The following is a 72089-nucleotide window of genomic DNA, read 5'->3' as shown; positions in this document are numbered from 1 at the left end:
AATGGTGTGGAAAAGATGGAATGGTAGAGGGAAAATGTAGTGTAAATGGGCAGAAGAGCAAATGGAGCGAAAACATCATGGAGCTAATGGGTTTGAGTATGTTGCCACAGCAACTTGGCCTCCCTAAGCTATCTGTACCATCGACCTTCAAGGCCAGGGTGCCACACAGGCACAGCAATTGTTCGACCAAGGGAAGGGTGTAACCAGTGAAGATCAACAACAGGTTGTAGATAGAGAGTCTGAAAGAGGTGAGGGATCTGAGAATAAGCACCTGTTTATTTGTTTTTTAGCATAATGCCCACTTGGCCATCCCGTTTCAAGTCAGCTTGATTGCATATACCCAAGGTGTTCAAGGCTTCCATCTCTGCTGAAGTTTAATTCCTCACTTTATGTGAAGGGGCATGTGCTCCTGTCTACCAAAGACTACTTGCATGCTATGTCATTTAGTAGCATTTAGCTACTTACTCTTTTCCTCACACCATTCGTTGAGAGCACTGAGGTTTCCTGAACCTCACTGACCACATCCCACAGCCTAGACTCCTAGACTGTTACATCATCCATGAATTTCAAGTACATGAGGCCAGAAGTGAGAGTATCATTAATGAGGATTAGGAAAAGAAAAGGACATAACTTTAAAATTAGAGTTAACTTCGTAGGGAAATGTCAGGGGGCACTTCTTCACACAAGGGATATCAGAAATTTAGAACTCTCTTCCCACAAAAACCTGTTGAGGTTAAGAGTAAATTGAAAACTTCAAAACTGAGATTAATAATTTTTTTCTGGTGTGGGTATTAAAACTTGCAGAATCAAGCGGGAAATAGAGTTAAAAAACAAATCAGCCAAGAACTAAAAGGCTCTAGGGGCTGAACAGCCTCTATTCCTATCTTCCTATGATCTGCACTATATCATAGGCCTGAATTTTACCGACATGAAACGGACCGCCGACCGCGATCAGCCCCTGACTGCAATTTCATACTGTCTGGCTAATTAACAGCCAGCCAGTGTGAAATGCATGCTGAAATGCTCAGCATTGCCGAGATGGGGGCGGGAAGAGGGCGGGTGATGAGGTCACCACGGGCACAGGTGAGCGCTGCGAGAGGGCTCCCTGAAGTCAGACAACTGCCTCAGGGAGCTGCAGACCTGAAAATGCCCAAATAAAGACTTTAAAAGCTGAAAAAATGCTGGCCAGTGAGGGCGTGGGCTGTGCCTGTGATGACGGTGGTGTGGGCGGTGCACACCCAAATGAGGATCCTGCACCAGCTCATCTCTCAGACAGCCACACTGTCAGTGCATTGTCCTGTTTTAGAGTCACTTGCCAGGCACTAATTCACTCTCCTTTCAGTGATAGGCACATCTGGAAAATGCCCAATGGCATCTGCAAGGCTCATCTCCAGCCTCGAGGACACCTCGGATGAGGAACCAGAGGAGAGCACCATAGAAGACCGATCACAGTTCTTGCCCACAACCTCCAGCAGCACAAAGACACACACCTCGGTGGGCCCTATTTCTAGAGTAAGCATGGGGTCACAATCTAGTGAGCACAGCACACAATCTGGTCCGCAGCAGGCAGAGGCAAGGGCATCCAAGGTCGCCGGCACTCGGAGGACAGCTGGAGGCCACAATTCTGCGGAGTCTGAATCAGAAGACGAGTCTCCTGATTCTGTCCTAAATCAGTTGCTGGAGCTGCAGCGACAGTCGTGGGAATATCAGGAAGGGATGTCAGCTGCACTCCTCAGATTGCAATAGAGGAATCTGTCTGCCTTCAGTCTGAGATGCTGGCATGCCAACACACCAAAGTCAACACTGGTAGGATGGCGGCCGCCATGAAGGCCTTGGTCCAGGACATTGGTCCTGCAGTGCTGCAGGAGCAGCATTCCATCGCTGGCCTCGGCTTTGTAGAGGACACTCACCGAAGTCATCACAGACAACAGGGCACAGCGGTCAGCAGGCTGCCTCCACCTCTGTGGATATCAGGAAAGCACCAAGGTGTAGTGGGAGGGTTAGGAAAACTCATAAGGTTTATGAGTACAGCGGTGACAAGGGTGTTCAAAACATGTATCTAATACAAAAGTAAATAGAATCACACCCATTTCACGTCTCCTGTTGTATTGCTTCCTTTTTATGATGAGCTGTGTTGCTGTCAATCAGGTATGTTACCATGGTCCCTCCCTGACTTGTCGCACATGTCGCTTAATTGGGCCTCTCAGCAAAGCGGTCTGCTTCCATATCGCCAGTGTGTGCCGCCTGTGCACATCATTCTTGACATCAGTGATGTCTCAATCTTAATATTCAGTATAATTGTGGAAGGAACCTCATTCACATGCTTTGCAGGATCATGTCATGTTTATTCTTGGCTGTGTAAGATTGAGGCAGAGGTGTTCTCCTATCTCATCTGCATTCTTGAAAGGTGAAGGCGCAGTGTCTAAAAAACCATATTTTACGCATGGAGAAGGGTCATATATCATGTAACCCCATGTGCTCTCTGTCTCTCAGCAGGGTTTTCACACTCTGAGCTCACACTCAGAGCTCATGTGTGCTGCTGTCAGCCAACCACGTTTCTAACTTTCTGAGCGTACATGTGCTAAACTCACCAATAAGTGGGGACACATTGGAACCTCTGTCCCTCTCAGCCACAATATTGTCCTGGTGCTCAAACATCCAACCTTGAGCATCTCTCACCCTGCAGTTATGTGTCTTGTGGGGACAAGACTCTTGTCACAAGCTAGAGATGCAGCGCTATGCATCTCCGTACCTTGAGCACTCGCTGAGGTCACTGATGCTAATTCCAAAGGGTCACTTCTGGCGGGTAATGGAACCTTTGAGCAGGCTCTGGAAGCACACACGGTGGCTTTAGACAATGTTGAGGGGAGCAATGGGATAGGCGCAAGGATGTACTGAAGCTGAGATCTGCTCTTTATTTGCAATGACACATGCCCTTGAGAGCTTCATGGTGTATGTGCATTGTGGACCTGACAAGGGCCAGGGCTGGCCATGAGGCCACAAGGTCAGCGTTAAAGAGGAGGCCCTTTAATGTCTGGCAGGCAAGTGTTTGATGTCGTCAAGCTTAGGTGGTCCACATCCATATCAAGTTGAGGATGAATGCAGCCCAGGATCCCTAACTGAGAGTGCCGATGTCAGTGTGATTTGGAAGAATTCACTACAGATAGCTGAGTCATCTCTAAATGGATTCACAGCAGCGGAACGTCAGCAGATGTCTTGCCCATGTGTGAATTATCTGATTCACCATCAATGTTACACAGAGTGTGTAGTTCCATTGCTGCAGATGGATCTTGTTGAGGAGCTTTGTCATGTTGAAGGCATACAGCTACAAGCTGACTGAGAATGTAGAATGGCTCCTGACTGTTGTAGGCTGCTGTTGCAACTGGGATGCTGGAGGGACACTTAAAAAGGCAGTACCTTCTAGCATATGATGCCAGGATGCCCTCCTCCAGTTAGTACCTCTTCTCAGCAAAGACACATGTTGCCGAGGGTTTATCATCCTTCAAAGGATCAGGACAATGCGAACTTGATGTATTCACTCTCATGTTGAAGTGCCTGGGCGAAATGAGAGAGATAGCAGCCCTGGTGCTAATGCTGACCCATGATGGAGAGCACTTGTCCAAGAAGGTACTCACTACAACTTGTCTTCCTCCTGGTAGAATCTGGTGGCTATCCGGGCTTCACACCCACGCCTGCCTCATCTGGCCCATGCAATGGCCTCTTATCCTGCAGCCTCAGCTTCCTTGAATCATCACCCTCATCCCCATCAAGGTCCTCCTCATCTGACAAAATATGCAGCTGCTCCAAATCATCATCTGGTAAGTCCTCCCCCGCTTAGCAGCACCAGGTTGTGTAGTGCACGGCAAGCAATGATGATCAGTGAGAACCTTTGTGGGCTGTACTGCAGTGCTCTGCCAGATCTGTCCAGGCATCGGAATCAAATCTTTAGGATCCCTATGGTATGCTCCGCCTGTGCTCAGCTAGTGGCATGAGCTTCACGGTACCTTCTCTCTGTGGATGTCTGAGGGTGCCAAACGGGCTAGATCAGCCACTTCCTTTGCATGTACACTTTGTCACTGGGGTGCCAGCGCTGGATTCAACATGGTCCGTTGAAGATGTGCAGGATCTGCGATCTACTCAAGATGTATGAGTCATGGACGCTTCCTAGGTATCTGGTGCAAAACTGCATGATCAGTTTCTTAAGGCTGCCAACCTGCTGTACGTTGAGCAAATGGTAAACTTTCTGCTTTATGGTGTTGAAGTGCCTGTAGCCAGGGAGCTTTTAGGGCCACATGAGTGCAGTCGATGGCACCCTGCACCTGTTTGAATCTGGCAATCTCAGCAAAGCCCAGCACTCTGGCAACCTGGCTTGCTTCATCTCTGTCGAAGTTTATGTAATTATGGGCCTTGGCAAAAAAGTTGTCTGTGACCTCATGTATGCACTGTTATGTGAATGCTTGAGAGGTCCCACTGCGGTCCCCAGTGAAGCCCTGGAAAGAGCCACTGGCGTAGAAGTTCAGAGTGGCAGTTACTTTCATCAATGGATGCCTCCCCAGTCCCCGTGGCGCCAATTCCTGGAGAATGCAGCAAATATGAATCACCAAATCCCTGGACATGTGGAGCCACTGGCGACACCCACTACCCGAAAATTTTAACATCAGTTTTGCTTTCAAATGTACTCAAAGCTCTCAGTCACAATTTGACTTAGAAAACTCTAATTTGGAATGAGTTGGACATCAAATTTGTTAGTGCATTTAAAGTTATCCAGTGCATTTAAATCTATATCCAGCACGCTCAAAGCTATCAAATGTGCTCAGCAATCCGCATTGAAAAATACAAAGAAATTAATTACTTACATAATATCTGAAATTATTCAGTTTTTCGTTTTGTCTGAAGAAATGGTTCCACTATACAGTACATTCTTGAGAGCACCACCTGATCCCCAGCAACTCTTAATTAAATATAATTTTAGGATCTAAAATTTCCACCCCTCCATCCCCCCCAGGTCTTAGGGTCTAAACTCTCCCCAATCTCAGGGTCTAAACTTCACCCCCCCCCCCACCCCCCGCCATCCCCCGCCTCCAATATCAGAGTCTAACCTCTCCCCTCTCTCTCTCCCTTCAGTATCGACTCTCTCCCTCCAACCTCCATACTCTGCTCCCCTCCAGCCTCCAAAATTACCCTTTTCCTCCAGCCTCAAACTCTCTCCCCTCCCTCCAGCCTCCAAACTGCCCCCTCTATCCCACCCATGCCCAAATTCTCCCCCCACTCCTCCTGCCCGTCTCCCAGCCTCAGGCCTCACTGACCTTCCAGGCTATGGGACTCACTGACCTCCTGGACCACAGGACTCACCAACCTCTCTCATTGATACCCCCCAACCCCTTTTGACAACACCCAACCCTCGACTTCCCTAATTCTTACCTCGTTGCGATGGTCTCCCTGCTCCAATGCCGACTTCAAATCAGCACCAGGGCTGGCTGGAAATCTTCACTTCCAGTTTGCAGCCAGCTCTGTGAATGGATCCCTGGCTGTTGGGGGTGTGGGAGAGAGGAAGGGGGGATGGAAGAAAGTGGGGGGCGGGGGGCGTTGGGGGGGGGGGTGCGGGAGGAAGAGGGTTGTAATAATTATGGTTTTACTTGGTGTGTAATGTACCTTTAAGAATAATACTTGTTAGGAGGGATCACATAATCTGTCGTAACCAATAGGAGAGTAGCGTGGGCTACCTCCGCAGTCAGTGTAGGGATAAGTTGTAGTTGAAAGCTGTTGAGAATATTGTAAATAAGCTTAATGTTTCCACCCAAGAAGTGTTTGCAGAACAACTCAATCATTAATAGTACAACTTGGCCAGCCTACAACAAACTGATGACAAGGATAAAACAGGATTGAAAAGAAGAAATCAAGTTAGAAAGAAATCACCTCATCCAGTGATTGTAAGAAGCAAGCTCCACTGGAATTGAAGAAGCTATCCTCTCTCAAAATGCCACAATTTGGGAGAATTGATCTTTTTTTCATCCAGTCACAGATGATTGGTCTCAATACATAGAACGTCTCTCGTTCTTTTTTCAAGTGAACAAGATTACGGGGGAAGAGAAGAGGCAAGCAATCCTCTTGAGTACTTGTGGGAGCAAAACCTACAGTTTGATTCAGAATTTGATGGCACCTAGTGCCCCAGATTTGAAGAATTTTGATGAATTGGTGGACCTCATGAAGGGTCACTTTCAATCCAAGCCCTCAGACATGATGCAGATGTTCAGGTTTAATTCACAAAATAGAGCCCTAGATGAGATAATTGCATGCTACTTGGCAAATTTGAAGCAGTTAACAGAACATTGTGAGCTTGGTACAACTCTGAACGATATGTTAAAAAATCATTTAGTGTGTGGCGTGAGCGACACTATTCAGAAAAGATTATTGTCTGAAGAGAATCTGGATTTCAAAAAGACGCCAGAGATAGCACTGGCCATGGAAAACGCTGAAAGAGATTCAAAAGCAATAGAGGGTGTGCAAAATGGCACCATCCTCCACAATGGGCGGGAAACCTCAGCTGAAAAGGGTGCGAGAAGGCGAAACTCTGCCGGGAAACAGCCCCCACTAGCCGAAGAATAAAGAAAAATAACTTAGCAGCAAAATCAAAAAATAATTTTAATAGTGGTGGAAACAATCAGTTTTTCAGCAGTTGGCAGTTTAAAAAAATCGAATGCTACTATTATCACAGAAATAGACATATAATGAGGCACTGCAAGGAAAGATTCAAGCAGGCTTGTAAACAAAAGAAGCCTAATGAAATCTACAATATAGAAGAGCCTGAAACAACAAATTCTGACATTTACTCTTTGTTTAATCTGAAAGTTGGAAAGACAGAACCAATATTTGTCACAGTGAAAGTAAAAGACAAACGTGTTAAAATGGAAGTAGACATGAGAGCTTCCACTACAGTAACTGGGGAACATACCTTCAGATATTTGGATAATGGCAAACAACAATTAAGACTGGAACGAACAGCAACCAAGCTACAAAGATGCACAGGTGAAGACATTCAAGTAAAAGGCATAAGCAGAGTGACTGTCTATCATAGAACTCAATCTGCACAGCTACCCATGATGGCAGTAGCAGGTGAAAGGGCCAAGACTCTTGGGTTGAGACTGGTTAAAGGATATTAAGTTAGAATGGTCTGATATCTTTCAATTGAGAGTAAGTGGGCTACCTGAACTACTTAGAAAGTACGCCACCGTCTTCAAGGATGGACTGGGAAAAATCCAAGGCCTGCAGGCTAAGATTTATGTGGATCCGGAAGCAACCCATTGCTTCATAAAGGCGAGACCGGTGCCATACGCCCTGAGAGAGAAAGTCGATGCTGAGCTGAACAGCCTAGAGAAACTGGGTGTGATACAGTTCTCAGAGTGGGCAGCAACCATAGCCCCCATCCTTAAACCTCACCAGAGCATCCGAATTTGTGGGACTACAAACAGACGGTTAACAAAGTAGCCGAACTGGACAGGCACCCCATTCCAAAAATTGAAGACCTGTATGCCAAGCCTGCAGGAGGGACAATGTACTCAAAGCTTGACGTGAGTCATGTTTATCAACAACTAGAATTACCCTCCCAGGAATTTGTCACAATACCCACAAAGGGTTGTGCCAATATACACGATTGCCCTTTGGTGTCTCCTTAGCTTGCGCCATCTTTCAGAGAACAGTGGAAACCTTACTGCAGGGACTGCCCAAGGTTGTATTCTATTTAGACGATGTATTGGTGACAGGATTCACTGAGAAAAAGCATTTGGCAAACTTAGAAGAAGTCTTAAAATCCTTCTCGCAAGCTGGAGTGTGTCAAAAAAATTATAAGTGCATGTTCCAAGCAAGGAAGGTAATCTATTTGGGTTAACGGATAGATTCACAGGGCCTCCACCCGATTGAGGAGGAAGTGGGAGCCATAAGAGAGGCACCTGCACCAAAGAAAGCCTCAGAGCTCAAATCATTCCTAGGAATGATCAACTATTATCGGTGGTTCTCACCCAATTCGACTACAGTGCTGCCCCCCCTGCATTCTCTACTCAAAAAGAACCAGCGTTGGTCTTGGGATGCACCCCAGAAAGAAGCTTTCATAAAAGTTAAACAATTGTTGTCCTCATCCAATCTATTAGTGCATTATGACCAGAATTAGTGCTGACATGTGACACATCACCCTACGGAATGGGAGCAGTGCTATCTCATCGGATGGATGTTAGCATGGAACGGCCAATAGGTTATGTATCAAGGATGCTTACCACAGCAGAAAAAAGATACTCACACATAGAAAAAGGCCTGTCCATTGTCTTTGGTGCCAAGAAATTTCACCAGTACACACACGCTGCCATTTACAGTCATTTCAGGCCACAAACCACTGTTAGGTTTGTTTAATGAGGAAAAGGCTATACCACCCATAGCCTCAGCAAGAATATAACGATGGGCTTTAATTCTGGCAGCATAAGATTACACTTTCATACATAGGCCTGGCAAACAAATCGCAAATGCCAATGCCCCTAGTCGTTTGCCTTTACAAGAAAATGATGAACACGTCCCAGTTCCACAGGAACTTGTTTTACTGTTAAATTTCTTAGATTCCTCGCCAGTATGTGCTTGACAGATCAGAGACTGGACAAGTTGGGACCCAGTCCTATCTCAAGTACAAGGAAAAGTGCTAAATGATTGGTCTCAGGAGCCTGTAACTGATGAAATGAAACTGTACTTTGACAGAAGACATGAAATGACCAGCCAGGATGGCATCTTAACGTGGAGAGCATGAGTGATAGTTCTTCCAAAGGGAAGGGAGCCACTTTTAATTGAACTGCACAGTGCCCATCCAGGAATTTCCCGAATGAAGACCATGGCACACAGCTATCTATGGTGATGGGGGAATGGATGGTGAAATGGAGATTTTGGTAAAGCACTGTGTGCAATGTCAGCAACTGCAAAAGTTGCCAGTGACAGCTCCGTTACACCCATGGGAGGAGCCAGGTAGATCCTGGGCGCAGTTACATATTGACTACGTGGGACCTTTCCTGGGGACAATGTTTCTGCTCATGATCGATGCCCATTCAAAATATTTGGACATATATGAGATGAGGTCTCAATGTTGAGCACTACAGTTGAGAAACTTAGTCAGAGTTTTACCATTCACAGACTACCAGAAGTAGTCATTTTCAATAATGGCATGGCATTTAAGAGTGCTGAGTTTCAACAGTTTATCAGCCTCAACGGTATCACTCATGTAAAAACTGCACCTTACCACCCTTTCTCAAATGGACTGGCCGAAAGGGCAGTTCAAATGTTCAAGACAGGCATGAGAAAGCTAACTGGTGATTCTTTAGCAACCAAGCTAGCACGCTTTCTATTTCATTACAGGACTACCCCTCACATAACAACAGTTACCACACTTGCAGAGTTATTGTTGAAACACTGTCTCAGAATGGGATTGAGCTTAATAGTGCCAAATTTAGAGAGCAGGTGGAAAGGAGTCAGGAAATTCAGAAAACTAGGCAGGATTGGCATAGTCGCGAGAAGAAATTTACTGTGAGAGAGCCGATATATGTGAAGAACTTTGAAGAAGGACCCAAGTGGTTACCAAGTGAAATGAGTGAGTGACTGGACCTCTATCTTACTATGTGGAGGTGGAAGGCCAGATCATCCGTAAACATGTGGACCATTTAAGGAAAAGAGGGACAAATCTCCAAGATTTGGTTCCACCAGTGATCATGACCAGGTCAGCGTTTCCTGTTGTGGATACTCATCCCAGAACTGGCATGTCTGATGTTCCTGTTGAGGATACAAAACTGCAAGTACCCACTGAAGCACCTGATGTTCAGGCAGCTCCAGAGAAGGACGTTCCTGACAAAGAAGTTGAAGTTGTGAAGCTGCAACATTCCACATGTACCAGGAAACCACCTGAAAGATTGAACTTATAATTTCCTTATCCAGTGTAAATATTATGTTGGCTTGATAAATATGTACTCGTAAATGTACACATAGCTGAGTTAGAGGGAGGAATGTAGTAATTATGGTTTTATTTAGTGTGTAATGTACCTTTAAGAATAATACTTGTTAGGAGGGATCACATAATCTGTAGTAACCAATAGGAGAGTAGCGTGGGCTACTCTCCACAGTCAGTGTAGAGATAGAGTTGGAGTTGAAAGCACATGTATAGTTGCTACTAAGTATATTGTAAATAAGCTTAATGTTTACATCCAAGAAGTGATGGAGATGAAATCTATCACTAATAGTACAACTCGGCCACCCTACAACAAAGGGGGAGGGAGGAGGGAGGAAAGGGGAGAGGGAGGATTAGGAGGGAGGGAGGACGGAAGGGGAGAGGAAGTGGAGGAGGGGAGGAAAGAGGCAGGTGAAAGAAGGGGAGGAGGAGGGGAAGGGACGGGGAAGAGGGGGCAGATGGGAGGGTGAAGAGGGAGGGTGAAGAGTGGAGGGGGCAGGAAAGAGGGGAGGGAGAAGGAGGGGATGGGCAAAGAGGTGAGAGGGCAGGGGATGAAGGGGAAGGGGGGCAGGGAATGAGGGGATGTGGAAAGGGGAGAGACAGGGAAAGAGGAGCAAAGAGGGGAGTTGGAAGGGGTAAGAGGGGAGGGGGAAAGAGGGGAGGGAGAAAGGGGGTATGGGTAAGGAGGGTAGGGGCTAGGGCCAGGGGGCAGGAAGAAGAGGGGAAGTGAAAGGACGGGAGGGGAGGGGCAAAGGGGAGGAGGCAGTGGAAAGAGGACAGGGGGAAAGGTAGTGGGGGGAAGGAGGGAAAAGGGAGTGGAGAAGGGGAGGGAAATAAGACAGGGGTTGGAGAGGAGAATAAGGGATGTGGTGGAAGGGAGAGGGAGGAAGAGGAGGGAGAGAGAGAGATGTTGGTTGGAGGTGTGGAATTTGTGGGGGGTTGTGACTCTACACACTGCATACATAATCAGCTGTGATTTAGGAAAATTTTGGTTGTATATATAGTTAGATTTTGTTGTGATTACTGCAGGATGGCAATTGATGACAATGAGGTCAGTTGATAACTATCATTTGACATTGCAAGTATGGTTCTGAGTGAAAATGATAGCTATATGGTCAGTTCTGGGTGAAAATTAAATAGAATGATAGTCAGATGATTGCTTCTGAGTGCAAGTGATTTCAAATAATGGCAAAATGCTTGCAATTGTGTGCAACTGACATCAAATGAATGTTGTTGAAAGCAAATTCTGTAAAATGATATGAAAAATTTCAGGTAGGGCTTGTTCTCATCTGCAGATAAGACAGGTGAGCTCTGTCCACCCTGGGTTTTGTGATCTGCCTACGCATGATGTTTTTGTAAGCCTCATCCCCTGCATCCAGAGGAGGCCCTGCCCTTGGTCTTGAGGGTCTTGCTCCTCCCTTTGGCGATCCAGGTGCCTCCATCACAATCTTCTTCTTTATCTCACCTGTCTTAAGCGATAATGCAGGCAGCGATAAATCCAGCCTCCGTCTTCCTGATGGTCTCCACTCTGCTGTACCAATGCAGACGTGCCAGCATTAGTCTTTAATGGTCTCTTTCAATCAATAACTCATCAGTGAATGTGGGCTCAAGGTCTTTGTTCCGATGTCAGAGGGTACCCGCCCAAGATTCACTTATATCAGAAAGCAGTAGTTGAGCAAGAATTGAACCCTTTTACTTGATGTGCTGAACATGGAATAGTTTGCCAAGCTTTTTTCTTAACCTGATAAAATATCAGAGATCTGTTAACTCTGTTTATCTCTCCACAGATGCTGCCCGGCCTGCTGAGTATTTCCAGCATTTTGTTTATTTTCTTTTCTTTAATCTTGTTTGTGAAACGTTGCAATGTGCTAGCACAAATCATATTGAGAGATGATTTATTAATCAGGATGACCTCAGTGTGATAAGAGGCTGCCTGCATCCCCAAGCATAAAGAGCCCCAATTACAGGAGACTCACCCACTGCCAAAGCAAAGCCAAATCCTAGATTTCCATTCATGAATTTCCACCTTAAGAAGAGAGGGTAGTAGATCATTCAGCTCCTTGAGCTTTTCCAGCTTTCAATCAGATCAAGGCTGCTCTGTAACTCCATTTACCCACATTGGTTCCATGACCCTTAATGTCCTTCCACAACAAAATCTGTCAACCTCAGCTTTAAAATTTTCAATTGTCTTCCCAACCTCAACAGCTTTTTGGGGTAGGGATGTGAGTTCCGGATGCTTTGTGGGAAGAAGTGGTTGCTGACATTACCCCTTTGATTGCCCCCTTGTTCTGGACTGCTTCACCAGGGGAAAGCATTTCTCTCTCTTAACTCCTTGAATCACAAGGAGTTCACCCTTTAATCTTTTATATATAAGGTAATATAAGGTCTATGTAACCTGTCCTTATAACATAAACGTTTTAGGCCCCTATCATTCTGATGAATCTGCATGGACCCCCTCCGAGGGCAGTATACCCTTCCTGATGTACAATGCCTAGAACGGATTGCCATTTATTAGATGTGGTCTCAACAGAGCTTTGTACAATTGTAATATAACTTTCACCCTTTCGCTTTCCAGCCCTTTAAAGGCCAAAATTTCTTTAGCCTTTTAAATTATTTTTTGTATTTGTCTTCTTGCTTTTTGCGTTTTCTGTACTTGGGCCCCTAAATCTCTCTGCACCTCCACAGTTCCTATCCTTTCACCTTTGGGAATATTCTGATTTTATCTTTCTTAGACCTAAAGTTAATGACTTCATACTTTCACATACTGAACTCCATCTGCCACAGTTTTGCACATTCACTTTGTTTATAATTGTCCCTTTGCAACTTTCTGCCTCCATCTGCATTATTTACTGTACCACCTAGGTAGTATCATCAGCAAGCTTAAATATACTTCTCCCTAATCTCTGTAGCTGGGGCTGAGGCTGGGGCTTCAGCTTAAGAGCTAATTTGCTGTGCTTGGGATGTGCTTGGGGATGGTGGCTTGCGGATTGCAGCTGAGGCTGGGGACATAAGGTTGGGGCTGGGGCTTGGGACTGGGGCTGGGGGACAACATTGGGATACGAGAGCAGAATCAGGCTCTCCGGCGGGGAGGGAGATTTCTTGATCCTGACTGCAACCCATATGTTTTCAGTGCCCATTTGCAATTGGCCTGATGTCAGCCCTGCTGCACAGGGTGAACCTGGACACGCTCCATAAGCATTTGTGTGCTGTTATTTGAATGAGGTAATCTGACGAGTGAACGAGTGAAGGGATTAGGATCAAATGCTTTATTTTGCACTGGGGTTGATCACCTGCAGTGATGTGTAAAATCTGTGTGCAGGGAGAGTCAGTGTGTGCAAATCGTGTGAGGGGAGCTAATGTTCCTGATGAGAACTATTAAAAACCAGCGGGGAGGGGGATAAATAATATAGATGAGGCCCTGTCTGATCGATGCTATGACCCTTTACCAGTCTCCCCCAGATAGAGTTCAAAGTCTTTGAGGCTGTTGGTGCCTAAATTGTTCACTCAATTTTAAAATGGTTACGCCTGAAAGGCCAGGATTTTAGTTATGGTAGGCAGGCTGTTCAGGAGCGGGAGCGGGCAGGCATGGAGCCGATCGCCACCCGTGATCGGCTCTGCGCCGCTATTTTACGCGGGTGGGCCAGTTAAGGTCCGCCCAGCATGAATCGTGGCTCCCGAAGACAGCGGGAAGGGGCGGGCGGCGGTGAGAGTCCAAAGACTGCCAGATCCAATGGCGACCCGGCGGCCTGTTTAAAAATGGCGCACGCAACTTTCCAAAGGCTGTCACCGATGTCGCGCAGGAGGATGTCCAACAGCAATCTTGGAGATCAGGCCAGGCGGGAGGGCAGGTTGGCAGGGCAGTGTGCCCTGAGATTTTTGGATGAGTGCCTCGCTGCTTCTTTGAGGAGGTGGTAGCACGACAGGAGATCATCATGCCAAGGGACGGGAGGAGGAGGCCCCCCTCATGACAAAATGTGCCTGGCAGGAGATGACAGTAAGGGTCAGCTCCCACGATGTGGAGAGACGCACCTGGGTGCAGTGCCGTAAGTGGTTTAATGGCCTTCTGCGATCGGGAAGGGTGAGTAGCGTGTTGGCAAGGGTCACTTAGCACAGCAATTAGGTTGGCCCCCCCGGCACTCCCCCCAACTCCGAATTTTGCTATTGTATTCATTCATTCACGGCATGTGGCCTTCGCTGGGTGGGCCATCCCTAGTTACCTCTGAGAGGATGGTGGTGAGCTGCCTTCTGTATCCACTGCATGTGATGCAGGTACACCCACAGTGCTGTTTGGGGGCAAACGCCAGGATTTGGACCTCAGCACAGTGGTGGAACGCCAAAACATTTCAAAGTCAGGATGCTGAGTGACTTGGAGGGGAACTTCCAGATGGCGGGGTAGCGGTCCACCTGCTACGGTCATCCTTCTAGGTGGTAGTGCTCATGGGTTTGGAAGGTCTTTGAGTGTGAGTGGCAAATGTGATGCAGGCAGCATCTGGGCAAAGGGGTCAGCCCTGGCTGCTTGGAGTGAGTGTATTGCGGCTCCAGGGTCATGAATCAGGTGAGACATGCAATGTTTCACTCAGGTGGGTGTGGCAGGGCTGCAATGGCAATGCAGGTACAGGGTGGACTAATCAATGCTCCTCTCTCCTTTCAGGAGAAGACTGCACACAATCGTGCCGAACGGCTGCAGACTGGTAGAGGGCAGGCCCATCTACTCATACTGACCAGATACAAGCAGGAGGCTCTCGAGCTGGAGAGGCGCCATGTGCCTAGGTCTACGGTCACGGTGAGGTTGGGGTGCTACTGGGAGGTAAGATGCCGTCCTGAGGTCAAAATTTCTGTCAGTGCAAACATTCCACTGTTGACTTTATATTGATTTCAGCATCCAACATCGGTTGCCCATTGACAATGGAATGAGGAGCACATCCTGATCTGGGTGCCAGGCATGCATATTAACAGCATAACGACTTCTACTAATCAAATATCCTTGTTCTTCCTTTCAGCCTGTCCAGAGCATGCCCATACTCAGGAGTCAAAAGGACCACCACTGACCCTTGAGGGCCCAGAAGAGATGCACGCACCAGCGTCACACCTTCTCAGCCAGGCAGGCACCAGCGCAGATACCAGCACCTTGGTGGGGATAAGATAGTCGGCTGGTGTCTCGGTGCACAGCAGTGAGGGCACTTGGCACTTGCTTAAGGTGCAGGCTGATACAGAGAGTGCCCAGGGTGCCAGCAGTTGGAGGAATGCTGGGGACCAGTCGGTGGCTGATGACGTACCTCTGAAGTTGTCCCTGAGGCAGCAGATGCTGGAAGTCCAGCAGGGTCTGCGGGAGGATCTGTCGGAGATACATGCGGGAATGCGTGGCATGGCCTTCGTGATGGAGGAGTGCATGCGGAGTGTGAGCAATGCACTGATCTTCATGACCGAGTGCAATGTCTCCTCCATGGAGAGAGTGGTGACTCTCATGGAAAGGCTCCTCCAGGAGAACAATCAGGATTCCTGATTGGATCTGCAAGCCCTCACAGCGGCATTGACCTCAGGTGGTCAGTGTCAGTGTGTGAGATGGATTGGGTACCCAGTATCCCAGCTAGATGCCCATCCATCAATGAGTGAGCAGGGAGGTCCGAAGTGACCTCACATTGGGCACATGAACTGCCAGTCGTCTCTGTGGGTCCTCTCAGGGCACTCTGGATGATGGCAGCAGCTCCTCCGCCCCATGCCAGTATCCGTGGCACCTCATGAGGCTGTAGTGACTGGGGAGATGCCAACCGTGCCCCTGGCCGCTCCCTCCCAGTCGGGACAAGCACAGGCTCCAGAGTCGTCCGCCAAGGTTATCAAGGCCAACAGGACAGCAGAGTGAGCAGGCTGTCTCAAATGCTGTGCCAGTGAGGGTGGAGCACCTAGACATAGCACCAACAAATGTAAACGTGTATCAACTTTGGCACACCACGGGCTCATCACTGGTGGTTTTCTTTTGCCCCCCCATTTCAGTTGCTTTTCAGTAGGTGTGCTGATCAACACCTTTTAATGAACTTGCATTTCTGTACGCAATTACAGAATCACAGAATCACACAGTGCAGAAGAGGCTCTTCAGCCCATCGAGTCTGCACCGACACATGAGAAACACGTGACCTACCTACCTGACCCCATTTACTAGCACTTGACCCATAGCCTTGAATGTTATGACGTGCCAAGTGCTCATCCAGGTACTTTTTAAAGGATGTGAGGCAACCCGCCTCCACCACACTCCCAGGCAGCACATTCCAAACCGTAACCACCCTCTGGGTAAAAAAGTTTTTCCTCACATCCCCCTAAACATCCTGTCCCTCATCTTGAACTTATATCCCCTTGTGACTGACCCTTCAACTGAGGGGAACAGCTGCTCCCTATCCACCCTGTCCATGCCCCTCATAATCTTGTACACCTCGATCAGGTCGCCCCTCAGTCTTCTCTGCTCCAACAAATACAAGCCAAGTCTATCCAACCTTTCTTCATAACTTAAATGTTTCGTCCCAGGCAACATCCTGGTGAATCTCCTCTGCACCCTCTCCAGTGCAATCACATCCTTCCTATAATGTGGCGACCAGAACTGCACACAGTGTGGCCTCACCAAGGTTCTATATAATTCCAACATGACCTCCCTACTTTTGTAACCTATGCCTCGATTGATAAAGGCAAGTGTCCCATATGCCTTTTTCAACTGCACTACCCTCATCTACACACCTGGTCACCTCCTCAAAAAATTCAATCAAATTTATTAGGCATGACCTCTCTCTGACAAAGCCATGCTGATTATCCCTGAACAAACCTTGCCTCTCCAAGTGGAGATAGATTCTCTCCTTCAGAATTTTCTCCAATAGTTTCCCTACCACTGACATGAGACTCACTGGCCTGTAGTTCTCTGGCTTCTCTCTACAACCCTTCTTAAATAGTGGAACCACATTAGCTGTTCTCCAGTCCTCTGGCACCTCCCCCATGGCCAGAGAGGAATTAAAAATTTGGGTCAGGGCCCCTGCGAGCTCCTCCCTTGCCTCCCTCAGCAGTCTGGGACACAAATCATCTGGACCTGGAGATTTGTCCACTTTTAAGGTTGCCAAAACCTCCAATACCTTGTCACTCCCTATATCAATTTGCTCAAGAACCTCGCAGTCTCTCTCCCTGAGTTCCATACCTTCATCTTCATTCTCTTGGGTGAAGATGGATGTGAAATATTCGTTCAACACTCTACCCATGTCCACTGGCTCCACCCATAGATTGCCCCCTTGGTCCCTAATGGGCCCTACTCTTTCCCTGGTTATCCTCTTCCCTTTGATATACTTATAGAATATCTTGGGATTTTCCCTACTTTTACCAGCCAGAGCGTTTTCATATCCCCTCTTTGCTCTCCTAATTGCTTTCTAAACTCCACCCTGCACTTTCTGTACTCCACTAATGCTACCATTGATTTCCTCCCCTTGTACCTGCTAAAAGCCTTTTCCTTCACATCATATCCTGAATATCTCTGGTCATCCATGGTTCTCTGTGCTTGTTACTCCTTCCTATCACCCTAGAGGGAACATGTTGAGCCTATACCCTCCCCATTTCCTTTTTGAAAGCCCCCCCCCCCACTTCTCCCCGCCCCCCCCCGCAACTACTCCTCTGTAGATTTCCCCACAAGTAACTGTTACCAATCTACCTTGGCCAGATCCTGTCTTGTTTTACTAAAATCCGCTCTCCCCCAATCTAAAACATTTTTTTGCAACTTGTTTATTTCTTTGTCCATAACAAGCTTAAATTGCACCATGTTGTGGTTGCTATCACTAAAATGTTCCCCCACCACCACCTCAGCCACCTGTCCGGCTTCATTCCCCAGAATTAGGTCCAGCACTGCACCGTCCCTTCTTGGACCCTCTACATATTGACCTAAACGTTCTCCTGTATACATTTCAAGAAATCCACTCCATCCAAGCCCTCAACACTATGTCTATCCCAATTCATGTTGGGATAGTTGAAATCACCTAATATAATTACCCTACTGTTATTGTTTTTACACACCTCCGCAAATTGTGCACATATTTGCTCCTCAATTTCCCGCTGACTATCTGGGGATCTATAATAAACACCCAGCAGTGTGGCTGCCCCTTTTTTATTCCTAAGCTCTACCCACAAAGCTTCATTCGATGCCACCTCCAAGATACCATCTCTCCTTACTACAGAACCGACTCCTTAACTAATAATGCAATGCCTCCTCCTCTTTTACCCCCTCCCCTGTCTCGCCTGAAAATTCTATATCCCGGAATATTGAGCTGCCAGTCCTGCTCCTCCCTCAACCACGTCTTAGTGATGGCTACTATATCACAATTCCACGTGTCAATCCTCACCCTTAACTCACCCGTTTTACTTGTCATACTCCTGGCATTAAAGTAGAGGCCATCCAGCCTTGCCTTACTCCCTTGAAACTTAATGCAGCTGTACCCCATCTGACTTGACTGTTTTACTGTATACCTATGTGTCCCTACTCTGCTAACATTCTGTGTCCCCACCCCCTGCCGAATTAGTTTAAACTCCTCCCAACAGCACTAGCAAACCCACCTGCAAGAATGTTAGTCCCGCTCTGGTTCAGATGTAGACCGTCCCGCTTTACAGGTCCCACTTTTCCCAGAAACGGTCCCAGTGATCCAGGAATCTAAAACCTTCCCTCCTGCACCAACTCTTAAGCCAAGTATTCATCGGTGCTATTCTCCTATTTCTGAGCTTGCTAGCATGTGGCACTGGGAGAAATCCAGAGATTACAACCCGAGAGGTCTTGCTTTTGAGTCAACTGCCTAACTCGCTGAATTCTTGATGCAAAACCACATCTCTCTTTCTACCTACATCATTGGTACCAACATGTACCATGACCTCTGCCTTATCACCCTCCCCCTTCAGGATGCCCTGCAGCCGTTCAGTGACATCCCGGACCCTGGCACCAGGGTGACAACACACCATCCTGGAGTCAAGTTGACAGCCACATTAGTGCCTATCTGTTCCCCTGACTATAGAATCCCCTATTACTATTGCTCTTCCTCTCTTCCTCCCCTCCTATACAGACATGCTGCTTGTGGTACCAGAAGCTTTGCTCTGTCTACACTCCCTGGAGGAACCAGTGCCCTCATCAGCCTCCAAAATGGAATATCAATTTGCAAGCGGGACCCCAGAAGACTCCTGAACTACCTGCCTGCTTCTGTTGGACTGATTGGTGGTCACCCATTCCCTTCCTTCCTCAAGTCCCTTCATCTTCGGTGTGACCATCTCTCTGAATGTGTTATCCATGATGTTCTCAGACTCGCAGATTCTCCACAGTTACCCCAGCCGCCATTCCAGCTCAGAAACCTGAGCTTCCAGGAGCTGCAGCTGGATGCACTTCCTGCACATGTGCTAGTCTCTGACACTGGAAAAGTTCCCAGCTTCCCACATGGAGCACGAGGAGTGCACCATGGCTTTGAGCTCTCCTGCCATGACTTATCCCTTTAAAGTAAACCTTTTAAATCAATTATCCTAGCACCCTTCTCTCCTGATCCTATTTACCACAGAATATACAAACTATAAACCACAAAAGACCTTAAGCTATAAGCGGTGAAAGTAGTAAATACTTACCCGACCTTACCCACTGCTTACCAGTCATTCCTTTCACTTGTAGCCTCTACTGCTGCAGCAGGGAAAGACTACTCTCTGAAGATTTAAGAAGTTGGATAGCAAAGAAAAAAGTGCAAAGAGCACCTCTTCCCAATGCACCGAATTCCCACTGTGCATCAAATTGCCAATACCCACACTCACTCTGGCTGTGTCTCACTCACGATGAGCTCTCTCCCCTGTTCATGTACAACACACTATCATTAAATGTTTTGGTTCTCTAGGACCTCTGGGTGCTTCAGTAGTTCTGCAGGTGCATGGGAACCCTTGATGTTATGAGTGACTTGTTTGTCAATGAGTTTTATTGACAAGGCACATAGTTAATGTGCTTAACAAGGCAAATGTTGCTCTCAGGTATCGAATATGGAGCCTGCAGCCCTGGCATGTGTTGGAGGTTCATCTTTGGTAAACTAGCTAAAGGAGCATTGGATCAAAGCCTTCTGGGTGTGCCTGCCTCCCTGGGTGTTGCCTGGGTCAGCATCTATCCCCTCAGTGTTCTCTTGAGCGTTCTCGACCTCAGACTCGGACTCACTACTGGACTCATGGTCTGCAGTCACAGTATCTGCATCTGTATCTTCTTCCTCCACTGCAACCCCCCTTTCCAGCGCCAGATTGTGGAGAGCGCAGCATGAAACTACTATCAGTGACACACGACCTGGGGGGTATTGGAGTGCACCCCCTGAACGATTCAGGCATCGGAAGTGTATCTTGAGAAGATCGATGGTTCTCTCTACCATGGCCATTGTGGAGGCATGGCTCCTATTGTACCGCTGCTTGGCCTCTGTTCTTGGAGCCACCTTTTGAGGGGATAGTCCTTGTCACCCAGCAGCCATCCATTTAGCTGGACGCTGGAGCACTGAAGAGCCTTGGCACCTGGGATTGTCTCAGGATGTAGGTGTCATGGGAGTTGCCTGGGTACCTTGCACAGATTTGCAGAATCTGCATCCTATGATCACAAACTATCTGCACGTTTGTGGAGTGGAATCCCTTCCTGTTGGTGAAAGCACCTGGCTCACCCGCTGGCATCTTGATGGCCACATGTGTGCAGTCGATGGCACCCTGGACGCCGAGGAACCCAGCAATCACTGCAAAACCTCTGGCTCGCTCAGCCTGGCTGGCCTTGTCCAAGCTTTAGTGAATGAAAGTCAATGCACGCTGAACAGAGTGTCTGTCACCACTTGACGCAACTGTGGACAGCTGACGGGGAGACTCCACAAAGATCACCCACTGACCCCCGGAAAGAGCCAGGGGCATAGAAGTTGAGGGCAACCGTGACCTTCAGCGCCATTAGCATGGGGTGTCCACCCACACAGTTGTAGCTGATCTCAGGGCCGATCATCTGATAGATGGAGGTCACTGTCTCCTTTGAAAGACAGAGCGTTGCACCTCAGACATATTGAGGTAGCTGCTCCGCCGCCTGTATACCCTGACAGCTGTATAGTGGCGTCTTCTGCCACCCCTTCCGCCTTGACCTTCCTGTTGGCCCTGTGCCCCTTGTGCCTGCTCCTCCCAAAGGAGGCTGAATATGGACTGAATATGGAGAGGGCCTCCTCCCCCTTTTGGCCCTCTCTTCCTCCTCAGAGGAGATGCCTTTAGAGGCCTCCCAGGGTCAGGGAAGGCTGCCTGAAACCTGCAAGGCCCCAAGAATTATGTTTCCTCCAGAGTCCTGACCTGAAGCCTATTCTTTCTGTCAAAGCAGCTCTGAAGAGATTTGAAGTTGTCCTGTTCACACATGCAAGCAGCAGTAAGTTTAAAAATTAAATCACTAACAACTCACATTCGTGAGCCCACTCAACCCTCTTATACTGCCCGTGAATGAGGTTTTAAAAAATGTGGCCTATCCACCTGCCCGTAGCACCCATGTGACGCTCTGAAAATCGCACAGGCTGCTAGAAATCGCTGTCTATTACTGCCTCAAGGGCCTTAATTGGCCCGTTAATTAGTGGCGGGCATGCCTCAGCAGTCATAGCGCCCGCCCTCCGAAATATCACGATGGCGCATGGTGACATCAGGACGCACGCCCAACGCCATCGCGTGTCATTTTACGTATCGGTGTGTCGGGCCCACCCCCACATGCCGACGGCAAAATTCTGCCCAAAGATTCTGAAATCTGCATTAGAGTAATTTTCCCATATATTATGGTTGTTGTCAGGCCATCCTATCCTTTTGGGAGAGGTGCACCTTCCACTCCCACTATTATTAATCATAAATTAATTATGTTCAGTTGTATGCAGTTGGAGGGCATTAACTGGGCTTTCACTTGAGTACATGGAAACAGATACTTGACATCAACTGGTCCAAGGAGCGGGCAGTTGGGGGATCATTTAGTTCGACAGCCTGCTCTCTCCTGTGGCTACATCCATGTCCAGATGCCTCTGGAGAGGGAGCACACGGAATCTGGCGGCCTTCCAAAACTAGTGTGTACCTGGAGGTACTGAAGTGCATTGTCATCTCTGGGAATGTCATTCAATCTGATCAGCTGAGCTTCCTTCAAAGTTTTTTGGGGTTTTTTTCCTTACAGCAACAGCAAGTCCCTGTCAAAACGGGCACTTAGTTCTTTTTTATTGGCAACTTTCTGGTTGGAACAAAAAGGGTATAAAAATGGAAAGAAGATTGGCGCGGTTGAGTTAAAAGGTGTTTCTGTAATTGAGTATAAGACTGAGTAAAGATTGGTTCCAGTATGATCCTTCATTAACTAGCTTTCCAGAATATAACATGTAGCAGGGATGGTTGCCTAAAGATGAATGTTGGACTCCAAAAGAAAGTTCAGAAAGAAGACAACAATCCCAATTGCCATTGTCAGAAATTGCAGAAAGAATAAATTGTTGGGGTATGGTCACCCTCTGATGTTCTCAGCGTCTGAACCATATGACCGGTGGAAGAATGAAGTGGACACGTGGACACAGGTTGTGTCCCTACAAAAACAATGGGGAGTACGCGGTGTCCACCAGCAAGCTGGAGGCCTTCCGTGATCAGTGGGCATCATGGGGAGTGGAGTGCATCATTAACCCTGATAATCACAATTTAATTTGATTTTGTAAGTTGCCTTTAACATTTTGTTCTTGAGTTACGGTGTCCCTTTAGGGGTATCCACTTTTATTAGTTTATTTGACCTTTTATTAGAAACATAGAAACATAGAAAATAGGAGCATGAGTAGGCCATTCAGCCTTTTGAGCCTGCTCCGCCATTCATTATGATCATGGCTGATCATCCAACTCAATAGCCTGCTCCTGCTTTCTCCCCATATCCTTTGATCCCTTTGTTATCTATCTCCTTCTTGAAAACATACAATGTTTTGGCCTCAACTACTTTCTGTGGTAGCAAATTCCACAGGCTCAGCACTCTCTGGTTGAAGAAATTTCTCCTCATCTCAGTCCTAAATAATGGTCTACCCTGTATCCTCAGTCTGTGACCCCTGGTCTTGGACACCCCCCCACCCCCGCCACACCCCCGCCACCACCCCCCCAACCCCCCACCCCCCCCCACCCCCCCCACCACCCCCCCACCCCCCACACCCCCCACCCCTCCACCCCCGCACCACCACAATCGAGAACATGCTTCCTGCATCCACCTTGTTTGGTCCTGTTAGAATTTTATAGGTTTCTATGAGATCCCCCGTCATTCTTCTCAACTCCAGAGAATATAATCCTAATAGACTCAATCTCTCCTCATATGTCAGTCCTGCCATCCCAGGAATCAGTCTGGCAAACCTTCGCTGCACTCCCTCTATAGCAAGAACATCCTTCCTCAGATAAGGAGACCAAAACTGCATACAATATTCCAAGTGTGGTCTCACCAAGGCCCTGTATAATTGCAGCAAGACATCCCTGCTCCTGTACTTGAATCCTCTCGCTATGAAGGCCAACATACCATTTGCCTTCTTTACCGCCTTCTGCACCTGCATGCTTACCTTCAATGACTGGTGTACAAGGACACCCAGGTCTCATTGCACATTCCCCTCACTCAATTTATAGTCATTCAGATAATAATCTGCCTTCCTGTTTTTGCTACTATAGTGGATAACCTAACATTTATCCACATTCTTTGCATTTGCCATGCAGTTGCCCACTCACTCTGAAGCATCACTGCATCCTCCTCACAGCTCACCCTCCCACCCAGCTTTGTGTCATCTGCAAATTTGGAGATATTACATTTAGCTCCCTCATCTAAATCATTAATATATATTGTGAATAGCTGGGTCCCAGCGCCAATCCCTGCAGTACCCCAATAGTCACTGCCTGCTATTCGGAAAATGACCCGTTTATTCCTATTCTTTGTTTCCTGTCTGCCAACCAGTTTTCTATACATCTCAATACACTATCCCCAATCCCATGCGCTTTAATTTTACACTCCAATCTCTTATGTAGGACTTTGTTGAAAGCCTTCTGAAAGTCCAAATAAACCATAACAACAAATTGTTAATTTGGTAATTTGCCCTGTTTTTACTGAATGAATCAAAAGAGTCTAATATTATGGCACAGCTGTTGGAAATGCTGAGTTGTTCATATCCCAAAGGGAAACTGCCGCAACTTGTTTTGCAATTTGTTTAAATTTCAAGATGCATTAAATTCCGTAGCGTTAAGACCACAAAGTCTTATAGGTTTTAACAAAACTGGATTAAACATTTATTAATAAAAGATATGATTTTCAACACATACATAGATCTACAAATTGCTACAATGATAACTTCTAAATCCCCTAATCAATCTAACTCCCAGTTACACTTTCGTTAAGGCAACAGTAAGATACATAGCGGAGAATTTTCCCCATGTTGGGTGGGCTGAGTGGGAGTGGACGCGGATGGGTGTGGACCCGATTGCTGCCCGCAATGGGTCCACACTGCCATTTTATGCGGGCAGGCCAATTAAGGCCCGCCCAGCGTAATGCACGACTCCCAAGGATGGTGGGAGTGGGCGGGCGGCGACGGGAGTGCACTGACTGTCAGATCCAATGGCGACCTAGTGGCCTGTTTAAATGAAGTGCCGGCAGCCTTTGCAAGGCTGCTCACAATGGGAGGTAGAAGGGCTCACCAGAAGGTTTCTGGTGAGCAGGTAAGTCCAGAGGGTAGGCCAGCGGAGCAGGCCATGCTGGAGGGTAGGCCAGCGGAGCAGGCCAGGCTGGAGGGTAGGCCAGTGGGGCAGTGTGCCCCTCGGTTTTCGGATGAGTGCCTAGCTGTTTTCCTGGAGGAGGTGGCAGCACTGCGGGAGGTCCTGCTTCCGAGGGACAGGAGGCGGAGGCCCCCCCAACCTGACCAAATGTACATGGAAGGAGGTGGCCGAGAGTGTGAGCCCCCATGATGTGGTGCAACACATGTGGGTCCAGTGCCACAAGAGATTCAACGACCTCCTGTGCTCGGGAAGGGTGAGTACCATTCTGGCTGAGGTCACTTAATGTAGATGTCAGCCTTTCCCCACAAGGCAACCCCCCCACCCCACCAACAACTCTGAGTGCAGCCACAGCATTGAATCCTTCACGGCATGGATCCCTCGCTGGGTGGGCCAGCAGATATTGCCCATGCCTAGTTCACCCCGAGAGGATTGTGCTGAGATGGGCTCTGCACCTGCAGCACATGTGACACTGACACCCAGAGTATAGATTCAGGGGTGGGGCAAACTCAAGGATCTGCACCTAGGCAGAGAGCTGGAACTGTGAAGCATGTCAAAGTCACGGTGCTAACCGACCAGGAAGGGAGCTTCCAGGTGGATGGGCACCAACCCATCTGCTGGTCTCTGCATTCCATGTGCTTTGTACTTCTTTGCTTTGCAAGGTTAGATCATGTGCTGCCAAATGTGATGGAGGCAGCATTTGGGCAAGGTGGGGCAGTCCTGGATTCTTTGTGTGAGCGGCAGCTGCGGGGTGACGAAGAACTGGAGCCCTGCAATGTCCCACTCTGGCTGGGTTGGCAGGGATGCGATGGGAATCCAGGTACAGGCTGGACTAATCAATCCTCTTCTCTCCTTTTCAGGAGAAGACTGCACATAATTCCATTGAGCAGCTGCGGACTGGTGGAGGCCAGGCCCAGTTGGCCATCGTGATTCCATTCGAGCAGCAGGCCATGGATCTGGAGAGGTGCCATACGCCCAGGTCCACCAGTGGTGATGAGGCTGGGATGCCACAGGGAGGTATGTTTGTCGAGCACTGAGGTCACCATATGTGACCCAGCAGCCATGGCAATGCTGAATGCTCAGTGATTGAAGTTTGCAACATGGGTTGACCATTGATTCTGGAAGGATGAGTGCATAATGATCCGGGGGACAGGGACATTGTCTCCACTTTAACTAATCAAATGTCCCTGTTCTTCCTTTCAGCATCACTGGAGCAGAGCCAGGAGGAGGAGGCAGAGGGGCCACCTCTCACACCTGAGGGTCCTGAACATTTTGACTCATCAGCATCACACCATCTCTGCCAGGCAGGCACCAGCGCAGATACGAGCATCTCGGTGGGAATTAGACCACCGGCTAGTGTCCTAGGACACAGCAGTGAAGGCACATCAGGCTTGCTTGAGGTGTGGGCGGAGACAGAGAGTGCCCCTGGCGCCGGCAGTTGGAGGACTGCAGGGGACCAGGCACATGCTCGGTCAATGGCTGATGCTGTGCCTCTGGAGTTGTCTGTGAGGAAGCAAATGCTGGAAATGCAGCAGGGTATGCGGGAGGATCTGGCAGAGATACATGAGGCAATGCGTGTCATGGTGCCCGTGCTGGAGGAGTCCATGTGGAGCATCACTAATGCAAGAGCCTCATGGCTGAGTGCCATAATTCCTCCATGGAGAGAGTGATGACTCTTGTGGAGAGGCTCCTCCAGGAGAGCAATCAGGACCTCCTGGGGTTGCGCTCAGACCTGCAAGCCCTCACAGAGGCATTGACCTCAGCTGGTCAGTGCCAGTGTGGGAGTATCCTAGCCTGGTGCCCATCCATCTACGGAGAGCAGGGAGGTCCAAAGCGACCTCAAATCGGCACAGCAGCAGCCTGCTGTCTCTATGGGCTCCTCTCAGGGTACTCCAGATGAGGACAGCAGCTCCTCTGCCCCTCTGCCAATGACCGTGGCATCCGATGAGGCTGCAGTGACTGGAGAGATGCCAGCTGTGGAACTGGCTGCTCCCTCCCAGGTGGGGCCAGCACAGGCTCCACAGGCCAGAGGACGGCCACCAAAGTCATTGGGCCAACAGGACAACAGAGGGAGCAAGTTGTCTCAGATGCCAGTGCCAGTGAGGGGACAGCGCCTAGACATAGCACCCAAAAGCGTAAATTTAAGGCACCTTAGGCACACCACGGGTTTCTCACTGGTGCTTTTATGTTGCTCCACTTGTTCATGACCACTTGGTGTGATGTGCAACACCTTTTATTTTTGTTTCTGATCTTCATTTTGTTATATAATTAAATTTTGATACATAAGCATGGCTCAGGGTGATTCCTTACATCTGCAGGTGGATGGGAAACCATGATGTTATGAATGAGTTGTTTAACATTGAGCTTTATTGACAAGGGCCTGAGTTAATGTTCCTATCCAGGCAGATTTTGCACTCAGGTATCAAGAATGGAGCCTGCAGCCCTGGCGCATGTTGGAGGCCCATCTGTGGTGGGCTAGCTGAAGATTCTTTGGATTAAAGCCTCCCGGGTGTCCCTGCACCCCCTGCACCCCTTGAATGGTCCAGGCATCGGATGTGCATCTTGAGAATACCGATGGTTCTCTCTACTACAGCCCTTGTGGAGGTGTGGCTCCTATTGTACCACTGCTCAGCCTCTTTTCTTGGATGGCAAAGAGGCATCATGAGCCACCTTTGCAGGGGATTGCCCTTGTCACCCAGCAGCCAACCATCCAGCCGAGCCGCAGCACTGAAGAACCCCGGCACCTGAGAGTGTTTGAGTATGTAAGCGTCTTGGGAGCTGCCTGGGTACCTTGAACAACCTTGCAGAATCTGCATCCTGTGATCACACATTGACTGCATATTCATGGAGTGGAAACCCTTCCTGTTGGTGAAAGCACCTGGCTCACCCACTGGCGCTTTGATGGCCACATGTGTGCAGTCGATTGCACCCTGGACATGGGGGAATCCAGCAATCGCTGCAAAGCCTCTGGCTCGCTCTATCTGGCTGGCCTCATTCCTGCAGTAGTGGATGAAAGTCAATGCACACCTGAATAGAGCGTCTGTCACTTGCTTGACACAAGTGTGGACAGTTGACTGGGAGACTCCACAAAGAACATCCATCAACACCTAGAACGAGCCGGAGACATAGAAGTTGAGGGCAGCCATTACCTTCAGCGCCATTGGCATGAGGTGCCCACCCACACAGTTGGCGCAGATCTCAGGGCTTATCATCTGACAGATGGAGGTGACTGTCTCCCTTGAGAGATGGAGCCTCCTTCAGCACTGCACCTCAAGCAATTTGAGGTAGCTGCTTCGCTGCCTTTATACTCTGCCAGCTGGATAGTGGCGTCTTCTGCGACCCCTTCCGCCTTGGACTTCCTGTTGGCCCTGCTCCCTTGTGCCTGCGCCTCTCCTCCCAGGGGAGGCTGAATGTGGACGCCTGGCCTCTTCCCCCTTCTGGCCCTACCTTCCTCCTCAGAGGAGGTGCCTCCAGTGGAGAGCACAACTCCCATTCCCGACTAAGGGAACGCTTCTTCAAACCTACAGGTCCCAAAAATGATCTTTACTGTAGAGTCCTGACCTGAAGGCTGTTACTCCTGTCCAAGCAGCTGTGAAGAGTTTTGAAGTACTCCTGCTCATACAGGCAAGAGTCAATAACTTTCACAATTAAATATCTAACAGATACCACTCATAATCCCACTCACCCCTCTTATCCCACCCATGGGTGAGGTTTATACAAATGTTTCTTACCCGCCTGCCTGTTGCACCGTTTGTCCTGAAGATTGCACAGACCCTGAAAAATAGCAGACAATTGCTGCTTCAAGGGCCTTAAATAGCTGATTAATTAATGGTGGGTGCGCATCCAAGAACATCGCATGCCCACCCACCTAAATATCGCGATGGCGCGAGGTGACGTCGGGACATTCCCCCGATGTCACAGCGCGTCATTTTACATGTCAGCATGCGGGGCCTGCTCCTGCACGACAAAGAGAAAATTCTGGCCATAGATTTTAAAAGACGCAGGCAAAGAAACATGATACCCTGAACAAGTCAAATTCAATGTGAGTTTTATTAACTTTAGTTCTTTGAAAACAGCAACTTGAGGCATAGATGCTGAGGGCTTTTCACACTTGTAAGATCTTAAAATGCCTACCCTTACACACAACCTTTGCTCTTTTATACATATTTTCCTCTTTGAATGCAAATTCCCATTGTTTCATTATGTTTTTGGACTTTATCTTCCTGATAATAAAAATCTCTCACAGCACCAAGTTTTACCAATAACCTTTGGGAAAAATAAACACACTGTTCTTAAACTTCTCCTGGCTAGGTGCCGCATTTCACCCCCTCTTTGAAAACAATCTAGTCTGGTTTATATAAAAATGCAAATGTCCTTTTACCTTACATTCCAAACTTCCCCCATATTTACCATGTTTACATCAAAGCCTTCAGACCAGTTGCCTTTAAACCAATTAAGTCTCACGCACACACGCACACAGACACACACATAGACACAACCCACTATTGCTCTATTTTACAATAAATTCCAATAACATTATGAGAATTATTAAATCTTCCTGACAATAAAGGGACACGGACTGTCTGCCCCTCTTCCGCAGCTATGTTTACAACTGGGTGTCCCTTGAGAGGGAGCACGCAGTGTCCACTGAAGGCTTTCCATGATTGATGGGTGCTGCGGGAGCCGGGGTGCATCATTGATCACCAAAACAACATTATTATTTGATTTGTTAAGTTTCCTTTAAAGTTTTTGTTACAATATCCCTTTAAGGGACTGCTCCCCTAAATTGTTTAATTTGGTGTTAATTTTTTAATTTATTCCCTTTTTGTTGATTGGTTATACTCAAAAAAGTATAAAGGGAGACAGTCTGCCTGCCCCTCTTCTGTGGCTATGTTTGTGACCGGGTGTCCCTGGAGTGGGAACACGTGGTGTCTGCTGGCTTGACTGAGGCCTTCTGTTATTGGTGGGCAACCACATTTTGATTTGAGTTAGATAAGTTTCCTTTGTGATTTTGTTTTTAGTTGCAGTGTCCCTTTAAGGGGCTACCCATTTTAATTTGTCCATTTATTAATTTGCCCCTTTTTGTTGATTTGATCATTTGTTTTATTTGTTCACATTAAAATAATATAAAGGGACACAGACTTTCTCCCCCTCTTCCACGACTGTGTTCGCGGCCAGGTGGCCCTGGAGAGTTAGTACGTGGTGTCTGCTGGCACAATTGAAGCCTTCCGTGGCCAGTGCGCACCGGGGGGGGGGCTGGGGTGGATAATTGGCCCCCGAAACAACATTTTAATTTGGGTTTGATAAGTTTATTTTTTGATATAGTGCCCCTTTAAGAGGCCAACCCTTTAATTTGTTAATTTGACTTTTTGCTAATTTGACCTTTTTGTTTATTTATTATACTCAAAAGAGTATGAAGGTACTTTGAAGCTAAGTTTGAGCTAAGACGGTGTATGCTTGAAATGTTTCGCTGTAAATAAATGTAAGGCTGAATAAAGATTGGTTCCAAATAGCTTTCTGGAATAGAACAATTATGTCCCACTGCTTAAGACACCAAGGTGATTCATCCTTCTGCTTGAGCAGCACAGTTCTGGACAGAGAAGAGAAATGTGGTGAAGAAATAGCTAGGTGGTCAGGCACAGGCTAGGTGAGCTAACAGAATTTTCCTGCTCCTAAAAAGAGAGAGATGTGCATGTCTTTAGCACCTTTAGCACACTGGGCATACACCCCAAATCCTCAAAAGGGGGAAATCATTGCCAGCCCTTTAAAGTCACAAGAGACCAGCAAATTGTCTAGATCTTGAATGCACAGGCTGGAAGGTATTGGAAGCAGATTTAATAGTAACTTTTCAAAGGAAATTGGATGTATAGTTGAAAACGAAACATTGCACAGGCAGTGGGGAAAGAACAAGAAGTAGGACAATGGGAAACAATGAACTGAATGGCCCCCATCTGTGTTGTAAGAATCTGAGTTAAATTTTTCTGCTGTAGGTCAAGTCCCACCACCTGAGCCAAAAGAGGGAGCTCACCCTGCTCCGACGAGCTGTGGGATCCTGGGGCAGCATTTTGCCAATCAGAGGGCCAGCAGCACCATCACTAGCGGTAGCCACTGCTAAGGCTGCAACATGGGGATGATGGGGCCTCAATGCCTTCAAACCCTTGAAGGCTGGTGAGTTTTTTGGAGAAGCCAGGGCAATCTGGGGTGGAAGAAGGTGATGATGCACCAGCAGCGAGTTAGGCAAGGGGGTGATCAATGTTGCAGGGACAACCCTGCATGGGCTATGGAGTGGGAAAAACCATTAATTGGGCCCTTAATTGAGCCCAGAAATCTCCCTGAAGCACAGAGCTGCCTCAAGGAGATTAATTTCATAATGTGAATTTCAAATAAAGAAGCTGAAAAATCATTTACACATTGTCACATGAGCTGGGACATGTTTTTCAAATGTTCTAAAAATATTTATTAATGTTATAAACCCTTAATGAAACCTCACCCTGCCCATGGATGAGGTTTCATGAAAAATGGGCTCTTTGCCTGCCCGCCAACCTTAAGGTTGGACGGGCAGCTTTCTCGATAGGCTTAATTGTTTGATTAATAGCCTTAACAGGCCTTTGAGAGTTCAACATGCGCACAGCCGACTCCAGTGTGTGCCTGCCAAACAGAAGATCAGATGACGCATGGTGATGTCAGGATGCACGCCTGACGTCACCGAGCGTCAGTTTACGCATCAGGGTGAGGGGGGTAAACAAGATTCTGCCCATGGTATGACTGAGGGCCCAGTGTTGGGATCACTATTGTTTATAACTATTACAAGTGTCCTGACGAATAGAATCATACTCTAATTGGACACCAAATTAGGAACAGTGGCATATGATGATTATCAGTATGCAGCAGCATGAAAGGATTGAAAGCAGCAAGGTCTATGGGTCAGTTTAATATGGAGAATTTTATGCATTGTCAGATTCAATACTACAAATTTAAAGGAATGCAGGGACAGAGAAATCCAGTGGTGTATGTACACAACTCTTTGAAGGTAGTGAAGCAAGTTGAGAAGACTGTTAAAAAGATTTATGGATTCCATGGCTTTATTAACATAGGCAAGAAAGTTATACTGAACCTTTAAAAAAACATTGGTTCACCTTAAACCTGAGTATCATGTTCAATTCTGGGCACCGCACATTGAGAAGGATGTCAAGGCCCTGGAAGAGTTTACAGGAATGATTCCAAGGATGAGAGATTTTAGTTACATAGATAGACTGAAATAACTTGAGTTATCCTCCCTAAAGCAGATACAATTAAGCGGATTAAAAATAGAAAATGTTGGAAATACTCAGCAGGTTTGATAGCATTTGTAAATTGAGAGACAGAGTTAACATTTCAGGTCAGTGGCCCTTCATCTGAGCTCGTTAACTTTGTTTCTCTCTTCACCAATGCTTCCAGACCTCTGCTACTTCCAGCATTTCCTGTTTAATTTCAGATTTCCAGCATCTGCATTATTTTGCTCAAGATTAAGAGGAGATTTACAGAGGTGTTCAAAATAATGAAGGAGTTAGATGGAGTAAATAAGGAGAAACTTCTCCCACAGATTTTAGTGATTGCCAAATGAGGGAAAGGCAACATGAGGAAACATTAATTTACAGAGTAGTTGCGTGATCTGGAATGCACTACCTGAAAGGGTGGTAGAAGCATGTTCAATAATAATTTTCAAAAAGGAATTGAATAAAGACTTGAAGGATTAACATTTGGAGGGTCATGGGGAAAAAGCCAGGAAGCACTGGATCTCTCATTCAGAGAACTGGCACAGCATGATGAGCTGAATGGCTTCCTTCTGTGGAATATCAATCTATAATTCTAGCAAAGGGAAGTGGTGAGAGATTATGTTCTGAATGTGTTTTGTGAGTCAAAATAGGAAGAAGACTTTGGTGGATGGATCACTAAAGTAGTTTCTACAGTATTCATAGACACTTTAAAAAACCGTAAACATAATGTTATGGTTCATTGATCAGTTGAGAAGAGTAATATCTGAAGCATTTCATTTTTAATTTAAGAAATATATTAAGTTCTTCATTAGAGTGGAAAGGTGAGCTGCTAGATTACTCCCAGACCTATGATGGAGTTTCAAGGGAAGTTGAAAATCGTGGGATTCTTCTATCTTGAAAAGAGAAGACAAAGGGTGTATTTTGTTAGAAGTGTTTAATATGATTGGTTTGGAGAATATGTATACAGATAAGTTTTTCTATCATGTGCAAAGCTCAAAAACCAGAGTTTTTTCTTTCAAATTAGTGGCAAGAAAAAGAGGAAATTCAGGCAAAATCTTTTCAGTAAAAAGGGGATAAGTCTATAGAATAGAGCAATGAACTAAAACAGGGCTCACAGGAGATTAGACATATTTCTGTCAACAAATAGGGTTACTCAGGGTTGGAAATACATCAGTGTAATATGACAATTAATGGGCCAGGGAAATGGACCTGTATTCTACTCTTGCCTCAAATCTGATAACTGAGAGTGTTTTTCTAATGAGTGGATGTAACACAGGTTGTGTTATAACTGAGAACATTATAATGACAATGCAATGCAATAAAAAGAGTTTTATAACTGAGAACTTCATAATGAGTGTAGGGTGTAGTCGAGGATGTGTTATAACTGGCAGCCTTATAATGAGGTGTAAGTTTTGCATTTATATAGTGCTTTTCACAACCTCACAAATTCACAAAGCATTTTTCTGCCAATGAAGTGTTCTTGAAGTGTAATCACTGTTATAATGTAGATAATGAGAGTTGGGATGTAATTGAGGGTATGCTACAACTGAGAGTTTTATAATGAAAATGGGATGTAGCAGAGAGAGCTTTGTAATGAAGGTAGTGTTTCACATAATAACTGAGTACTGGATAATGAAAGTAGAATATGTGGGACTCGGTGTACACTTTTTAACAAATAAATATACTCCTTACAAGTGGAGAAAATATTTTTGCTGAGTAGGGTCTGAGTCTGATATCTGTTCAGGGGTTAAGCAGTACATTACGAGCAACTGATTAAGTTTCCTTTGCAGATTCTGTAAATCTATCAGGCTGTGATTTTAAGGGCTAACATGCATAGCAGCAAGACTCACAGACCCTATTTTTTTGTTTTTAAGGAAGTGTTTTTTCCTCTCACATGCAGCACAGACTGAAGATTTTCATCTGGACTTTCCTGTAGACTTATGCACAGCACACAGTGCATTAATATCGATGCCGTTTACGAGTTGGCAGGATGCATCAACCATAACTCTTCCAGGGAAGTCCCTGCTGGCCCAACAACAACAGACAGCAAACAGAATGTTGGTGCATGCTGGCTCAGGCTCCTTTCCTGGGGCCAAGTCCTGGAGACCATTGCTCCTGAACTTTTCAAGCAGAAGAGTTGCCAACCCTCCAGGATTGCCTTCGAGTTTCTAGGATAAAAAAAATCAATCTCTGGGTCACTGAAACAACCAATCCAAGAGAAAAGTCATAAGGACATTACAAAAACATCCTGGCCCAAATCTTCTGGTCTCCAGATCATTGGAGATGGGACGTAATTTGGGAGTCGTGCATCAGGACCCTGTGGAAATCCTAACGCACGTACAAGTGTGGAAATTGCCCAGGAAATTTAAATTTCTGATGAGCTGATTTCCACTACCTGGGGAATGACCCTGACCCTGATCTCATAGTAGGGACTTGGACCAGATATGCAAGAATTATCTGCATACTTATCCAGGAAATGTTTTACAGTTTAATACCTGGTCCAATTCAGTGGTTAGCCAGCACAATTGAACTAAGCACCACAACCAACACCGCCACCCCCCCAATCACACCCCAACCACCCGACTACCCCCCCGACCACAAGACTACTCCCGGACCACCTGGCTACCCCCTGTCAGACCCGACTATCTGACTACCTCCTGACCGCCTGACTACCCCTCAACCCAACTATCCCCCCAACCCGACTACCCAACCCACCTACTCACACATCTACCCATTTACTGATTAACTCCCTCACCCATTCACTAACTCAGTCAGTTAGTGAAAGACCTAGACCTCTATAAACCTACCTGAATGCAGTAGCCACTATTGTGAAAAGGGGGCATGTCCTCCGTTCTTCCATCCCTTCTTGTGCCTGACGATCTTCTCTGTGGATGGCTGTGCTGAACCTTCGATGCTTCAGCTAGAATCAGAAGATACGACTGAAAAAATCATAAAAGGGTTGGGTCACAGAAATCTTCGTGGACAGCGTCAGACAATACGCTCAGCACTGACACGGACCTGAAGATTTGGGCCTATGCATTTTCTTTTAGAGGTTTCTTTAAACACTTATGCGTAATTGTCATAGAAATATTCGAAATGGTGAAAAAGTGTTGTTTGAGTATGTAGGGTGGTTGGAGGTGGGAGATCATGTGATGCAAATCTTGGGAATAAGTCCAAGCAAAGTTGGCAACCTTAGAGTATATGTGGAGCTTTGATTCACACCTCAGGCAATGGCTGTGACTTCTCTTGTGCTAGAGGTGTTTCTCATAAGCAACAGAACAGAAGAATTGATATTGTTACAGCCAGACTAAGTGCTTTATTGCAAGAAAATACTTAATTTTAACTTTTATGAGGCTAACAAATGATTTCCTGAAGGTAAACCATTGTTAGTTGGTCAATTATAACACAGCCTATGTCACTGGAATTGGTGGTTAGACAACACTAGTTTATCTGTAGGACTAGTGGTAACCCAGTCTAAACACTGCCTTATACCACTAAGGCAGGTTAGTTGATTGGTTGATAATATTAATTACATTTTATTGATAATATTTCAAGAGAACCCACCACAATACAGGCATAAATCATTGCAATTCAACAGCAATCCCAAAAAAACCCCTCAAGGCATTGATAAACCCATCAAAATACAATAGCAAACCACCACACTGCACCAACATACCCAACAAACTCAACACACTAGAATAACCAACTCACTACACTAAACAAATCAATCCACTGCATGACACCAGCAAACCCATCAGAATATACCAACAATCCCACCACGCTATACCAACAATCCCACCACGCCACACCAACAATCCCACCACACTATACCAACAATCCCACCACACTATACCAACAATCCTACCACGCTATACCAACAATCCCACCACACTATACCAACAATCCCACCACACTATACCAACAATCCCACCACACTATACCAACAATCCCACCACACTATGCCAACAAACTCGCCACCATAATGCATCAACAAACCCGCCACAAACATCACACCCACCATAATGCACTAGCAAACACAACAGAACAAATCCACTTCTGCAATATCCAAAACTACTGTTTAAACCATCGCAGGGTACAATGAGGGACAATTGCTAAAATTCTAAATCAAATTATCATTGTGAGGTACTTGATAAATATTTGCTGGTCCTGCTGCAATGGAAACGAGTTAATGTGGTGCCCATTGTTTAAAAATAATGATCAGAATAACAAAAGCAACTCCAGCCCTATCAGTATCAGTCAGTATCAAATAAAATGTTGGGATCAACTATCAGGGAATAACTTGAATATTACAAATATGATATAGCTTCATGAACCCAGGGAAAATCTTTGACACAAGCATTCCATTGACTGACACTTCATCTAAAATTTTACTGCCCATATCCGAACTTGTTCCAAGTCCTGTTCACCCACCACCATTGTGCTCACTGGCTTACAATTGTTCTTGTGCTGGCAACACCTCAATTTTCAAATTCTCATCCTTGTGTTCAAATTACCCAGGATATCATGGCAGAGTTCCTCAGGGTAGTGTCCTAGGCGCAACCATCTTCATCTATGACCTTCCTTCCATTATAAGGTCAGAAGTGGGGATGTTCGCTGATGATTGCACAATATTCAGCACCATTCGCGACTCCTCAGATACTAAAGCAGTCCATGTCCAAATGGAGCAAGACCTGGACAACATCCAGACGGGCTTACAAGTAGCAAGTAACAGTCATGCCACACAAATGCCAGGCAATGACCATCTCCAACAAGAAGGAATTTAACCATCGTTCCTTGACATTCAATGGCATTACCATTGCTGAATCCCCCTGGGGGTTACCATTGACCAGGAGCTGAACTGGACTAGCTATATAAATACTGTGGCTACAAGAACAGGTCAGAGGCTAGGAATCCTGTGGTGAGTAACTCACCTCCTGACTCCCCAAAGCCTGTCCACAATAAACAAGGCACAAGTCAGGAGTGTGATGGAATACCCTCCACCTGCCTGGCTGAGTACAGCTCCCACAACTCTCAAGAAGCTCAACACCATCCAGGACAAAGCAGCCTGCTTGATTGGCACCTGTTCCTCAAACATTCACTCCCCCCACCACCGATGCACAGTAGCAGCAGTGTGTACCATCTACAAGATGCACTGCAGAAGCCCACCAAGCCTCCTCAGACACCACCTTCCAAACCCATGACCACTACCATCTAGAAGGACAAGGGCAGCACACTCATGGGAACACCACCTCCTGCAAGTACCCCTCAAAGCCACTTATCATCCTGACTTGGAAATATAAAGCTGCTCCTTCACTGTTGCTAAGTCAAAATCCTGGAACTTGCTCCCTAACTGCACTGTGGGTGTACCTACACCACCAGGGACTGCAGCGGTTCAAGAAGGCAGCACACCGCCACCTTCTCAAGGGCAATTGGGATGGGTAATAAATGCTGGCCTAGCCAGCGAAGCCCACATCCCATGAATGAATTTTTTAAAAATCCTGTTATGTTCTTGATTTTTAGGAATCTGTCAATGGTGGATATTGAGTGAGTAGTCATGGAGTGTGTAAGTGTAAAGGGTGGTGAGGGTTGTGTGAGAGGCATAGGTTGGCATGAGTTGGCACTAAGTTGGCATAAGGGGCAATAAGGGATCATGGGGATGAGTGGGGACATCATGAGTTGCCATGAATTGGCACTAAATTGGCATAGGTGGCCTTGGGAATGGCTGGGGGTGTGGTTTGGCATGGAGGATATGGGGGGGCCAAGAGCATGAGTAGGGCACTTGGGTTGGCATGAGGGACCAATGGAGTGGGTGGGTGCATGAGCCGGGCTGCACGGTATGAGGGGACATGGGATGGGTAGGAGCATGAGTTGGCATGGAGGGTATGAGGGGTCATTAGCAATGCATGGAGACATGAATTGGCATGGGGCTTGGGTGGAAGGTGTGAGGGAGTGTGAAGGATGAGGGCTAGAAGGCTTAATATTTAACAAAAGAACTGGGGCAATGTCCCAGAGAACTGAGGCTGGCCCTTTAAACAGCCCGCTTCAGCACTTGGCTGTCCCTGTGGCCACCTCCAATCTGCGCCCAGGGGTGGTATGCATGAATCCAACCCACACCCAACCCCTGGAATGAAAATTGCATTATTTAGGCCACTTTTTCCCAAGGCAGATGCGCTGAGCTAGGGAATCTCCCAACTTGAGCTACTTGTCCTGGGATGAAAAGTCCTGCCCTTAGTTTATTTTGGAGAAAATCTAATCTAATTTTCCTCTGCATTCCCAGCCCCACATCATTATCCTGTGGCCTTTTTGTAGGTTGGGAATGCCTGGTACACAAAACGCATTCCCAACACCCCCCCCCCCACCCCCCACCACCCCCCGAGGCTGGGTTCCCCACTACAATTAGGGGAAAAAAATCAGATTTCTATTTTCATCTGGTGGTGCAGAGTTTTGAAAGCCCATTAAAAGCATGCCAGGTTAGACAGTTTGTGAAGAAAATGGAAAGCCTGCTGAGGAGTCTAGAACATTCTGAAAGGTAACAATAAAGTGCTTTAACACCTTCAAATACCATGGTTAGGTACTGTGCTGTAATGTAGAATGTGTTTTTAATGCAGTGATCTGTCCTTTAAAGGTAAGTTGACCGTTACATCGAACAGCCTTGTGTATTTGTTCACGTGCATTACAGTGCTTTTCCAATGGAAAACGTGCCATAAATGCAGTGAAAAATGGATGAAAATGTCCTGAAACTTGTGCTGTCATCTTTCCTACTGTGATTTGAATGGCTCTGGCTGATTAAAAAAAAGTCTGGTTTTGACAATTGAAAAGAATCTAGCCATTTGCTTCACTACGTTGATTGACAGGCAGTCTGCTTTAAAATTGAAATGAAAGTAGTCTCTGGACTACTTTCCAGAGAGAAGTCTATTGCTTAAACAGCTGTGACCATTATCAATGCTTGTCTGAGTTTCAAGTGCTAATGGGTTTCAACACAGTAGATGTTTCATTCATCTGAGAATGAATGACAGTTTCAAGAAGTTGTAATAACAAATTGTGCCTTTGATGTGGTTTCTGGTTTGTTCACACAAGCTAACATGTATTACATGGTGTTTTTCTTATGCCTTAATACATTTTTTCTGTCAATATCAATTATATGGAGGCTTTTATTAAGTGATGACAGTTTTTTTACCCGCAAGGAATGTAAAATATTTTCCATTGGTATTGCATGGAACCTGAGAATTGTATAGTGTATACTGGGTGAGTGGCTATGGAGGATACATGGGGGCTTGGGTGGCATGGGGAAATCTGAGAGAACATAAATGATAAATGGGGGCATAGGAGAGACATGGGATAATCTGAGTGGGCATGAAGGATACATGGAGAATAGGGAAGACATGCGTAATCTGAAGGAGCATGGAGGATACATGGGGTGCTAGAAGTGGCATTGAGGATACATGGGGTGCTAGAGGTGGCATGGAGGATACATGCAGTGCTAGAGGTGGCATAGGTGATCTGAGGGGGCATGGAGGATACATTGGGGTCATAGAGGTAGCATGGACTCTGATCTGAGGGGACATGGGACAGCATGCAGGGGTTGTTGGGTGGGGTTAAGGATGTGAGGTTTAGAAGTCCTTTAGACACTGTTGGGAGCTGGGTTAGGAGAACCAAGGTGGACCTTCTAACTAGTCACCCTCTACGCCTATACTCCTCTCACATTGGCTCACAAACTGAACTGCGAACTCCATCCAGGTGTGAAAAGAGAAAAATGGCATGTGAAGTCGCATATGAGTTGGATGTGCAGTTTGTGAGCCACAAGTCAGGTTTTCCTAAGCCCAGGGGTGGATTCGGCCCATTGCCTTTATGTATAAAGGCCAGGACCTCGTATGCATTTTAACCACTTTCTGCACCCCTTTAAAATTGTGCACCTTATTTTATACTGTCGCTCCTCATTCTTCCTACCAAAATGTACCACTAAAAATTTCTCTGCTCACCCATTTCATCAGCCTGTCTATGTCCTCTGAAGTTTATCATTGTCTTTCTTCCTGTTCGCAATATATGTAAATTTTGCATCATCTGCAGATTTTGGAATTGTGTCCTGCACACACAAGTCTAAGTCATTAATACAGGTCAAGAAATGCAGTGGTCCAGTACCCAATCCTTGAGCAACCCTATTGTGTATCTTCCTCCAGTACGAAAAATAACCACTCACCACTACTCTGTTTCCTGTTACTCAGCCAACTTCATATCCATGCTGCCACTGTCCCTTTTATTCCATGGGCTTCCAACTTTGCTGACAAGACTATTATGTAGCATTTTATCAAAGCATTTTGGAAGTCCATACTCACTGCATCAACTGCATCACCTTCATTGTCCATCTTTATTCCTCATAAAAAATAATCAAGTTAGTTAAAAATGGGTTTGCTTTTAACAAGTCCGTGCTGGCTTTCCCTAATTAGTCCACGCTTGTCCAAGTTACTCCTCATCCTGCACAAAATGGCCAGATCACAGAATCCTATGCTGTATAACATGGAACCTCACATTGAGATATAGACTAATTGTACTGAATACCAGCATTTCTAAAATATGCCTAACAGACTTTAATTCAGACCAAAACATGTTAGAATTCCATAGGACAAGAGTTAAATTCCAATGGTTTTAGCACTATGTTTTTTCTAATCTTGTGCCAGCATTTATTTTGCAATGTTAATGTGTGAGCACAGATTTCTTACTGTTTCCCAGTGATTGGGGTTTTCGGTAAATGATGATTTTTTCAAGCACTAACAATTCTCTGAGGATACTTGAGAAATTCAAATTTAAAACTGTCCCATCAAGAGAGGGGATTGCAATGCCTGAAGGGATTTCCAGGCACAGTCATGGACGTAAAGATCCAAGAATTATTTATGAAACAGTTGAAGTGTCAACTTGTATTGGAACTTGAACTCAAGGCCATGAAGTACTGGGAATCATTAATGAGAACCATGTGGTCATCTGGACAGCGGGTTCTTGCACAATGTGATACACCTGGTACAAGCCCCCCCCAAGTCCACCAACTGAACCCTCCTTTGGTGTGCGTAGTTGTGCTAATGCTTGTAAATGTTGCTGAGTGAGCTGCTGTGTAGTCTTTATCTGGGTAACTAACAGAAGTTACACAAGTGCTGGCTCCAAAATACACCTTTAATTAGAAGTTGCATTGCAAGATAGGAAGATAAAAAGCTGGTATCAGTAAAAGTGACAATGAAACTGTTTGACTGTCATGAAAAAACAACTGGTTCACTAAGGTTCTATAGAGAAAGAAGCTTGCAATCCTTACTGGTCAGGTCTATGTGTGATTTCAGCTCCAAAGTAGCATAGTTGACTCTTAACTACTCAAATGTGACCAACCAAACTGCTCAGTTATAACCAGGGCAACCAGGGATAGGCAATAAATACCACATCCTAAGAATGAATATAATATAAATACCAGAAATAGTGGGTATCCTAGGAACTATAAGAGTCTGGTAATTAAGATAAATAATATCAGTAGAGAAAAAGTACTGGAGAAACTCAAGGGACTAAATTCAACAAATCCCTGGACCAGATGGCCTGCAACCTCAGTTTCTAAACGAGATAGCTGCAGAGATAATGCATGTGCTAGCTATGGTTTTCCAAAATTCACTAGATTCTGGAAAGTTCCCAGCAGATTGGAAGTTAGCAAATGTAAAACTGCTACTCAAGAAAGGAGGGAGAGGAAAAAAGAGGGAACGATGGGCCAGTTAGCCTGACATCAGTCATTGGGAATGTGCTGGAATCTATCATCAAGAAAGTTTTAACAATGCACTTTGAAAAGCATAGTATGATTAAAAAAAGTTAACATGGTTTTACATAAGGGAAATCCTGTTTGACAAATGTATTAGAGGTTTTTAAAAATGTAACTAGTGGGTAGATAAAGGAGAATCAATGGATGTAGTATACTTGGATTTCCAAAAGGCATTTGATAAAGAGCACACAAAAGGTCAATATACAAGATGAGGGCACATGGAGTTGGGGGTGAATTTTTTTAATTCTTTCATGGGGTATGGGCCTCGCTGGGTAGGCCAGTATTTATTGCCCATCCCTAATTGCCCTTGGGAAAGTGGTGGTGAGCCACCTTCTTGAACCACTGCAGGCCATATGGTATATGTAAACCCCATAGTGCTGTTCAGAAGAGAGTTCCAGGATTTTGATCCAGCAACAGTGAAGGAACAGCGATATAATTCCAAATCAGTATGGCAAGTGGCTTTGAGGGGAATTGCAGGTGGTGGTGTATCCGTGCATCTGGAGCCCTTGTCCTTCAAGGTGGCAAAGATCACAGGTTTGGAAGGTGCTCTTGACGGAGCCTTGGTGATTTGCTGCAGTGCATCTTGTATATGGTACACACTGCTGCCACTGTGCATTGGTGGTGGAGGGAGTGAATGTTGAAGTTGGTGGATGGAGTGCCAATCAAGCAGGCTGCTTTGTCCAGGATGGTGTCAAGCTTCTTGAGTGTTGTTGGAACTGCATTCATCCAGACAAGTGGAGAGTATTCCAACACATTCCTGCCTTGAGCCCTGAGCTTTGGGGATTCAACTGAGTTACTTGGCACAGAATTCCCAGCCTCTGACCCACCCTTGTAGCCACAGTAATTAAATAGCTAGTCCAGTTCAATTTCTTGTCAATGGTAACCGCCAGGATGTTGGTAGAGAGTTTTCAGCAATGATAATGCCATTAAATGTTAAGCTGGGCTGGTTAGGTACTCTCTTGTTGGAGATGGTCATTGCCAGGCACTTGTGCGGCGGGAATGTTACTTGCCACTTGTCAGCCTGAGCCTGAATGTTGTCCAGTTTCTGCTGCATAGGTCCACAGACTGTTTCAGTATCTGAGGAGCCATGAATGGTGCTAAACATTGTATAAACTTCAGCTAACATCCCCGCATCTGACTGACCATATGATGGGTGGAAGTCATTGATCAAGCAGCTGAAGATGGTTGAGTCTAAGACTCTACCCTGAGGAGCATTAGCTTGGACAGGGGATTGGATAACAGACAGGAAGCAGAGAGTAGGGATAAATGGAGCATTTCCAAGTTGATTAGTGGAGTGCTATGAGGATCAGTGCCTCATCTGGGGCTCAGTTATTTATAATATATGTTGATGATTTAGAGAAGGGGAAAGAGAGTAACGTATCTATGTTTGGTGAAGATTACAAAGTTCAGTGGGAATACAAGCTGTAGGGGGACACAAAGAAGCTGCAGAGATATGGACAGGTTAAATGATTGGAAAACAAGGTTAAATATGGAGTACAATGTGGAGAAATGTGAGGTTATTCACTTTGGTCGTAAGAATAGAAAAGCAGAATATATTTAAAGGGCCTGAAACTTGTAAATTTTGATGTTCAGAGAGACTTAGGTGTGCTCATACAAGGGAAATAAGAAGTTAGCATGCAGGTACAGCAAACAATTAGGAAGGAAAATGGCATGTTGGTTTTTATTGCAAGGAGATTGGAATACAAGAATAAAGAAGGCCTGCTACAATTGTACAGGGCTTTGGTGAGGCCACACCTGGAATACAGGTCTCCATTTTTATGGAAGGATATTCTTGCATTGGAGGCAGTACAACAAAAATTCACTAGATTGGTCCCTGGGATGAAAGTGTGTCCCATGATGAGAGGTTGAGTAAATTGAGTCTATATTCTCTGAAATTTAGAAGAATGAGAGGTGATCTCATTAAAATGTTCAAGATCATGAAGGGGCTTGACAGAGTAGACATTGATACATTTTTTACCCTGGCTGGAGAATCTAGAAAAAGGAGGCAGAGTTTCAGAATAAGGGGCCATTCATTTAGGACTGAGATGCAGGGAAATTTCTTCACTCAAAGGGTTGAGAGTCTTTGGAATTCTCTACCCCAGAAAAGTATGTGTGTGCCATAATTGAATATATTTAAGGCTGAGATGGATAGAGTTTTGATTTCTCAGGGAATCAAGGGATATGGGGAGTGGGCAGGAAAGTGGAGCTGAAGCTGAAGATCAACCATGATCATATTGAATGGAGGAGCAGGCTCGATCAGCCATATGGTCTTCAGCTACGCCTATTTCTTATTGTTCTAAATTAAAATATTAAAAAAACAACTGAGGAGGAGAGTTGTGTGCCAATTGTAGACAATGAGTGAGATTCTCCCCCCCCCCCCGCCCCTACCATTGCACCAAGTGCAGGAGTTGGTGTGAAAAACAGTGTTTTTCCCACTGGCTACAATATGAGTTTTCACACCGTATCGTCCACTTCCCGCCTCATTAATTATACACGCACGAACGGAAACATGCAGGATCACTGGCGGGTGGCTTCTGATTTCCCTGCCCTGCCATTAGCTCACATGTTCTTCACTCCGGGCGCCGCATTTAAACGGCTCCCATGCACAGCTTGCTCAATCTCTCCAGCCCAGGATTGCTACAGATAACACAGATGGTCCAAAAAAGGAAGAAGACAGCATCCTCCAATTCCAGTGACGCCTCACTCAAATGCCTGCTGGGCACCATGGAAGCCTGCCACCATGTCCTCTACCCCCGCTCTGGCCGCAGGAGGTCCACCAAACTCACCACTCCAGGTTAGGAGGTAGTGGCAGTAATGGTCAGTGCCAACGCTGTCCACAAGAGATCAATCATTCATTGCAGAAAGAGGAGGAATGATCTTATCTGTACTTCTAGGGTAAGTCAACCATCTCATTACTCTCAACTCACACACTCACAAGCCCATCACACATATACGAGGATCTCACTCACTGCTAGCTCACAGGACATCACTACTCACTCTGACACACACCTTCATATCTCCATCTGGCCTCATCTCCTCTAGGGATTGCATCCTCATCCCATCCATGGCTCTATTTACCACCAACACATGCCAGGCATCTTTATCATCAGATCTGGCATATTCCTTGCACACACTCTCTCCATCTGTTTTTATGCAGGACAAGCTCATACACAATTAAAGGGAGAGGTCCCAGACCTGGGGGGGTGGAGTGCTGGAACCCAACTCCTCACTCCCTTTGTAAATCGTGCCTTTGAGCTGACCAGAGAAGACGTGGGCCGTGTCTGCAGTGGGCTGTGAGGTTGGCGGCAAACACTACGTGAGGATTCTGCACCAGCTCATCACTCACTCAACACTACTATCAATGCACTGTCTTGTATTTTATTCAGCTGACATGAACTAATTATCTCTACTTACTTTCATAGGCAACTCTGCCAAGCACCCAAGGCCATCAACTAGCCAGGCCCTTAGCCCCAGCCCCAAGAACAGCTAAGACAAGGAACCTGAGGACAGCATCATTGAAGACCCATCACAGCACCCACCCACATCCTCCACTAGTGCAGAGACACACACCTTGGTGGAACCTAGCCCTAGCAGCCTCTGCATTACAATCTGGTGAGCACAGCACACAATCTGCTCCACAGCAGGGACATCCATGGTCACCGACATTTGGAGGGCTACTGGAGACCACAATTCTGCTGAATCCGAGTCTGATGACGAACCTCAGGAATCGGTCCTAAGTCAGTTGGTGGAGCTGCAGTGACACTCATGGGAACATCAGGAAGGGATGTCAGCTGCAGTCCTCAGATTGTAACGTAGGATGGAGGAGTCTGTCTGCATTCAGCCTGAGGCCATAGTGCTAGCAAGCCAGTACACCGAAGGCAACACTGGCAAGACGGCGCCCCCACACCAGCAGCGCTGAGCTTTTCAGCACATGTTTCACGATAGCTGGCTGTTAATTGGCCAGACAGTGTGAAATCGCAGTTGGGGGTCGATTGCGGTCGGAGGTCCGTTTCCCGGCTGCTCCCAGGCCCACCGATCACGCAAGCCTGCCAAGTGTAAAATTCAGGCCATAATTTTTGAAACTTTTTTCTTATTAAATTCCAACATTATTTTCAAATTCTGAATGTTTTTAATCTTCATTGGGCTGTTTGCAGCACAGCTATCCACAATCACCTCTTGAACAAACCCCATTGTTTGCCATAATTCCATTTATCTGAAACAATTTTCAGTTTAAGGTCAATGGAATATTCCCAAATTCAAAACAGTCAAATAGACAAAACAGTCATTTTTGTTCGTTTTCCCACAATGGATAATAAGGCGACAGCTTTGAATTCATTGATAATGCACAATAAATAATTAGAACACAGAGGCAGGATTAAATTATGCTGTTTATACATAGTTGAGGTTAATCTAGATCAAACCAAGGTTAAACCAGTGACATCTGAGATGCAGTTGTGTCACCCAAACAGAGAATGCAGGACAGAGCAGCACCATCAACATACAGTCAATATGACACCAGAGGGTCCAACAAGGGACGGCGCAGTGCTGGACCTAATTCTGGGGAATGAAGCCAGACAGGTGGCTGAGGTGATGGTGGGGGAGCATTTTAGTGATAGCAACCACAACATTGTGCAATTTAAGCTTGTTATGGGCAAAGAAATAGACAAATTGCAAAAAAAATGTTTTGGATTGGGGGAGAGTAGATTTTAATAAAATAAGGCAAGATCTGGCCAAGGTAAACTGAGAACAGCTACTTGTGGGAAATGTACAGAGGAGCAGTGGGGGGCATTCAAAAAGGAAATGGGGAGGGTACAGGCTCAACATGTTCCCTCTAGGGTGATAGGAAGGAGTAACAAGCACAGAGAACCATGGATGACCAGAGATATTCAGGATATGATGTGAAGGAAAAGAAAGGCTTTTAGCAGGTACAAGGGGAGGAAATCAGCGGTGGCATTAGTGGAGTACAGAAAGTGCAGGGTGGAGTTTAAGAAAGCAATTATAAGAGCAAAGAGGGGATATGAGAAAGCTATGGCTGGTAAAGGTAGGGAAAATCCCAAGATATTCTATAAGTATATCAAAGGGAAGAGGATGACCAGGGAAAGAGTAGGGCCCATTAGGGACCAAGGGGGCAATCAATGGGTGCAGCCAGAGGACATGGGTAGAGTGTTGAACAAATACTTCACATCTGTCTCCACCCAAGAGAATGAAGATGAAGGTATGGAACTCGGGGAGCGAGACTATGAGGTTCTTGAGCAAATTGATATAGGGAGTGACAAGGTATTGGAGGTTTTGGCAACCTTAAAAGTGGACAAATCTCCAGGTCGGGATGATTTGTGTCCCAGACTGCTGAGGGAGGCAAGGGAGATCGCAGGGGCCCTGACCCAAATTTTTAATTCCTCTCTGGCCACGGGGGAGGTGCCAGAAGACTGGAGAACAGCTAATGTGGTTCCGCTATTTAAGAAGGGTTGTAGAGAGAAGCCAAGGAACTACAGGCCAGCGAATCTCATGTCAGTGGTAGGAAAACTATGGGAGAAAATTCTGAAGGAGAGAATCTATCTCCACTTGGAGAGGCAAGGTTTGATTAGGGATAATCAGCATGGTTTTGTCAGAGGGAGCTCATGCCTAACAAATTTGATTGAATTTTTTGAGGAGGTGACCAGGTGTGTAGATGAGGTAGTGCAGTTGAAAAAGGCATATGGGACACTTGCCTTTATCAATCGAAGCATAGGTTGCAAAAGTAGGGAGGTCATGTTGGAGTTGTATAGAACCTTGGTGAGACCACAGCTGGAGTATTGTGTGCAGTTCTTGTTGCCACCAGAAGGATGTGATTGCACTGGAGAGGGTGCAGAGGAGATTCACCAGGATGTTGCCTGGGATGAAACATTTAAGTTATAAAGAGAGGTTGGATAGACTTGGCTTGTTTTCATTGGAGTAGAGAAGACTGAGGGGCGACGTGATCGAGGTGTACAAGATTATGAGGGGCATGGACAGGGTGGATAGGGAGCAGCTGTTCCCCTCAGTTGAAGGGTCAGTCACAAGGGGACATAAGTTCAAGATGAGGGGCAGGAGGTTTAGGGGGGATGTGAGGAAAAACTTGTTTATCCGGAGGGTGGTGACAGTTTGGAATGCGCTGCCTGGGAGGGTGGTGGAGACGGGTTGCCTCACATCCTTTAAAAAGTACCTGGATGAGCACTTGGCACATCATAACATTCAAGGCTATGGGCCAAGTGCTGGTAAATGGAATTAGGTAGGTAGGTCAGGAGTTCTTCACATGTCAGTGCAGCCTCGATGGGCTGAAGGGCCTCTTCTACACACTGTCATTCTGTAATTCTGTGATCTCAGCCTGAATTCAACTCAAATACAAATTAAAATGAAATTGAAAGCTGAACCTGAACTTGAATTCAGGTCCAAACCTGGATCAAAACCTGAACCTATATCAGAAGTCAATCTATATCTCATTCTCAGGCTGGATCTGAATCTGTAACTGAGCCCAAATTTGATCCCAAATCCAGAATCACAAACTCAGACAGTATTTGTCCAAAAGCAAATTGGACAAAGGACCTCAGCCTTGGCTGGTAGCAGATTCGGAACCACCACAGGCACTCAGAAAAAGACTACAATACTCATCTAAACTTCAGGTGGATCCTTGTACTTGATTCAAAGAACTCATCATTCAACCTCTTTTAAGGATCTAGCAGTCAAATAGGCTTTGGCAGTCTCGAAGCTCATCATTGTCTCACTGTGTTAATTTATCATTGTGCATCAGGAAACTCCAGCAAACCTCTTGGGGGCAAAGCATCCACTTTGGACACAATCAGTGATCTGGCCTCAAATTGCTCCCAAAATTTTGTCAATTTTCAACCACACAAACTTATTCACACATAAGCGAATATAAAATCTGCTATGAACCAACGCAATTGGGCTGCATTTTTAAACATAAGATTTTGCTTAATTTTACTTTAAAAATATTTCTTGTTTTTTTAATAGTGTTAACTTAATGTCATTTGATTAATACATTGAAAATTAGCTTAAAACAAAAAATAAATATTTATAATCATACTGCAAATCAACCACCAGTAAATAATCCAATTTTAAATGACTGAAAATGACTTTTAAAAAAATATGCAGAAATATTTACTAGTTATATTGTGGTACAGTAGTTAGTTGCTTAGTAACTTAAAAAAAAACACTCAAAAGCTTTTAAGTGGTGCCTATTAGTGTCCTTGCACTCAAAAGAACCAGTTTCATTTTTGGCATGTCCTAGCAGAAATTCCCAATAGTGATTACTTTATGCTGGGGTTGTAGCCATTTTTTGAGTGGCTTCTAGCATGATTATTTTCTTAAACTAGCTGAAAAGATTTCATAAACTATAATTGCACTGAATGTAAATTGTACTTGAAAATCTATGATCTCCTGGATGAGTTACACCGATTTTGGGAGCATTGCACTGAAAACAATCAGCATAACCGAGTAGAAGCAGCACTCACCACCAACCCCTAGGGTTGCAAACCTTCCAGGATTGGCCTGGAGTGTCTAGGAATTAGATCAATCCCCAGGACACTGCTGTGCACAACCCTGAAGAAAAATCATTGAGATATTAAAAAAGATAGTTTTTTTTTGTCACTTTCTTTGAATAGTTCTCTTTAATAGATATAAAATTATTGAAAATGGGGAAAAGGCTGTTTGACTTACAGTCAAGCTCATCCAATTGGGTAATGAATCTTTTTGCTTTCCAATTGGTGTAGGAAGGCAGTGCTTCACAAGGATGGATGTGTTGGCCAACTAATGGCTGACGTGTGGGGGCAAGTCATGTAATGAAACCTCCAGGAATACATTAACTCACAGTTGGCAACCCCTACCACACCTGCCACCACTGCCCCCCCACCGCCCCCCCCCACCCCACAGCCAGGTGTCAGTCGTGGTTCAGTGACATCACACTCAAATCTCAGCCAGAAGGGTGTGAGTTGAAGTCTTACTTCAGAAACTTCAGCACATATTCTAAAATGACGCCCAGGTGCAGTACCTGTGGGGGTGTTGCACTGTTGGAGGTGAAGTCTTTCAGATGAGATGCCAAAACAAGGGCTAGTCTGCCCTTCTCAGGTGGATGTAAAGGATCCAATGGTACTACCTGATGAAGAGTAGGGAAATGCTCTTTGAAAGAGTAACATGCACTGTGGATAAAGGGGAGCCTGTAGATGTACTGTACTTGGATTTCCAGAAGGCATTTGATAAGGTGCCACATCAAAAGTTATTGCGGAAAATAAAAGCTCATGGTGTAGGGGGTAACATATTAGCATGGATAGAAGATTGACTGGCTGGCAGAAAATAGAGAGTGTGCATAAATGGGTCTTTTTCTGATTGGCAGGATGTAACAAGTGGAGTCCCGCAGGGGTCTGTGCTGGGCCTCAACTGCTGTGTTTTCTAGATTACAACAATGACTACAGTTCAAAATATTAACTATAAAGCACTTTGGGATAACCTGAGGCTGTGAAAGATGCTATAAAAATGCAATTTATTTGTTCAGTAGTAAGTCTTTCAATTACTGTATTTTATTGGATGCTTGAGAGTTGTATGATCGCCCATGAGACAAACTGCAGCAATGTGGCAGCCTTTTACTTTACCACGTATTTATTTACATATTTCTCAGTGGCTGCGGCCTTGCTGTGACCTAAAGCTCCAGCCTGACCAGGCCATGAGTAATATGGTTCTGGGCTCAAATTCATATCCATTAATCTTTGTCATCAAGCTACAAGTTCAATTTGAAGTCAAAGAGCGAGTAACCAACTCAGGCATCTTTGGAAGAACTTTCAAATTAAGATTTTTATCATCAGAATCATTTTAAAGATCACCTCTCAACATCTGTTCTGTACAAAAATCTCACAATAAAAAGGTATTTCATCATCAGGCCCTTAATACTAAGTTGAATATAAAGAGCACAACAGTAGGTAGCAGCAGATTGTTCCTCATTACTCAATCTGTATTTCACATGGTCAAGATCCTTCCCCACCCCCCACCTCTGCCATCCGCCCCCCCACCACCCCCCCCCCCCCCACCTCCCCCATCCACCCTCCCCCTCAACCAGTGGACATATGGCAGGTTTGGGCTTGGGTTGGAGTTTAGACTCTAGACCCCGAATAGAGAGTTAAATTGTGCAAGCTCCTGCCCCACAGTTTAGATGCAAATTGAAGTGCAAGTGTATCAGACAGGGATAGATTGCCCCCATTTTCTGATGTGTATTATGCAGGTCCTATCCTGTAGCACTGTGAACACTGACTGCAGAGCCTCACTGGTGGGATATGCTGCATAGGACAGGGAGAGAGAGAGAGAGAGAGATGGGAGGACTCTGATCCTGTTTTCACCTGATTTCCTTCATGCAATTAAGCCTCAGCGCAGGCTTTCCTCCCATTTCACCACATCAACATATTTCAGTTATTTTCCATGCAGAAATTCCCACAGTAGGGTTTGATTTCTCACCCATCTTAATCCTTAATGAAAATACTTCATCCCCCCCCTTACCATGCTCCTCACCCATATTCATCAAGCACCTCTCCCATCTTGCACTTCTCCCATATGCACCTCTCCCACCATCCTCTAAATCCATTATGCTCCTCTTCCATAACACTCCTCACCCACTTTGCTCCTTACCAATATAAAATGGGGGAATCTTTGAAAAGGCCTGACCCACCTCATAGCTTTCCACTTAATTATGTTATTGTAAGTGACTGAATAGTTATTTTAACTTGGGTTTTGATTACTGAGTATCTCTGCTGGAATGCACAGTATGTATATTTCTGGGAGCCTCCACTTGTGATCCAAATGGTTTTGTTGCTGCTTGTACTTCTTAGACCATTGCCTGCAGTCTTGGCCATTACTGATATTGTAGAAGGAACAACCAAGCAAGGCTGGAGATGGGAATTGCTTTGAATTGCCTTTGCCCAACCATTGGAGGCCATATCTTCAGTTGTCTGTACCCTAAGATCTGAACATCCTTCCCTAAACCTTCCATCTCTCTGCCTCCTCTTTTAAGAACACACCTTAAAACTGACCACTTTGATCAAGCTATTGGTCATCGATCCTAATATCTTTCTTTGGTTCAAGCACTTATTTTTTTCCTATGTAGCTTCTTGCAATGTTTTACTATGTTAAAAGCGCTATATAAATGCAACTTGTTGTTGAGCATTCCTCCTGCTCTGCATATTCTGAATGAGAAGAATGAATTCATCAGGGCACAACATCTTCAGATAACAAGGCTATGTGCAGTACCTGTGAAATCCCAGGATCTAAAAATACAAGGATGGTCCAAAGAGATTGATCTTCACAACTTGTGCTTCACCAGAGAGGTAATGACCATGTTACATCATCCACTGAAGGCTGGTCTTCATGGACAGGGACAGTGCTATCCATAGCTCTGCAGTTAACCAAGGCATTAACTTTTTCTGCTCCCAGTTCTTTTCAGCTTACCAGAGATGGCAGCTGTTGTTGCTTAGAGAAGTGGGTAGCAAGTGACAAACACCACGCTGGGCAGTGAAAAGACCCTCAGAACTTTCCTAGTGCAAAGGAAGCAGTAGCTGGAGAGGTCCAGAATCTTTCCAAATACAAATTCAGGACATCATAGATGGTACCGATAATGGCCATGACTATAAGTGATCCACAACATTTGTATGAACAGCAAGGAAATCTCTCTATAAACATGTAGGTTATATGACAGTGCAAACATCATCCTGTATAGCAATGTCTGTTTTCCGGGGTGTCTCAAAGGTACTACAACGCTACAGCCATGTCACAATTATTTGAGCAGCCTTGCCAAGTGAGTGGGTGGTTTTGGAATATCAGTGCTATCCTTTGCAGCCCTGACTCATGGTGTATATCAGGAATGCAGAGAGTGCAACAGAATGACGAAAAATGCTATGACCTGAGTTACCGTACTACAAACTATTAATATTTGGGACCATGTGGGAGGCTGAGGGAGCCCAGAGCCCTGGACCTCCCCAGGAGGAAGAAAAGGTGGCTAACCTAGAGGGAGTTAACATGTCAGCGTGTAGAATGGAATGACATGCATGGATCGACAACTAACATTATCACTGGACACCTCTGTCCAGCTGTGCTATGGAAATACTTACCTTGTAGCTCATGAAATATAACACACATTCATTCCAAACAACCTGCATTGGCCTCTTTTTGCCTCAAGCCAGTAGTTACTGTCATCTTTCCAACAGTCGTGTATCCAAACCAGCAGTTACAGTCATTCTATCCAACAAACATTTGAAGGATATGCTTATAGGGTTAGATGAAGTAGGACAAAAGAAGATTTGTGTGGAGCATATGTACCAGCATGGAGTAGTTCAGTTGAATGGCCTGATTCTGTGCTGTACATTCGATGTAATTCTATGTAAAGCAGTATCAGTGTAGCACACTGGAGTGTGCCTAAGAACCAGTGGTCAATTAGACACATGGACTTTAATGTTAAAAATAACTGAGGTTTATTCACTTACAGCAAGTGGAGTAACAGATTATTTTTCAGCTATATCTTCCTCTTAGCTCCTTCATCTCTAATTTCCCCAAACTGAACAACTCCCCTGTCTTTTATCCTTTAAGGCCGGGACTTGTTTATGATTGATCTCAATTGCCTTTAAGGATTTTTTAAAACTAAATTGTCTTTCCTTCTGATATTTTATACAATTTCCTCAAAGCTGTAAACCTAATACAGATACAGTTCTCTCAAAGATGGCTCACATGTCATCCCTCTTTGATTCTTTTCCACCTGAAAAGTGATAAGTAAAAATACCTTGATTTAATTGGTACTATTTACGTTGCTGAGCTCTCCAATCCCACTGTCTTTATGTCCTGTTTGGTAACTCAGGTAATGAAGACTTTGGTGAAGATTTCCCAAAGTGGGAAGGTCAACTTTGAAGATTGTCAGCTGCTCTGACCCAGTTTAGGGTGGTCACGAGCCTGAATGTCCAAGTGTTGGGTAATGCAGCTTCACTTCAAACCTGCAGTGACTGGCAGCACCTGTCCATTCTCTGCATCATTGTGGTATTAGGGTGTTCAGAGCTGAAAGGGTTAATGAGGGACTGGGGACACAGTACTGTCCACATGATGGTGTAAAGGGAGTCACTTGACCAGTAGTAGTCTAGTGGTAGTCTGAATGGAGATAGCTCTTGGCTTGGACTGAAGAAGTCTACTGTCTTATATATCCGTACATAGTTATGTTCTAAAATAAATAGTTACTGTTCAGACTCTATGACCTCTGAACCTCTTGCTCAGACAACCACAGCAACATACAACACTTATTTCTTTGAGGGGCCTGGGCTGGAACAAAGAACTGTGCCAACTCATTGAGGATCCTCCTCTTGCCAAACACACAGTGTTGGGCATCCTGGTGAGAACTGCTTTAAGAGTAGACCTTAGGAGGTGCTAAACTTCACCATCGCTACTACTTCTACAGGATCACCACAATTATCAAACCCAGCTGTGGCAGAATGAGAGACAGGCATGGATCAATTGTCTGACATGGGCCCCTTGCCTTGATTTGCCTGTAGTTAAGTGTTCAAGATTGTACTAATCCCAATGTCTGTGAAAGAACTCTGTTCTTTGCTTGGTCCTTCACTGTTTTGGATTTATGTTGCAGAGTTTCACAAAGATACCACTTGCTCCTTTATATGTTAATAAAACCCCCCACAGATCTGTCATGATGTAACAAATGTATTCTTGCATATTCTCAAACATGCAGTGAAGTTTGTTTTGGCAGACCTAAGGATGTAACCAAGGAGTATTTTATTCTTGCATTAACTGCCACCTAAAGACAGGCCAAAGGATGCCAATCCCTCACCCATGCTATTGGCAATTGGCATCAGCGTCAGCCTCACCAACACATTCTGATCCCTCTCCTGCCCACTTTCACTTGCTCTTTTTGTGACACGTGTTAGTATATGTGGCTATCTATGGGGCTGCTATGTGCTGTCGAGTCCCTTGGTTGTCTCTTGAAAGCACCTATAGGACAAGAAAATGAAGATGATTCACAATGTAAAACCTTCAAAAATTAAAGTCATGAGACATTTTGTGCATGATGAAGATGCTTTGCATATGTCCCCAGTAGTGGAGTGGGATGGGGTGTGGGGGATATAGGTGAAGAAAACAAATGTGGCCAGAGTAATAATGAATGGAGGGAACCTGCTGCTCGCTGACATCATGCCTACAAATTCATCCTTCCAGGCACCCGAGGTCTACCAGTGGGATTATGGGATTTCAGATGAGTGAGCAAAGTTTTTTGAGGTTCTGTGTCAATGGGAGTGCTTTGTTGTCAGCCAGTGGTGTTCTTTGAGCAGGTTATTTTCCTTGAGGACATCAGGAGGTTGAATATGTGCTAGCAGAGGAAGTTTGTGTTGGTCTCAACATTTCGGTAATAATCCTCATTATTTCCCATTGGTGGATATGAACAACGTTTGTGTGTCGGCTCCTGAGCCAGGCTGAGCAGCAGTACTCTGATGTTGGGTAGACCAAGGTGAGTGAAGCAGTGTGTAGTGTGTTGGCTCTGCCACACCAAGTCGTACCCATTGGTTTCCATATGAGATTCACTCTTGTCTTGGCTCTAGTGTTTGGGAGGTGTTGCCAGTAGCTCAATGTACGGTCAAGAGTGATGCAAAAGTATTTTGGTGTTGGGTAGTGGGTGAATGGCTGGCCACAGAATTGGACACAAAGTTATTCCCTGGCCTTAGAGTGTTCAGGTTGAAGGCTGAAATGACAGTCTTGGCAATATTTGGTCGAAGTTTCCACTTTCCGAAGAACATAGATCTTCAGTGAGTGTTTTCTCAATATCCTGAAGTTCTTTAAGCCTTGGAAGTTAGGGCCAAATCATCAGTATATGTGAAGAGTCATGACTTTGTGAGAGGGAGGCTGAGCAGCAGTACTCTGCTGTTGGGTAGACCAAAGTGAGTGAAGCAGTGTGTAGTGTGTTGGCTCTGCCACCCCAAGTGGTACCCATCAGTTTCCATATGAGATTCACTCTTGTCTTGGCTCTGGTGTTCAGGAGGTGTTGCCAGTAGCTCAATGTACGGTCAAGAGTGATGCAAAAGTATGTTGAAGAGAGCTGGTGCAAGGATTTATCCCTGTGGGAGCCCATTGTTGGTCATGCATGGACGGTTGATTTGATCTCCAACAAGGTGCACACAGAACTGTCAGTTGCCGATCATAGAGTTGATTAGTTGTAGGCTTTTCACACAGCAAAAGATTTTGGATAATTTCAGCAGCATGCCCATGTCATAGGCACAGGATAAGTCAACAAAGATGGTTCCTGTCTTCAGGCCTTTCTGGAAACTTCAGTATGTGAGATCAGTATCAGGACTTGCTTGAAGCAGTTATCACCTTTTTGAAAACCTGCTTATTGGGTTGGGGGTGGGGGGGTGTTGGTGGTGGTGGTGGTGGGGGGTGGGGGGGCGGGGGGGAGGTGGGGGGTGGTGATGGGTGCATTGTTGCTTCCAGGCTGAGAATTATTCTGTTTAACAAGAGGTGTTCCAAGACCTTATACGTTATTGGGAGCAACAGTTGACACTGAGGCACTGAGGCATGAAGAAACCATTGAGCACAGATAGGGGTGAACTGTTCCATGTACACAATCTGTAGTGTACATGAATAGGAGCTGGGACTGAGACATGGAAAACCCACACCGAACTAGTTGAAAATGAATTATTCTGTTATTCACTCTGTACTGTGCATAGGGAAGAGTTGGTATTGAAATACAGAAAGGCAAATGGTATGCTGGCCTTCATTGCAAGAGGATTTGAGTTCAGAAGTAGTGGTGTCTTACTGTAGTTATACATGGCCTTGGTGAGACCACACACTGAATATTGTGTGCAGTTTTTGTCTCCCTACCTAAGAAAGGATATACTTTCCATAGAGGGAGTGCAGCAAAGGTTCACTAGGCTGATACCAGGAATGGCAGGACTGTCATATGAGGAGAGATTAGCTCGACTGCGCCTGTATTCACTAGAGTTTAGAAGAATGAGAGGGAATCTGATTGAAATGTATAAAATTCTAACAGGGCTAGACAGGCTAGATGCAGGGAGGATGTTTCCCCTGACTAGGGAGTCTAGAACTAGGGGCCACTGTCTCAGAACACGGGGCAGGCCATTTAGGACTCAGATGAGGAAAATTCAACCTTCCCTACTACAGAATACTGTGGAGGCCGGGTCACTGAGTATATTTAAGAAAGAAATTGATAAATTTTTGGATATTAGGGGTATCAAGGGGTATGGAGAGAAAGTGGGAATTTGGCATTGAAATAGAGGATCATCCATGATCATTTTGAATGGCGGAGCAAGCTCAAAGGGCCAAATGGCCTACTCCTGCTCCTAGTTTCTATGTATCTATGTAGAAGATCCGCACAGTATTCAACAGGAGTGAATAACCTCCTTTTTCACTTGATTTTACCACATGCAGGATCCAACAGTGCTACACACATGAGCTATGCAACACCATACAAGGATTGATTGTTTTATTTTACCTTGAACATACAGTACATGTACAGGATCTAGCACTGAGGCACACATGAACCATACATAGTATGAGATTGGAATGAATCATTCCTTTAATCCTGCATCTCATGCACATGTACAGGAACCTTAACTGTTTGATATTAGAGCATAAATTTTGAATGTCATCTATCTCTAGAAGACATCAGTCACAGGCAAGGTGTCCACGATTTTATTTGGAACAGAATGTAGCACTATACTTAGTCATTGGACAACGTTAATAATATTAATGCCACTCAATTGTAGTTCAGAATTCAGCGTGTAAAGGGAGGAGTGATTCTGCTGTTGCTTTAGGTGATGGTTTGGTTTAATAAGTACATCAAGATTAATGATCCAATTAATAAAGAATAGATGGCAGTGCAGGAAATGTGCCAGTGGGTTTAAATTACTAAACTGCATAGTGATGGATCCAGGGACGCTACAGTAGGGAATGTCTAGACCTGTTCAACAGAATCTTTCACAAATAAAGTGTCTTTGCCTTTATGAGTTTAATTGCAGAGTGTTAGAATTGTTTTTAGAAGCTCTTTGAGGTCATTCAATGCTTGTCTTTGTTGTACTTGACATGCATGCATGATTGTCATTGTTTTCTAAGCTTGTTTTGTTCACTATGACAGAAGGCTGTCATTCAGTAGAATGGGTGATACCACTAATCAGAATGGGGAATGCAAGGTGACCATCAAATAAAACTTCTCCCTAGAACCAAAATAAGGAGGTGTAGGTTTTGGCTCTCAACATTGGTGGGAAACAGATGACAGTTTATATAGGAACATCAGAATGGGAATAGACCACTTAACCCCTTGAGCTTGTTCAGTTATTCAGTTAGATCATGGTTAATCTGTATCTTAACCCTTCATGTTTTTATAATGATATAAAAGCACCAATCACTCTTAAGGGATTGTGTACACACATTGTGGGTTCACTTATTTGAACAAGGCACATGGAAACATTTATACAAAGGTAGAAAGCTTGAAGACATCAGCGGCAGAGCTGTGTGTGCTATGTTCTGCTCACAAGCCAAAGTAAAACTGAGCCTGGATCACATGACACTTCCTTTCTAGTGATGACACGCTGCTATCCCTTAAAGGCATATTACAACATCCTACTTTCTTCTAAAGATACTTTTCCCCCTTCCAAAAAAGTATAATTATTTACAATACATGTTCATGTTTAGTTACTATTACACAAGCGTATAGACTGGTGAATCTATGAGTCTCTAAAGCATAAAGGATAATCTGCTGGTATGTGCAGATCTTGCAATAGTCATCTTGCCTGGGGGTTTCTTTAATAGCTCACAGTAATCTCTGGGGTTGTCATTCTTGGATGTTGTTCCTGGTTGCATTTGGGTTCTTTTCCTCAATGCAACAGGACTGTACAGTGGTTGAGGAGCTGGAATGGATCTGATTTTTCCTCATAATGCCTCACCACTGTGCTTTTGTGTATAATGACTTCATGGACCTTGATTCCAAACAAATCCTTGTCACCTCAGCTGGTTGCCATGTACATTCTATGGGATCCTGGATACAAACTTGTTCTCCCAACTGTAAAGTTGGCAATGCTGTACCCACATTTTGATTGTACATGTTAGTCAACTTATCTTGCAGTTTTAAAAGTTGTTCTCTAGTTTCTGAGAGAGTAGAATGTGTAAGAGTAGGTAAATTGGTATCTACTGGTCTGCCCAACATGAGCTCTGCTGGTCATGGAACAATTGCACTTAAAGGTCTCACTCTCAGATGAAACATTGCAACGTATAGATCTTGCTTGGTCTGTCTAAACTTGAGAATTAGGAATTTCACCGTGTGAATCATTCATTCAGCTAAGCCATTAGATCTAGGGTAATGAGGGGAAGAAGTAGTGTGATCGATATTCCACTTCTCACACACATTCATATAGCTTACCAATATATTGTGGACCGTTATCCAGGAGCTAGCTGGGGCCCAGGCTTGTTGCTCTAAATGGAGTTTATTGTTGACCCCCTAGAATGAGCAGTCAGAGGCTCAACTGCAGACCTGAAAGGCCAACTATTTTAAAAGTCAGAACTGTCATCCTGAGAGTTTCAATTTTTTGAAGGTAGCCAGGTCAATTTCACTGAGTTGCTGCTCTGCTGCTTCTGACTTACTGGCAGCTTCGTGCTTCCAGTTTTTCTTGCAAACCCTGCCAAAAAACCAGGAAGCTGCCTGAAGGTCAGCGGTAAATGAGAGTGTTCTTGCTTGAAAAATGTGTGGGGATAAGGGGCTCCCTTTGGTCCTGCTTGTGCAATACACACACACCTGATAATTCATTATCATGTCCTCAAATGCCCTGGAAATGCCTGGCCAATGGACGGTGGATTGGGCCTGTTTTCAACACTTGGTGATGCCCAGACTGCCCTGGTTATTTTTTGAAGGATCTCTGGTCAAAGGGAAACTATAGTGACCAGCTGCTTATTGTAGACCAGGAGCGCATCAATGACAGTAAAGTGTTGTTCAAAACAAGCTTTTATCATACCACCGCTTGGTCTCTGTTGTGGCCACCTTTGTTGGCAGTAATGGCAGATGCAGGACACTCCTCACCCTGCCTTTGTTCCTGGCGAATCTGCTGAAGTTTATTTGCGGATGCTGGCAGGTCTCCTTGTCAATTGGGAGTATGCTTCAAGCTCTTCATCCTATTTTGTTGGAAAGTCCACTCTGGCCCTGGAAGGTGTATCTGCCATTGTTTGGTTTTTACCCTGGATGTATACCGCATTGTAGGTGAATGTATTGAGGTGCAGGTGGAATCTCTGGATTCTTGGAGGCATCTTCACCAGCTCCTTCCCATCTAGCAATGAGACCAGCTCCGTATGGTCTGTTTCAATTGTGACTTTTAGATCAATGGTGTAGTCTGAAAATTTTTTCCATGCCACGTGACTGCAAGGGTTTCTTTTTCAATGATGGCATACCTTGTCTCTGCGTCCAACAGTCCTCTGGAAGAGTGGTACGCAAGTTAGCGACCTCCATCGAGTTGTTCTTAAAATAAGACAACTCCAAGGCCTGTGCATGAAGCATCCGCTGCTATGGTGATGGAAAGGGATGGATCATGGTGGGCCAGAATGTTGGTTGAGAGCAGCATCGCTCTAATGTGAGTGAATGCTTGCTCTTGATGAGTGTCCTAACACTATGCCTGGTCTTTCTTGAGTAGATGTCTCAAAGATTCTGCGACCTGTTCTAGATTTGGTAAGAATTTATCCTACTGGTTCACCATCACCAGGAATGTCAGGGGATCTGGAATCGAGGATGTGGTTAGGAACTCGCTAATAGCTTCTGTTTTCTGTGGGTTCACAGTAACACCTTTATGTCTGATTATATGTCCCAGGGACCGAACTGATGTCTTGGAGAACTTACATTTCTCATTGAGCGTCAGCCCTGCTTGCTGCAGGTGTTGTAGGACTGCTGTGAGTCTTTTGTCGTGTTCCTACACATCATCCATATAGCAAATGGCAGCCTGTAGGTCTTGCAAAATGGCGTTGAATGGCATTGTACATTGAAATAGTTTCGGTGCCGAGGTGGTTCAAAATGGCAGGCGGTTGAAACAGAATCTGCCAAAGGAGGTAATGAATGCAGTCAGTAACCTGGACTCTTCATCTTGGGGAAGTTGCTAAAGCCACTGTTAGCAACAAATTTTGAAAACACCGTGCTCTTAGAGAGTTTACTTAAGCTTTCATCCACTGAGGGACATTGAGTGTACTTCTCTGGCTACAGCTTTGTTGAGCTGTGTCAAGTCAATGCAAATATAGATAGACCCCTTCCGTTTTGAGACTGGGATCATCCCAGAACACCATGTGCTTGGTTGCGTGACTGGGGAGATGAGCCCCATGGTTGTCATCTCGTGCAACTGCTGCTGCACTTGCTTCATGAGTGGGTGCGGAATCTTTCATGGCATGAACAGGCACATGGGTTTAGCATCCTCCCTCAGTGCAAACTTGATTGCATTTGTCAGTTACCCAACCCTGTAAAAAGCTTCGGGAACTCCTTTTCATGCTTGGAGCCAGGCCCTTGTTGGTTGACCTCGTCAATTTTTTGTAAAATGTTAAGGTCGATGCAGGCTTTTTGGCTGAACAGTGAATAGTCCTAGTTGTGGACCGCAAACAAATCTCTCAGATTACTTTGTTTTTGTACCTGATGTTGCCAGCAGAATACTTTTCACTGGAATTTTGATGCCTCCTGCTCTGTACAGCTGCATGTGGGTGCTGTCAGCCATTGGGTCACCAGCTATGGTTCTCTGTCTGTTGGGACCATAACACTGGCTCCCGTGTCCAATTTAAAGTTTGTGAGATGGCCATTAACCAAGATATCCTCATTCTAGAATGAAAATCCAGGATCTTTGAGCTCGCCCAAGAAGCATGGTTGTGTGTCCTCTTGGTGTGCTGTCTCGACCACATGAGTCCTCTTGATATCTTCTGTGCATTTTAGTGTTTTGGCTTTGCATAGCTTCCCAATGTATCTTATTTGGTTACATTGAAAGCATTGGGCTGAAATTGCCAGATACTGATCACGCCTGTGGGGGGAGGTTGGGGGGTGTTGGCAGGGTGAGGGGGATATTGAGGGCTGTTGGAGGGGAGGTTGGGGGTGTTGGAGGTGTGGAGGGGAGGTTGGCGGCTATTGAAGGGGTGGAGGGAGGTTGGGGGTCTGCTGGAGTGATGGGGGGAGGCTGGGGGATGTTGGACGAGTGGAGGAGCCTGGGGGCTACTGGAGGAGTGGGTGGAGGAGGCTGGGTGCTACTGGAAGCGTGAGAGGGAGCTTTGCTTCACGGCACTGGCATGGTCACTCTACTGGTTGGTTAGGGCATTGCTTCCCTTGACCTGGAGTCAGGACCCAGAAGAGGGGAGTGCAGATGGTGCCAAACACCCTCGGAGCTAGGGAGACCCAGGCTCAATGTTTTAAACAGTGTTTTGAAGTCGCCCAGACTGAGCAGTTAGACCTGAAAAGACCAGCTTAAAAACAATCCGTACTGTCACCCTGAGAGATCTGATTGTTTTAAAGCCGGCCTGTCAGGTTAATTTCAGTGAGTTGATGCACTGCTGCTTCTGACCTATGGGCAACTTCATGGTTCTTATATTTTTTTTTGAAAAGCCCATCAGAAAACCACAAAGCTGTGTGAAGGTCAGTAGCAGCACAGAAACTGAGAATGTTCCTACTTGAAAAGAGGTAAGTGAAATCTCTTAGAGCGAACTGGATGTTGGGAGTGGGGACCGGTGGGCAGATGGCCAGGGGAGGTTGGGGACAGTGTGATGGAATACTCCCCACTTGCCTGGATGAGTACAACTCCCACAACACTCAAAAAGCTCGACACCATCAGGACAAAGCAGCACGCTTGATTAGCACCACATGCACAAACATTCACTCCCTCCTCCACAGTAGCAGCAGTGTGTAAAATCTACAAGATGCACTGCAGGAATTCACCAAGGCTCCTTAGACAGCACCTTCCAAACCAAGGATCACTATCATCTAGAAGGACAAGAGCAGCAAATACATGGGAACACCACCATGTGAAAGTTCCCCTCCAAGTTCCCACTCACAATCCTAACTTGGAAATATATCACCGTTCCTCCACTGTCACTGGGTCAAAATCCTGGAACTCCTTCTCTAACAGCACTGTGGGTGTACCTACACCATATGGGCTACAGCTGTTCAAGAAGGCAACTCACCACCACCTTCTCAAGGGTAGCTAGGGATGGGCAATAACTGCTGGCCCAGCCAGTGAAGCCCACATCCCATGAGTGAATAAAAAAAAACCTGTCCTAATGGTATGAAATTTTGGTGGCTAACACTCCTGTAAAGCAGGTTGTGATGTTTTACTACATTAAAGGTGCTATGTAAATGCAAATTGTTCTTGTTGTTATTGCATTGCTGACTAAGTGCTAAATTATTTTTCATGTTAAAGTAAAACTTAAAGACTCCAAGCTGGCTGTTGTTCAACCAAGTTTTCAAAATGGCAATCAAACATTAAGCTCAGTGTTCCTTTAAATGTAGCTATGCAGGTTCCAAAGGGAGATAGAATGATTTCACTTGTGTTCTGTCTCATTGCCAGCATCCACTCAGCACGATTACTATTGAAATATTTCACATCAGTTTTCCTTTAATGAAGGTTCCAGGCATTTTCTTTACAGTCATGGGCAAGGTGTGATTAGGCCAGAATGCCCAGTGTCTTGTTTGAGTATCAGGCATGCTGGAGGGTTCATAATAACCATTGGCAGTAAGGCTGTAAAGGGACCTGAGGTCATCCAAGGATGTGGGCTTTTACCAAGAATTACAGCACAGTGATGATAGAATACCCTACTGTAAGTGCTACAAGTGTGATACTGCAACCATTAATCTGTTTGAATTAAGTTTCCAAACAAGATCTGATATCCATAATGAATGAGGACGTATTTACGCACAGGCATGGCAAAACTTCCAAAGATCTAATGCCCCTATGATTGTTATTTACTTAATTGGTCTTCTCTTCCTTGGCCAACAAAATACCCAATGATTCAACACAGTCTGCATACTGCAGTCAGTTCACAAAACAAGGAAAATAAATTAACTCCTAAGGTGGGTACAATACACATTCCATCACCTTGCAGCAGTTTTAGATGAGATAGGTACTGGGGGCAAAGACTACACATCAGTCCATAAAGAAAAGAAAACAGACTTGCATTTTTATATTAGGCCTTTCACAACTTCATGACGCCCCAAGGCTCTTTACAACCAATTAAGTCATCAATGGCAATCAGAGGGAAAACTGTCCATTGGTTGAAGTCATACCTAGCATAAAGGAATATGGTTATTCTTGTTAGAAGCCAATCATCTGAGCCCCAGGACATCACTGCAGGAGTTCCTCAGGGTAGTGTCCTAACCCGACTATCTTCAACTGCTTCATCAATGATCTCCTCCAGCCAGGATAAAGTGAGAAGTGGGGATGTTCACTAATGATTGCAAATGTTCAGTACCATTGTGACTCTTAAGTTACTGAGGCAGTCCATGTCCATATGCAACAAGACCTGGCCATCATTAAGACTTGGGCAGTTAAGTTACAGAATCACAGAATCTTAACGGCACAAAAGGAAGCCATTTGACCCATCATGCCTGCACTGGCAAGTGGCAAGTAATATTCGTGTCACGCAAGTGCCAGGCAATGACCATCTCCAACAAGAGAGAATCTAATCTAACCATCTCCCCTTCACATTCAATGGTATTAGCATCGCTGAATCCCACACTATCAGCATTGTGGGGGCTACCCTTGAGCAGAAACTGAACTGGACCAGCCATATAAATACTGTGGGTACAAGAGCAGTTCTGATGGTTGGGAATTCTGCCATCAGTAACTCACCTCCTGGCTCCCCAAAGCCTGTCTACCATCTACAAGGCATGGGTCAGGAGAGTGATGGAATACTCTCCACTTGCCTGGATGTGTGCAGATCCAACAACACTCAAAAAGCTCGACACTATCCAGATTGAAGCAGCCTGCTTGATTGGAACCACATCCACCATTTTAAACATGGACTCCCTCCACCACCGATACACAGTGGCAGCAGTGTGTACCATCTACAAGATGTACTGTGGTAACTCATCAAGGTTCCTTCAATAGTACCTTCCAAACCCATGATCTCTACCATGTAGAAGAACAATTGCAGCAAATGCAAGTGAACATCACCACTTGCAAGTTCACCTCCAAGCCACACACCATCCTGACTTAGAACTACATTGCTATTCCTTCACTGTTGCTGGATCAGAAACCTAGACCTCTCTCCTTATCAGTACAGTTGATGTATTTATACCAGGGGATTGCAGATGTTTAAGAAAGCAGCTCACTAGCAACTTCTCAAATGTAATTACGGTTGAGCAACAAATACTGGCTTTGCCATCAATAGTCAAATCCCACAAAGGGAATAACACAAAATTACCTTTGATCTTTAGTTACTCACTGTTGTAAAGCAGGAGATGAAGCCAAATTGCACAGCAAGATGCCACAAACAGCAACGTAATAATGGAGAGATAATCAATTTATTGCTGACAATTGAGGGATAAATATTGGCCAGGCCACCAGGGAAAATGCCGCTGCTCTTCTTCAAATAATGTAACGGGACCTTTTGCATCCACCTGAGAGGGCAGACAGGGCCTCAATTTAACACCTCATCTGAAAGGACAGCACTATTTACATTGCAGCATTCCATCAGTTTGCATTCAAGTGTTAGCAATGTTCCCTGTAAGCTATAAATGCATTAGGCTGCGCGGCAACCTGGCAGATACAATGTAGGCCACTCACAAGATGGTCTTTTTATGACACTGCACGTGTGAAGCCATGCAATAAAATTTAAACGTGTCATGTGTTAAAATGAACATGCAACGCACAACAAAAAAAATTTAGAGGGGACATTGAGTTGAAGCCCAGCCTTTTCTGCTTAAGTCCCTGCAGTGAGGCTTGAGGACACATCCTTGAGTCACTGCAGGGAGGCTTAAAGCCACTTCCTCTGACTTGTTAGTTCACAGGTGGAAGGCACGTTACTTCTCACTATGCCAACTACTTCCGATGAAGTAGGCCATGGATACTGATCAGTTCACAGCCCCACAACACAGAGCACTGATGCACTAGTATGTTGTGTAGCAGTGTTGCCACAGAGCCATTTATCTTTTGGACTCTATTTGACATTTTCAGATTTCTGAGGATTTGTGTTTTATAAAACATTTTTTCTCACTACTTGTTGCCCTCCTTTATTTTCCCCGCATACATTATGTTTTAAATTAAATCATGCTATATTAATGTGAACTCGGTTAAACAGATTGTTACCCAGTGCAGTGTGACTTGGTGGTAGCACACTTGTCTTGGGGTCAGAAGATTGTGGGCTCATGTCCTTTCATTGCAAAAACTAGACTGACACTCCAATGCACTACTGAGGGAATGCTGCACTGTTAGAGGTGATGTCTTTTGGATCAAACGCTAAACACAGGCCCCATCTGCCCTCTCAGGTGGATGTTAGAGACCCATAGCACTATTTCAAAGAAGAGCAGGGGATTTATCCCTGGTGTCATGGTCCATACTTACTCCTCAACTAACATCACTAAAACAGATTATCTGGTATTATCACGTTGCGGTTTGTGGGATCTTGCTGTTTGTAAATTGACTGCTGTATTTCCTACATTAATAACAGTGGCTACATTAAAAAAAACACATAGGCTGTAAAGTGCTTTGGTAATTACTGAGGTTCTGAAAGGTGCTATTTAGGTGCGAATTTTTCTTTTCTTTTTCGTGAATGAGGCTCCATTAAGCACTATCACCAAGCACAGTGACTGAGCTGGGGAACCTAACACAGTGAGTGGGAGCTCAGTTGAACAAACTGTCAGTCAGCATGGTAAATGAGGAAGCAGTAAAGCAGGCTGTCATCCACCGCTGCGAAATGAGAACCCAGCCCTGTAGGCTGTGTGCTGAATAATGGCTTGGTGTGAAGTTAGCTGAGTCACTCAAATAAATAAATGGATAGAATTATGATTCAATATATGGCAGAGCTGACAGAATCTTGGTGCCAGAGAAGGAGAAAGATGAGATGATTTCAGTGAATCTTGTTAATGGGTCTGTACAATAGGATAGCCGACTGATTTCTTCCCATTCTCCATGTGGTGCAGTACTAAAATGATACTGTAGAATCAAAGGGTTGACGGGCCTTCTCCCTTTCTCTGTGCTACTTGGTTAAATCCAGCGCCGGAAGCTCAAACCCTGAATTTCCTGATGGTCCTGGTAATCACTTCGCGGAAGTAGCGTAAGAGAGAGGAGAGTGGTCCCCGGGCATGCAGCCTTTACACTGGAATCTCAGTGAGACTCATTTTCAACTGTATGGAGTTGCCTATGCCTTGGTATCCTGTTACAAAATGGCAAAGAACACCTTAAAATGTTCTTTGTACTTGATAGGGTTTACGGTCATTTCAAGCTGAAAGAAGGTGACTCAATCCTTTTGGGAAAAGGGATTAGAAAAAATAACAGGAACGCAAATCAGAAAGGTTCAGACTCTCACTGAAAGGGGGCCAAGAACTAACCTTTCATCTGTTGTCATGTGAGTCAATGGAGTCTGGAGCACAGCCTACCCCATTATGTAATGTTCCAGTGATGTGTAGAACAAATCAGACACACAGGGGACCCATATACAGAAAGCCAAAGGACTATAAAGGAGTTTTGTTTGATACGGTGTGTCATCAAACATATTTAAGGAAAAACAGAAATTGTTTTTTGTGGTTCTGATATCATCGTAGTGGTTTTAATAAACACCTATCATTCCAGAGTTGTGGTATCACCTAAATGCGGCAGCCAAACTAACCTATTCTTGACTACATCAACTTGTTTTTACATAATATTAATGCAGCAACAAATGTACCTTTCAATTTATTAACTGTTTTACATTTTAAAATAACTGAGTAGAGAAATGCATCAACTGAATGGTACTTAAATATACAAAGCAGGAAAGACCTGGCTTGGATACAAATTGCATTTGGTGTCGGGTGATATACCTGGGGATTTCAACACGCCACAATAAATTGCATTTTTAAAGTGCGGACACAACAGCAAAAACAACAGCAGATTTTCCCACAGCAGGGTCCCAAAAAGAGCAAATGAGCTAAATAACCAGCTTTTCTTGAAAAAGGGAAGTTAATTGTGATTCCTGCTCTTTTTTTAAAATAATGCCAATGGCATCATTTACATCCATCTGAAAATGCTGGGATACGCAAACATAGAATACGAGTTGAATAAAAGTTAGGCTGGGGTTATGCAACAGACTGGTCAGATCAAATAAATGAATGAAAAGTACATTTTGATCAGATTTCAGAAGAAAATTCCTCATCTAACAGATGGTAAATACCTGGCATAAACCACCAGACAAAGTGGTAGAAAAGAGAATATTATAAGAACAGTTGGACACTCAGCTGGGTGAGTTAGAACACTAGTGTGATGAGCTCTGAGAGGGGCATTAGCATACTATTTAGATGAGCTACAGTGGGAAGAGTTAGAATACTGGAGGTATGAGTTTAGGCACTCATATATGTTTATAAAAATATTTACGATTAGCCTTTATATTACCTGTAAAATATTTTTCATGCAGTTCTTTTTGCAGTTCTTAATCTTTCTATGTGTCTCTTTGTTCTTTTTTATATTTCTGCCAGACCACTGGATTACCACTTTTCTTGGCATTTACGTAAGCTATTTCCTTTAGCTTTATACTCAATCTTACCTCATGTGTTGACCACGGTTGCTTGACTGTACAAGTGGAACTTTTCCTCTTTAGGGGTATGTAATGGTCTTTTATTGTACTAAATACTTCTTTGAATACATCCCACTGTTTCTCTGTAGGTTTATAATTCCACCTAATTTGACATGCTCGGTTTGCATCGCAATCCTACGAAGCTAGCCTTACTTGAGTTTAAAGCTTTGGTTTGTGTGTGATCTAACTCCTTCACAAACCTGATGTTAAGCTGTATCATGTTATGGTCACACTTTGCAAGCTGGTCCTTTACAGTCAGATCATTAATCAATTCTGACTCGTTACCCATTTCCAGATCTAGCAGGGCCTGTTCCTTCATCAGATCTAAAACATGATTGCTCAGATTTCAGTTAAGGACAAATGGAAAGTGCTTGCTGTTCTTTACACTTAACACCTGCCCATAGACTTTCTATTGGCTTCTGCACTAGAACTTGTGGCAATTAGAAATCCATTTCTGTGCAATGACCAACAAAGAATGTGGGATTTGGCAAGCTCAGGAAAATGTTGGAAAGCTATTATTAAAGATATTATAGCAGGGCACTTGGAAAAACTCAAGGCAAACAGGTAGAGTCAACTTTTTGTGAAAGGGAAATCATGTTAAACCAATTTATTGGAGTTCTTTGGAGGAGTCACATGTGCTGTGGATAATGGGGAACCGGTGGGTGTACTGTACTTAGATTTCCAGAAGGCATTTGATAAAATGTCACATCAAAGGTTATTGTGGAAGATAAAAGTTCATGGTGGAGGGACTAACATATTGGCATGGGTAGAAGATCGGCTAGCTAACAGGAAACAGAGAGTTGGCATGAATTCGTTTTGTTCTGGTTGGCAACATGTAATGAGTGGTGTGCCACAGGGATAGTTCTGGGGCCTCAACTTCTTTCAATTTATATAAATGACTTGGATGAAGAGACCGAAGGTTGTGAAATTTGCTAACACAAAGATAGGTAGGAAAGTAAATTGTGAAGAGGACATAAGGAGGCTACAAAGGAACATAAATAGGTTAATTGAGTGGGCAAAGATCTGGCAAATGGAGTATAAAGTGGTCAAATGTGAAATAGTCCATTTTGGCAGGAAGAATAAAAAATAAATTTATTATCTAAATGATGAGCAATTGCAGGCCTCTGATATTCAGAGGGATCTGGGTGTCCTAGTGCATGAATCACAAAAGGTTAGTATGCAGGTACAACAGTAATTAGGAAAGCTAATAGAATATTATCATGTATTGTGAGGGGAACTGATTACAAAAGTAGGGAGGTTATGCTTCACTTTTAGAAGGCACTGGTGAGACCACAAGTGGAGCACAGTGTACAGTATTGGTATCCTTGTTTAAGGAAAGATGTAAGTACATTGGAAGCAGTTCAGAGAAGGTTTACTAGACTAATATCAGGAATGGACAGATTGTCTTATGAGGAAAGGTTGGACAGGTTAGGCTTGTATCCACTGGAGTTTAGAAGAGTCAGAGGCGACTTGATTGAAAGTTTTAAGATCCTGAGGGGTCTTGACAGGGTGGATGTGGAGAGGATGTTCCCTCTCTCAGGAGAATCTAAAACTACAGGTCACTGTTTAAAAGTAAGGGGTTGTTCATTTAAGACAGAGATGAGGAGAATTTTTTTCTCTCAGAGGGTCGTGAGTCTTTGGAACTCTTTTTCTCAAAAGGCAGTGGAAGCAGTCTTTGAATATTTTTAAGATAGAGTTAGATAGATTCTTGATTAACAAGAGGGTGAAAGGTTATCAGGGTAGGCAGGAATGTGGGGTCGAGGTTACAATCAGATCAGTCATGATCTTATTGAATGGCGGAGCAGGCTCAAAGGGCTAAGTGGCCTACTCCTGCTCCTAATCTGTATGTTTGTATGTCCTGTGTATCTCCTTAACCAGCAGATTGAAGAATCCTTACTAAGTCACGTAGAATCTAAATCAGGAAGTCTATGTTAGAATATTTAATTCAATGTCAAATCATGTACAGAAAGTGAAATGGAGAGAAAGAAAATTGGAATAAAGTTAGAATATTTAATTCAATGTCAAAGCATGTACAGAAAGTGAAATGGAGAGAAAAAAGGATGAAATTAAGAGAGAGAGATATGAGAGACAAAAAGTAATCAAAAATTTACATTTTTTTAAAAAACTCCAACAATAATTGAAGTCTGAAGGAATGAGTCCACACTTACAAAAGTTAGTTTTCAGCGCTAGAGAGGTCTGTTTGACAATAATTATGACTAACCACGCTGTTAAAAATCCACTACACTATAATGGATAAGATCTAACTTTTTCTGGTTCATTTAATGAGTGTCCAGGAGTATGTACCGCAATTTCACATGTTCCATGTGTTTCAAATCGGTATTGTGAAGCTTCTGGAGAAACAGAATTACAGAATTGTCACAGTGCAGAAGGAGGTCATTCGGCCCATTGCGTCTGCACTGTCTCTCCAAATGAGCATTTCACTTAGTGCCATTCACCTGCCTTCTTCCCATAACCCTGCAGGCTTTTCTTTTCAAATAATAAGATAATTCCATCTTGAATGCCTCAATTGAACCTGCTGCAACCACACTCTCAGGCAGTGCATTTCAGGCCCTAGCTACTCACTATGTGAAAAAGATTTTCCTCATGTTGTTTTTGCTTCTTTTGCCAAATACTTTAAATCTGTGCTCTCTTGTTCTTGACCCTTTCTCAACTGGGAACAGTTTCTCCCTAACTACACTGTCCAGACCCCTCATGATTTTGAGCACTTCCATCAGATCTCCTCTCAGCCTCTGTTCTCCAAGGAAAACAGCCCCAACATCTCCAATCTATCTTCATAATTGGTATTCCTCACCCTGGAACCATTCTTGTGAATATTTTCTGCACTCTTTCCAATGCCTTCACACCTTTCCTAAGTGTAGCATCCAGAACTGGACACAATACTCACACTGAAGCCAAACTAATGTCTTACACAATTTCAACATAATCTCCTTGCTCTTCTACTCCATGCTCCTATTAACAGGGTAGGAAAGGATACTGTATGTTTTATTAAGTGCTCTCTGAATCTGTTCTGCCACCTTTAATGACTTATGCACATATACACCCAGGTCGGTCTGCTGCATACCTTCTTCCGAGCATTGATAGCTTCACAATTCTGTTTTTAACACAATATTCAGGCTATTGTTTCAGAAAACTATCCTGCATGGATTCTAGAAATTCATTGGTTTTACAACTTGAGCTGTTTTGACCTCCCAGTCTAGGTAGAAATGAAATTTAAAATATCTAAATGCAGATACAGGTGTAGGTACGGTGACATATTTACATATAATATACACATAAATGCTCGGATTAGTTCTGGAAACAAGTAAGATGTAATTGGGAGCAGTCACAGGTGACATACAAATAGAGATCCATGTACATGTACAGTTACAGATACAAATATGGCTGAAGGTGTATATGTCATGCCAATCACAAACAACACTCAATATAGTTAAAATCTTAACGAATGACCAGTAGCTGCCATGGAGGAACAATTTGCCTTTAACGTAGTAAAACATTCCAAGGCACTTCACAGCAGCATAATTAGACAAAATTTGAC

The sequence above is a fragment of the Carcharodon carcharias genome, chromosome 8 (assembly GCF_017639515.1).
Source record: "Carcharodon carcharias isolate sCarCar2 chromosome 8, sCarCar2.pri, whole genome shotgun sequence".
Classification (NCBI taxonomy): Eukaryota; Metazoa; Chordata; class Chondrichthyes; order Lamniformes; family Lamnidae; genus Carcharodon; species Carcharodon carcharias.
The sequence above is the reverse complement of the archived record's forward strand: the minus strand, read 5'-3'. Positions refer to the sequence as shown.